At 44.9% G+C, this 70975-nt stretch overlaps 5 protein-coding genes, 1 long non-coding RNA gene and 1 pseudogene across 7 annotated transcripts; 2 read left to right on the top strand and 5 right to left on the bottom strand.

Moving 5' to 3' along the window:
- Positions 1 to 1479: 1479 nt before the first annotated feature.
- LOC133886246 (uncharacterized) lies at positions 1480 to 3431 on the bottom strand (annotated as a pseudogene).
- Positions 3432 to 26490: 23059 nt separating this feature from the next.
- Positions 26491 to 31865, bottom strand: LOC133887014 (phytosulfokine receptor 1-like). The gene is made up of 3 exons (XM_062326923.1): positions 31502 to 31865; positions 27336 to 28388; positions 26491 to 27119 (listed from the first exon to the last, which is right to left on the bottom strand). The coding sequence occupies exons 2-3, from the start codon at positions 28130 to 28132 to the stop codon at positions 26777 to 26779; spliced, it is 1140 nt and encodes a 379-aa protein (XP_062182907.1). The 5' UTR covers positions 28133 to 28388; positions 31502 to 31865; the 3' UTR covers positions 26491 to 26776.
- On the top strand, positions 28875 to 31504 carry LOC133887015 (uncharacterized). Of its 2 annotated transcripts, XR_009903496.1 has the most exons (5): positions 28875 to 29260; positions 29832 to 29991; positions 30132 to 30251; positions 30694 to 30751; positions 30875 to 31504. It is a non-coding gene; the product is annotated as an uncharacterized LOC133887015 (long non-coding RNA). The 2 variants fall into 2 exon arrangements; XR_009903495.1 differs by having other exon boundaries at positions 30132 to 30751.
- Positions 31866 to 43715: 11850 nt separating the features above from the next.
- On the top strand, positions 43716 to 46040 carry LOC133886677 (ethylene-responsive transcription factor ERF110-like). Its single transcript, XM_062326459.1, has 2 exons — positions 43716 to 44049; positions 45080 to 46040. Exons 1-2 carry the CDS (start codon positions 43782 to 43784, stop codon positions 45757 to 45759), a joined length of 948 nt encoding a protein of 315 aa, XP_062182443.1. The 5' UTR covers positions 43716 to 43781; the 3' UTR covers positions 45760 to 46040.
- Positions 46041 to 47151: 1111 nt separating this feature from the next.
- On the bottom strand, positions 47152 to 51577 carry LOC133886675 (uncharacterized). The gene is made up of 9 exons (XM_062326458.1): positions 51326 to 51577; positions 49668 to 49792; positions 48871 to 48951; positions 48694 to 48782; positions 48548 to 48622; positions 48330 to 48388; positions 48188 to 48247; positions 47600 to 47851; positions 47152 to 47511 (listed from the first exon to the last, which is right to left on the bottom strand). Exons 1-9 carry the CDS (start codon positions 51558 to 51560, stop codon positions 47441 to 47443), a joined length of 1047 nt encoding a protein of 348 aa, XP_062182442.1. The 5' UTR covers positions 51561 to 51577; the 3' UTR covers positions 47152 to 47440.
- An 848-nt stretch (positions 51578 to 52425) lies between these two features.
- LOC133886666 (large ribosomal subunit protein uL3-like) lies at positions 52426 to 55465 on the bottom strand. The gene is made up of 6 exons (XM_062326439.1): positions 55398 to 55465; positions 55174 to 55279; positions 54433 to 54543; positions 53739 to 54043; positions 53031 to 53440; positions 52426 to 52829 (listed from the first exon to the last, which is right to left on the bottom strand). The coding sequence occupies exons 2-6, from the start codon at positions 55256 to 55258 to the stop codon at positions 52571 to 52573; spliced, it is 1170 nt and encodes a 389-aa protein (XP_062182423.1). The 5' UTR covers positions 55259 to 55279; positions 55398 to 55465; the 3' UTR covers positions 52426 to 52570.
- A 1155-nt stretch (positions 55466 to 56620) lies between these two features.
- On the bottom strand, positions 56621 to 59650 carry LOC133886667 (syntaxin-61-like). The gene is made up of 7 exons (XM_062326440.1): positions 59372 to 59650; positions 58413 to 58526; positions 58053 to 58166; positions 57767 to 57918; positions 57428 to 57518; positions 57175 to 57240; positions 56621 to 56953 (listed from the first exon to the last, which is right to left on the bottom strand). The coding sequence occupies exons 1-7, from the start codon at positions 59423 to 59425 to the stop codon at positions 56843 to 56845; spliced, it is 702 nt and encodes a 233-aa protein (XP_062182424.1). The 5' UTR covers positions 59426 to 59650; the 3' UTR covers positions 56621 to 56842.
- Between the last annotated feature and the right edge of the window lie 11325 nt (positions 59651 to 70975).

The raw sequence follows: 70975 nt of genomic DNA, 5'->3' as shown, positions 1-70975 counted from the left end.
ACCTTCACAAAATCAGCTTCAACTTGATTGAAGATATTTATGTGCTTAGCAAGATCCAACCCCTCCTGCATCTTCAGCCCATACAGTTTCTACCTCAGATAGAGCTTCTAAGTCAATGTCTTGGACATGAATTGATCGGCTAATTTATCCCAAATCTTCTTAGGCGATGATTCATCCATGATATGATACATAATCTGATCGGAGAGACACAACTTGATTGTTATTGCCGCTTGTGCTTGCATCTCCTCCCACTTGTCATTATCTACCGTAGTCGGGTCAATGAGAGGTATCGTACTCGAAGTTTCCGAGGGTAATCTTCCTGAATTGTATAACTTTCAAATATCTGGAAGACTCTTTTCTAAACCAGGGATGGTTTTCGTATAAAACATAATGAACTACTTGGAATATCAGCACATGCCTTATTTATCCATGACATTTGTGGAACCTACTGTATCGGATTAAAGACATATGTATTGTGGATATCCGTTCTAAGAATATGTTGTATTTATAATAAATATTCATAATTATTAATTATTTATAACTCAACAAGCCCCCCAAACTCTTCTCATAATAGGGCGACTGGATAATTATTTATACATGTGTACAGTCGTGGCCCCCCACGTGTGGCACGTGCCATGGGTCGTCGCAACGCGGCATGGTGACGTGGGCCTTGGTGGGTTTCAATGCAGGTGACGGTAGATGGGTTGGGCCGATCGGGCCAATGCAGGAAGGTGGGGAGTTGGGCTCTAGATGGATTGAAAGGAGAGATGAAGTAGGAGTTGTCCCGAGATGAAACGGAAGGAAGAAGAGATGGAGTGAGATTGCAGATGAGCCGATTTGCGGCTGAGTTTTGGGGGGAGAGAGAGAGAGAGAGAGAGAGATGGCAGCTCAATAGGCTCGAGAGTTCAGGAATTATTTGTGGATTTTCTAATAATAGAAAATGGATTCAAATTTGAACTGCATACAAGAATTCCATAAAATCAGAAAAATTTCAAAATGCATCTTGGATACTTTTGTGCACATTTTTCGCACAAGTACTCCCTCTATCACACATCTAGAAATCTGGCTGGTTAATAATTAATCGGCGCGACATACCAAACTACAGGATTGAACCATTCTCTTTAGGTCGTCACCCTACATGTTGAAATTGAATTTGAAGCCCACCAATAAAGGACCAATTCAAATTCCGTAGTCAAACAATCCACACTCCACTCTATCTTGATCACACTGCTGCAAAATGCAATTAAGTTGCTTCAGTTTGTGAGTGAAGGTTGTCTGATTCCGTCAACCGTCATAACCATTCTCATCTAATATTGAATAAGGGTGAATGTTATTTGTATACAAGATTGCACCATACTGGAATATATATTACACTTGGAAACCCATACTTGTAAGTTATATTATTAACTTTAACGACTGGCTTATTTAGTTTGTATCATCTTGATGAAACGTTGAAAGTCAATAAAGTTTCCTTTATCAAAAAACTTAAACACCTTGCAGTATATATACCTTTAAGTTCGTGTGAAAACAAAATATGCTTTCATCCAAGTATACACATGAAAACAGAGCAAGCATCATATTGAATCAAACTGTTGCACTAGTACATACGAAATCATTCGGTAGAACACCCAATGTGCTTAACCCATGAGGCTCTGCTTGCCTTACAACATGATGCTGATAACTTGCTCCATCTCAATCTGGCAACCAAATATGCAAGTGACCAAACATGACCAAGAGGCTCGGCTGACAAAATGACTTGCAGGGTTGAGCTGAAAACACAAAGAAAACGCAATTCTGAATGCCAGATCCTGAGGATGATATCTGTAGTAAACCAAAGAAAAGCAATTCATTATATCTAATGAAAATCTATGCCTCAACATCATGCATTACTCTGTTAATAAACATACTTTACATATGACCAGGTGGTAGTACCCTATCAAATCATATTCAGATATCCTCCTATATATACCTGATGATGACGGAATTAATAAAGTGTGACTCCATTTTTCATAGAACGCTTCCTCTTGGCAGATGTAGCTTTTAACTCTCGGATCTCACAAGTATACATATAGCTATAGTAGGGCGGTATCTGAGACATCCATGCTAGGGCCTCGAATTTCCCATGACGTTTAACGCTTCCATACAGCACGTCTTGGAATCTAATCTTGGGAACCTCCTCTTGTGAAGTGCGCTCATACAGATGATAAATCACGACTTCTTCAGAAGGTCTAGCCATTCTCCTAACATGTAAAGGTTTATTTTGGTTCAGAGAATTAGATGGATGCTCACCAAATCTGGAGACATGGCACTTGATGAACCCTCTCGAGAAGGCCAGAACCTTGGACCAAAAGTGGATGTCAAAGTTGTCCCTCAGCAAACGAGATTTGTGATCTTGTCAGACCGGCTTGTGATTATGATTTTATTACCACTTGTCAAGCACCGTTTAGAAGCAGAATACAGCCTCCTCCACGCATCTTCATTGAAGTCTCCAGCTGCCTCAACAACAACTAGCATTCTCTCATCTTTGTTCAATGTGAAATTTTGATATTTCTTGGTACATCCTTCTCTAAGAGTGGCTAACTTCTCATCTCTCAAATCATGGTCGTTCAAGAACACGATTTCTGAAAAATGATCACGTACTCTTTCATCCTTGCAAACATGAGCGACAAGTGTGCTCTTGCCGACTCTGCCAGGACCGACAATTGGCAGGACCTCTAGATCTTCAGCACCATGAGGTCGTGTGTGTAACAGGAAGCTGATGACAAGTTCTGCTTCCATCTGGCGACCAAACATGCAGTTACCCAGCACGAGATGCATCCTGTAAGGCTGGCGGTATAGGCGAGGGCAGCTCGTCAAGAACACGACCAGCTCACCCACATCAAGGATCATGGAGCTCAAATCGTCAAGCGACTTTTGCAGTTGTTCCAAAATCTGTGCATTTCTACTGGAGGAACATAAACCTTTCAGAGAACTTACTTTGGACAAAGACAAAGAGTGACTCACGTCCTGAGCTTTGGCGTCCTCCTTGTCGAGAGATTGATATCTGAAGGTGTCCAGCATGTAATAGCCTCGGTGCATGGCGTCTCTCAGCATGTCCAGCTGATGGAGCATAGCTTGGTTTGTGACGTGCCGCCCCATGGCCTCGTCGATGATGACCTGTGCCCGGAGCAGGACCCTGCGGAGGCGATCCTCCACATCCAGCGCCGACGGCTTGGAGCTTCTGCTGATGAAGAAATTTATGGATCTAGTGGTCAGCTCACTCATTTCTGCAGAAAGGAGAATCTCCATTAGGGGCATCTCTTCCCAGGAAGATAACGCAGCAGGTTGAGGAGAGATTGAACAGTAATCTGCATAATGAAATGAAATGGAATGTTTCTGTGGTCTGAGCCAACACTCCAAGGATGTATCAAGAATAACTGTGTGAGAGAGAGAGAGAGACCAAGTCATGCGAAAGTTCAGTCCAGTTTAATAGTCATAGTCCAGTTTAATTGAGAACGAGCTGGACGTGTGGGACGGCACAGGTCGCACACGTTCAGGGGACCACTATCTCCTGCTTTGTAATCGTTAAATAGCATCTGAATGAAGAAAACGTCACTAAGTCTGAAAGCGGCACAAAACTGAGTGCACTGTTCATTGTTTTGTCGTGCCGGAATTTCGTCAAAGAAACTGAGCGAGCGCTGAGAGTGAGAGAGATCGGCCGGGATTGCTTTAGTGAATCCAACAGGATGAGGTGACTGTGGAGCCCAAGGGCGAGGAAGACTTGTCATGAGAAAAATGGTTCATCGCTCGCACTTGACTATTCAACGAGAGAGAGAGGCAAAGAACAATCAACGACTCATTCCATCTTCTCCATCCCAATCTCCAGCGGGCGGTCAGCACTCCTCGACACCGAATGAATGCAGCTTGGACTCTTGGATGCCCTTGCCGTCCTGGTCGGGGGCCCACCTCACCGGAGACGGCGAAGCCAACCAACCAACGCGCGCGCGGACAGCTGAAAGAAGATTTGTCTTTGATTGTGACACGCGCGTGTGAAAAATGGCAGCTTCGGCCAGTGTCTTTGTCATCCTTCAACTGAAAGGAGACGCTCCCTATGGTCGATGCAAGGAGACGTGTTCCGGTTTCTGTGAGCCAAACAAACCAGGGCGATCTAGCTGACTTACTGCAACACGAGGTTCACCAATAGCCAGCCCAACATGGAGGTAATTGTCTCTGCGATCATGGGCGAGCTTGCCGCTAGATCTATCTCTTTCGTCATCGACAGATACCTGAAGCGGACGGCGCCGATGACCGACGACGACGAGAGTTTGCACAGCCTGCAACGGCTGCTGCTGCATGTCCATGTCATCGTCGAGGAGGCAGAGGGACGGCGCATCACAAACCATGCCATGCTGCGGCAGCTGGACACGCTGAGAGAGGAGATGTACAGAGGCTACCACGTGATGGACTACATGTCCAGACACTCAGCCGGCGAGGAGCGCCGGGACGCCGGAGACGGCGAGGTGAGCCATTCCTTTGCCATGTCTCGGTTCAGTCCTGCCAAGCGCGTTTGTTTGATGATCCGTAGCAGCAGCATCAGTGGTCAGAGTGATGGCAAACTGCTGCTGCAGCAAGTTGTTGGGAGCCTACAAACCATCGTTGCTGATGTGAGTGAGTTTGTCACGTTCTTGACCGGATGTCCTCGCTTGGGACGCGAGCCGTATAACGTGTACATGTTCATGGATAAGTGAATGTTCAGTCACCAAATGGAGATGGAGCGTGTCATCACCTTTCTACTACAAACAGAAGGTGATGGTACTCCAGGTGTGTTACCAATTTCAGGCCCTAGAAGAACTGGAAAGAGCACCCTTGTCGAGCATGCCTGTAACGATGAAAGGGTGCGAGATCACTTCTCACAAATCGTATCTCTCACCCGTGGTGATCTTGGAGATGAAAACGCAGTAGTGACTCTTAGAAGTTGTGGTGGTGTAGTCAAGCATCGGTGCCGTGCCTTAGATGACGAAAGGTCTAGATTGGACTATCACTGAGGGTCTGTTGGGAAGATTCTACTCTGCCTGCAAAAGCCGCATACCGTCCGTAAGTAAAATCGTAGTCACAAGTCGATCCGACAAGATTGCACGTTTGGGGACAACAATACCTCTTAGATTACAGCCGTTGACTCGAGAAGCCCATGCTCTGCAACTTACGTTGCATCACACGTCATAGCTAACATGGGGCACGAAAGTTGCCATGACGTGACGCAAGTCATGTCCCACATATCAGTCCTATACCTACTCATACGTCCCTGAAGCAAGCAAGACAACATGTGTTTGACTCAAAACACAAAAGAAAAGATAAGACACTAGCACCAACAAGTTATTATATTCTAAAATTCTCCCCCTAATCTTGTTATGCCTTCTTGATCTCGATCACAACAATCCTTGCACGAAGCTCCTGGAACCAAATGCGGCCCAGTGGTTTGGTGAGGATATCCATGAGCTGCCGTTTAGATTCAACAAACTCGAGGTCGATCTGTCCTCCAGCGACACAATCACATATGAAGTGATATCAGGTGTCAATGTGCTTGCTCCTGTCGTGGAGGACTGGGTTCTTGATGAGTGAGATGACAGATTTATTGTCCACCATCAATGTCAGTGCTTGGAGCTCTTTGCTGGTGAGCTCATACAGCAACTGAGCGAGCCTAACTCTCTGGCAAGCCGTTGTAGCCGCAGCTATGTACTCTGCTTTGCATGTGGAGAGTGCGACCACTCTCTGCTTCTACGATTGTCAGGAGATGGGATTGTGGCCGAGGAGGAAGAGAACGCCGGTCGTGCTCTTGTGGCCATCAAGGTCGCCAGCCATGTCACTATCGTTGTACCCTGTTAGCGCGAGTGCGGCCCCTCCTTCCTTCTTGTAGACAACACCGTACCCACGAGTACCAGCCACGTAGCGGAGGAGATGCTTGACCGCCGCGTAGTGATCTTCGAGCGGATCCTCCATGTATCGGCTGACATACCCCATGACGAACGCGATGTCCGGTCGTGTGTGCACCAGATAGCGCATACCACCTACAATGTTGCGGTAATGCGTCGTGTCAACTAGTGGTGTCGTGCTTGCCTTGGAGAGTTTCAACCGCTCCTTCAATGGCGCATGATATGGGTTGCACCCCTCCATGCCCCATGATATGGGTTGCACCCCTCCATGCCGCTTCTCTCTTGGAGCTTGCTAGCATAAGCGCTTTGGCAGAGCACGATACCGCCTTCACCCTGACTCACCTCAATGCCGAGGTAGTAGGTGAGCAGACCAAGGTCACTCATGTGGAACATTGACATCATCTCTCGCTTGAACTTGTCAATGTCAACATGGCTTGGCCCCGTGATGATTAAATCATCAACATACATGCCCACGACCAGTAGACCAGGTCTGATGTGGCGTGTGTACAGAGCGTGCTTGCTGGCACACTTGATGAAGCCCAGCGAGATGAGGCTCGCCTCCAGCTTGGTGTTCCAAGCATGGGGCGCTCGGTGCAGCCTGTACAGAGCCTCGCGCAACCTCAGCACCTTGTGCTCCTGATGCTCGAAAATGAACCCCGGTGGCTGCTGCACGTAGACCTCCTCGATGAGCTCCCCATTCAGGAATGCAGACTTCACATCCATGTGGTGGACGGACCAGTCCTTGTGCACCGCTAGTGCTAACACTGTGCGCACCGATTCCATCCGTGCGACAGGTGCAAAGACTTCCTCGAAGTTGATTCCCTCGTGTTGAACGTAGCCTTTCGCCACAAGTCGCACCTTGTGCTTCACCAAGTCACCCTTCTTGTTGCGCTTAACCTTGAATACCCATTTCAACCCGATCGTCTGACGTCCAATCGGTGGATCAATGAGCTCCCACATCTCATTATCTTCAATCGACCGCATCTCCTCCAGCATCACGCGACGCCAGCACAGCTCACGCTTCACCTCGAAGAAGGTGGTCAGCTCCTCTGCACTCACTAAGTGTAGCTCGTGCGCATCGAGTTCTCGGGTTGTCTGCCCATGTGGCGTGGCGTCACCCAGGATGTCCTCGACAGTGCAAAAATGGAGCAGCGCGTCATCGTGCTCCGTGTTGAGGTACCGGTCGCTATCGGTCGGTAGTGTGATGAAGCGAGTCAATGCTGGTCGCCCTGGTGTTGCAGCAGGCGGACTGGTCATCACCACTCATCCCTCCAGTGTCCCAGCAGGTGAACTGGTTGCCACTCCTGGACATGTGGTTACACCTGATGGACATGTGGTCGTAGCAGGTCGACTCGTGGTCGCCGCACCAGCTGAAGCCTACTTCACCGCCTCGGACCTCTGGCACTCTTCGTACTCGATGGTGAAGTTGCTGTCGAGTCATGTGGTCGTTGACTCATCTGTCGTCGATCGGTCCTAGCACCTCTTCTCATCGAAGATCACGTCACAGGAGACGTGAACGCGGCGTGCTCGGAGATCGAACAGTCTATACGCCTTGGTCCCTGGCTCGTACCCGAGGAACACCATTGGAACACTGCGATCATCAAGCTTTCCCAGGTTCAGCTTGGTCACCTTGACATGCGCCACGCAACCAAACATGTGCAAGAATGAGACATCGGGCTTCCGCCCATGCCAAGCCTCGAACGGGGTCATGTCGCTTAGACTCTTGGTTGGCGACTGGTTGAGGAGGAAGACTGTTGTGGTCACTTCCTCTCCCCAAAATGTCGCTGGCATCTACTTCGCCTTGAGCAGACAGCATGCCATTCCAACGATGGTCTAGTTGCGCTGTTCCACAACACCATTCTGTTGTGGAGAGTATGGCGCTGTGAAGTGGCATTCAACTCCCTGCTCGGCACAGTACTGCCTGAACTCAACTGAGGTGAATTCACCACCCTGATCAATTTACAGTACTCGTAGTTACCACCCGGTCTCTGTCTCGACGCATGACTGTAACTCTTTGATCGTTGTGGCTGCCTCATCCTTGTTGGTCAGCACACGTAGCCACATGTAGCGGTTGTGGTCGTCCACCAGCAACAGGAAGTAGCACCGCCAGCCGTTCGTCAGCAAAGTGATGGGCCTGCACAAATCACCGTGCACGAGGTCTAGAAGACCCTCAGTGCGGTAGTTGGCTTTCTGCGAGAACGCAACACGTCATTGCTTACCAGCAAGATAGTTGTCGCAGACTTCTCCAACATGGTCGATCGCTAGCAAACCGAGCACCATCTCGTGGTGCGCCAACTTCTTCAGCGCATTGAAGTGCAGATGACCAAAATGGGCATGCCAGAGCCATGCCTCATCATCATGTTGTGCGGCCAGGCACATCAGCTACGTGATTTTTAGCCTCATCATGTACAGCCGGTTCTTGGAGCATGTTACCTTGGCGAGAAGAATGCGCTTCCGATCACGGATCCGTAACACTCCCCCGTCAATCAGCACTTGGCAGCCTCACTCGTCGAGCTAACCAATACTGATGATGTTGCTCTTCAGCTTGGGGATGAAGTAGACGTCTGTGACAGCGCGGTGCTCGTCATTCTTGCACTTGAACAAACCATGCCACGGCCTCGGATGTCAATGATGGAGTCATCCCTGAACTGAGGATGCCGGTGTCAAGCTCCGTGAACGTGTCACCATCGCCGGTCATGTGGTTGCTGGCTCCAATGTCCAGGCACCACACATCGCTTTGGCTCTTGCCTTCACAACCAAGGTTCACCTGCGCGCGCGTCTCATTGAGCTCAACGCACCCGGGGTACGTCAGTTCCGTCAAGTCGGTGAGAGTGCATGCCTGCGCCATCAACAGGATCAACTCGTCGTCGTCACCCTGTGTGAGGTGTGCTTGCTCATTGCGCTTCAGTTGCCGGCATTCCTTGGCCCAATGGCCAAGTTTACTGCAGTTTCAGCACTTGTCATTTCTAACATCGTGCCCAGACTCTTGCTTGCCATCGCGACTGTTGGAGTCGCCCTTCTTCCAACTCGGCTTGTTGTCGCGGTGTCCGTGGCCACCACCTTTGCCAGAGTAGGAGGAGCCCTCTCCAGGCTATCGATCCTTTTGCCACGCTATCCATTCCGCCTCGGTGAACAGGAGTTACCCGCTCTCATTTGTCATGCAGCGGTCCTCGACTGCCTTCAACCGACCGGTCACATCCTCAATGGATTGTGTGGATAGGTCAAGCAAAGTCTCAATGGACAGGGCAATCTGCGCAAACCTGGGAGGCACCACGCACAAGTACTTCTTGACAACATCCGTGTTGTCAATGACCTCATCGACAGTCACCATCTGGTTCACTAGACCGCTCAGGCGCAACGCGAAATCCTCCATCGCCTCGCCGTCACGGAACTGGATCACCTCATACTCCTTGCGGAGCTGCTAGGCTTTCACTTTCTGCATTCGATCGGTGCTGATGCGCATGGTTTGAGGCTGTCCCAAGCCTCCTTGGCGCTGGGCTTGGTTGCCAGCGTAGAAATCATCTCCGGTGGAACCGCCCAGAGAATGGCCTCTAACGCCATCCGGTCTTCTTGTTCCTCAGCGCTGCCAATGTCAATGACCTCCCAAAGCTCACGAGCTTGGAGCATCACCTTCATCATCAGCGACCAATCGTCATAATTCATCCAGGTGAGAGTTGGATACACCACCGAGCCTCCAACCTCTCGCACCGTCCGCTGCACCACGAGCGTACGGCCACCGTCATCACTGTTCCATCCTAGGTGCAAAGCAGGAGAGGGAGACCCGCGACGTCCCCGTCGTGGCGGAGTCCGGGAAAGCTCGAGCCTTCCGAAGCCTGTGATTGCAACATGTCGCAGGAGCAGAGAAAATTAGTAATCTAGGCTCTGATATCAATTGTTGGCCACTCGGATCTTTTCCGTGCGCTCACGACCACACGGAAGGAGACGCACAACCACTCCTCCCGACCACGCGATCACAGAATGACCACTCCATGAGTGATCCTCGACCATTCAAGCTGAACTAGCGACCACTCACGAGGACGCGTGACTACTCGCACCTTGCAATCTCTGCTCCCGCTCACCGGCAGCCTCGCCGCAACCTCCACGCGGAGGCCACAGTTCTCACGAAAAGAACCCCAGCCGTTCTGCCCCAGCTTCTTCCCCGCCTCCGCCGCCTCTACCTTGACTGGCAGCAAGCTCGTCCTAGCGAGCGCGGGTGGCACCGCCATCTCCTCCGGTGGCATCAAGATGGCCGCCACGGACGACGAGCGGGAGAGCTTCTGCCCCCTCCTCTCCAGCCCAAACCGGCCATCGAGCGACAGCCCGAGACTGAGCTCCGCCTCCTTCATCTCTGCATGCGGCGGCCTCGATCTCTGCTCCGGTGGTGGCGTGTCTCCCCTGCCGATCCCGCACAGCAGGTCCCTCGAATAGCCCTCCATTGCGCGCACGAGCTTGTCACAGGAAGCCCCTGCATCTAAGAAGAGCCTGCCAGGGACCGGGGAAGAGGAAGCGGGGAGGGATGGGGGCGGTGATTGGAGGAGATGGTTTCGACCGGAGGCAGCGACCCACAGCACCCGTTGAAGGAGGAGCACGGCGCAGTGGAGGAAAGAGAGATCGATCGAGGGAGAGGAAGAGGTAGGGATGGAGATCCCGATTGCAAGGCTACGTGATTCGAAACTTCTCGAAGGGGCTAGATGCAAATATTGCATGAGGATCTGACTGCTCTCCTTCCTCCTCGCTGTGACCCGACTGCTTGCGTTTTCTTGTCGACGTGGCTCAATGACGGCTGACTTCTCTCTCTCCCTCTCTCTCTCTCTCTCTATATATATATATATAAGTACTTAGAGATGTCTTTTGTCGAAGTAGGCTAAGTACTTGATTGTGTGTATCCTAGGTGTATTGACTATTGACATCTAGTTCATTCAGAGATCAAAAATTGTATTTTTATTATAAAAAAAAATTCTACCTGAAAAAGAAGTGCCTCTTACAAATAGCAAGAGCCCGAACGTTCTGCTCATGTGCGACAAGTCCACAATTCCAGTTGTTTGTCCAAACGAGCATGTCTCATATATGCAGATGGCAGATGGATTCTACAGGAGCTGGTCTCAGTCACTTGTCAGTCACTCACTTTTGCGAATCAACCACATTCTTCCTGCTATATTAACGGTGTTAATGATCAGATCTTGCGTGCAAGAATACGGTGCTAATGATCAGATCTTGCGTGCCACATGTCTGATATATGCCATGCCAAAATGCACCTGCCAATTTCCACTACCATGCAACCGGTAGGGGTGGCAATTTGATCCGTAGGTCCAAATACCCGTGGGTTCGGCATCTAATGGGTTTGGGTTTAAAATTTTATCTATAGGTTTGATGGATCGGATATCTAAAATGGGTTGGATCAAGCTTGGGTTTTCAGCTTCACCCACAAGTACCAACGGGTCATCCAAAATCCATTCCTAGTCCTCGATTTGCCAAGACCACAGCCTGACCCAACTCCCACGACTCACTGCATGTCTGCACACATTCACGTCATCGCGCACACATGCGTCACCGCCTCCCAGCCACATCGGGCTTCTAGCCGCAGCCTCCCCGCCGGCGTGTGGTCGGATCTACGGCCGGAGGAGGTCGGGCGACACGGAGGCCGGGCTGCGGCTACCGGGCGATGGTGGCGACGAGGAGGCTAGGTGGCGGCTGTCGAGCGACGAGGAGGCGGGGAGGCTAGGCTACAGCTTTCGGGTGGCGGGGAGGCTATGCTACGGATGCCTGGTGGTGAGGAGGCTGAGCGGCGGCTGCTAGGCGATAGGGGTGCAACGGTGGAGGCGGGGAGGAGGGGCGGTGGCTGTCATGCGGTGGGGAGGCGATAGTGGTGGCAGGGAGGAAGGGCGGCGACAACTATGCAGCGTGGAGGCGACAATGGCAACTCAGAGGCCGGGCGCGGTCGCTGCCAGGCAGCGGGGAGGTCAGACGCGGCCGCTACCGGGCGGCGGCGGCCAGGTTGCTGGGAGGAGATGGTGGCGTAGATGGGCACTGGACAGGCACTTGGTGGGTGCGGGTTCGGGTACCACTTTTTGCCCGTTCATCATTTCGGGCTTAGGTCAGGTTACGACTGGCGGGTTTCAGGTCAGGTATGGTTTTGCTCTATCGACTTCGACCCGACCCATTACCATCCATAGACATTGACTTCCTATATAGTGTCTTCCTTTCAGGACAGCAACAAAGTGCTAGCAACCGATACAGTATAGGATACATAGGAGGAAGAGAGGAAGATGATTAAATTCAGAGTCATAGAAAGATGCCAGCCAGAGTGTAATGGGAATAGGAGGCCAAAGGAACATATGCATCATACAGATTTGAATATCTGGTTCTGACACAGCTCTGCATTAGGTTGCTCTCTAGACACAATGTCATATGTTGTGTCAACTCACTACGAGAAAATTGGGCAGCTATGTCAATCCTTCAGTTCGGTGTGGAACTTATGGTTGCTTATTAGCTATCAGAGGAGGAATAATGGATTTCACATGTCTCTGTTTTAACATAGTTTGTCGTGATAAAAAGTAGAAAATATAGTGCGTCACTAACTCAATGCTTCTTTTCATTTTCACGTTGGCCCTCTAGTTATGATTCACGTGTTCAGTTCAAGGAACACAAGTAAACTGCACGACTATATCACGATATGCTATTTTTGTAAGTGGAAAGTGCTCCTCACGCTATCGAAAGCTAGAGCTTGAATGATGTGTTCATATGTCACAAGCTCAGTTTGCCAAATGACACCAGCATGCCTGGTACATCAGTCACTCAATTGTGGGATCAACTATCTTATACATTTTTTTAACGACACTTCCCCACGGTGCGGTTTTCATTCAAAATCTAAGAGGTGCGGGACGGAAGCTCGAACCCCCGTCGACTCGGCTCCATCCGGAAGCGTTGCCCCCGAGCTCCATACTCGTCCGCAACTATCTTCTACATTTGCATGCCGAATTGCTGGTGATGATGATCAGATCTTCTCCGTGCAAGTCATTCAGAGAGAAGTGAATGCATAGGAAAATGCACCTACAACCTTAATTCCACTACCACAAAGGGCATCCTATATATTGTCTTCCTTTCGGCAGTCGGCACAGCACAACAAAATGCTAGCAACCACGGTGTAGACTACAACAAAAGAAGGGAGAAGGATGATTAAAGAGTTGGGAAAAAGCTGCGACCCTGGATGTAATGGGAATAGGAGACACAAGGAAACTACATATCAGGTTGACGGAACGTATCTGCCCCTGAAAGGATCTTGTAAGTGCTGTGGAGTCATAGTGAGCTATGCTTGAGCTTGTCTTGAACATCAAAACAAATTTTTGGCCTTTCGCTGGCTGAATGCTTATATTGTAAGAGACCATACATTGTATATCATCTTAGAAACGGCGTACTTAACTTTTTTTGTTTAATCCTTTATTTAGGAATTTTGGACCATAGGGGTCCCATCATTGCTATAACAATATAATTATGATTGTAGAGAAGTACTTTTAAATACAAATCTAATGGTACCATTTTTTTACAATAAAAATTACATATTGTTACCTAGTTGGTGAAATATCAGAATCTTGAAAAGTATGCATTGGTGATAAAAAGAGACTGAAGGGAGAATTGTGTTGACATACCACAAGCTGTGTTACCTGACATAAACATATATGTCAGAATCTGACTCGGATTCAGATGTCCGATTTAGCAAAGACAATTTAGACATACGAAATACAACTTAAAATCTGATACGGGTGTCAAAATCTGACTCGGATTCGAAGTGTCTGATTCGGTAGAAAAAATAGATATGAGTGTTTAGGCAACACTGACCACAAGTCATATTTGTTCAAATGAGCTAGACATTTGGTACAAGGAGATGAGAGATGGAGTTCTATATATATATATATATATATATATATATATATATATATATATATATATATATATATATATATATATATATATATATATATATATATAAAACAGTGACCACAAGTCATATTTGTTCAAATGAGCTAGACATTTGGTAAAAGGGATGAGAGATGGAGTTCTTGCATGCACTTACGAGTCACTTACTTTTGGGACAACTGCCATACCTAGTCGCGTTGTAGTTTACTATTATGCCATCCTCCAGTTACAATAAAACAACTGTCAGCTACAATCTGTTATGTATATCAGTTAAAACAGCGTGTCCAAAAGTACGTAATTACAACACGAGAAGCTAACTAGTTACATTTTAGATTATACTACGATTACAATCGTGTTACTTAGGTTTCACATAATTAGATAAAAAAATTGTTAGAAGTTATGTTCATCCATAACTAATTGTAACTTAATTTTTTTATTTACATCTGGTTGTAACTCCCTATCTTACTGATTATAACTCTACTATTTTTTAGATTGTAACTAAGGGTGTGCAATAGTAACTAGAGTTGAGTCTATGCACATTATATATATATATATATATATAGACACACACACGCACACACACGGCGAGTCTATTCTGCACCTAGTCGCAACAATGAACTATGTTGCGTCACCCTTAGTTATTGCAGTCACCTTCGCACCACCCCAATTACGACTAATTAACTAGTTTTGTTATAACGGTACATATAGGTGAGTTATGACCACATGATAAAAAATGTATAATTACGAGAAGCATTGTGATGAGGACATCAACCCCGACACGGGAATGGCTACTCCAACTGAACCAGCACAGGCGCCACCAGGACCACTCACTCGAGCTCGTGCACGTGAATTAAACTTCGTGATGATTTTGAAGAATGAAGGACCAGAAGTTTCCTAAGTGCATGCGCCATCTATGCTCATGATGAACCTGCCCAGAATAATGTCTAGGTGCTGGCCACCTATGTGTTTTTAGTTTTGTCAAGCAATAACCAGGAAGGTGCTGCGCCACCTAAATCAGGAAAGGGGATCAAGGAGATGGCGTGTGGCTGTTTGGGCGCCTATTCCCTGCCTTGTGGGCAGGCTGGGCGCCTACCTTCCTCACGCCTCCTCCCCCTATTTAGCCAGGGGCTGCGCCCCCTCTTTTGCTTGGGTTTTCTTTGATAAGTTTAGCCATTGTGCAAACGTCCTGTGCTGCAGTTGTGCTCAGCGGCCACCTGTGGACAGCCATTGTGAACCCCAATTCGTGAGCGATTGATATTCAGTTTTGCCTTCATCTTGTTCTTGCTTGTTCTTCGATTGCTTGCAGGAATAGAACCTCGTGTTCAGGTTGATCTTGCCACCAGCAAGGTCAATAACCATTTGGAGTTGGTTCAGCGATTGCTAAGGCGCCACGACCTGTTCGTTCGTAGTCGGATCGCGAGAGTCACCTCCTCCACAAATCGAAGTTATCCCTCTCACCGAAAGATCGGGCACTCCAGCTCCATCAAGTGGTATCAGATTACAGGTTGATCGGTGAGTTTTAGCGAGTTTTATCCCTTTAGTTTGAGAGTTGTTCATCGTCCTATCGTCCACCAGAAAAGCTACAAAAAAAAATTCAGGTTAGAACCTTGTCCCCGAACCATTTGGCCTTGCACTTTCATTCAGTAATCTTGTGTTGTTGAATTTGCGTGCATTTGTGTCACTTGTTGCTGGTCGCTCCGTGTCTCCACTGTTCACCGCCGTTCTTCTTTTCGTTCATCCATACCACGTTCTTCCCTCCCCCTGTTCCGCCCAGATCAGAACCATCCCACCAAATCTGGTGCGTTCCCCCCCCCCCCCCCTCCTTGTTTTGGAAGTTAATTGCTGCTGTTGGTTTCCTGCCATTTGTGCTTGGTTCATTTTGGAAAGCATATCTTGTGCGCCCCCCTGCTGGTTTTGTTTTGGCAAGTTTTGATCATTTCTGCTTGGAAATTTTGGGGCGCCTGATCTGGTTATCAAAAAAAAAAAAGGACAGAAGAAAAGGCACGGTGCAGAATCAAAAGAAAAAGGGAAAGTGTAAGAAGTGCAATCGATTTGGTGCGCCCCATATCTTCATCCAGCATCTTTGTTTTTGGCAAGCAGAACCTCCATATTTGGTGCGCCCCAGCTTTCTAATTCAGGCTCTTCGATTTTGGAAGGCAGCAACATCCTAGCTTGTGCGCCCCCTTCCTAGTTCAGGGATTTGGTGCGCCCTCTCCACCTTTGCGCGCCTCCTTTGCCTCTATTCTGTTCGGTTTTTCACTTGGTTCCAGCAGCATTTGCTACGTGTTTGCACTCTTATTCAACTTTGCATTTGCTGATTGATTGTGCTAATCCTTGCTCCCACGTAAAACTTTCCTATAGCTCCACAAATCCCTACAGCGTGCAGGTTGTGTCCTCTGGCAATCGCTCTATCCAAGCTTCATCGGTTGCACCGCTGGTTGCAGGTCACCCATGCTGGCTTGGTAAGAACGGGTAAGAACTTGATAACGGTTTTAGTTTGAGCGCCCTGTTCAGCAACCCATTCCACTAGCTGTAGGACATACTATTTTGTTCCTTGTTCTCTTGTTCTTTGCACTAACAATGGCAGGATCCTCGGGGGATCAAGCTGATGCGATCGCCATGCCACAGTCCCCTCGTACCAAGCGCATCATACAGCATTTTGAGCGACAAATGCGCCTCCAAGTTGATGGCCTCGCTGAAGACATTCACGTCACCAACGAGCGCCTTGGTCAGCTTGAAACAGCACAAATTGAAGCCGGTTCGGCGCTCCAGGAATTAAAAACCGCCCAAGCCACCACCAACACCAGCCTCGACACCATCATGACACGGCTTGAGGAGTTGTCCCAGCAGCTTGGTGAGGTACAGGGCGACACTGATTATGGTGGCGACACCGAGCATGACGCTCAGGACCGTCGTCGCCGGCGAGGACCTCGTCGTGTGGTACGTAACCAGGATGATTCTTTCTCTAAAATTAAACTCACTATACCTGAATTCAATGGTAAATATGATCCTGATGCTTATCTTGAGTGGGAACTTGCTGTTGATCAAAAATTTGCATGTCATGCTTTTCCTGCACAACATCAAGTTAGAGCTGCTACTAGTGAGTTTACCCATTTTGCTTCTATTTGGTGGCGCGAACATGGCAGCAAACATCCCACTGAAATTCCTACCACTTGGGATGCTTTAAAAGTTCTCATGCGCCACAGATTTGTTCCCTCATATTATGCTCGCGATATGCTTAATAAACTACAGCGTTTAAGGCAAGGTACAAACTCTGTTGAAGAGTACTATCAGGAGCTGCAAACTGGTATGCTTCGTTGTGATTTAGTTGAGAACAATGATGCTGCTATGGCACATTTTTTGGGTGGTTTAAACCGTGAAATTCAGGATGTGCTTGATTATAAGGAGTACAATAATATTACTCGTTTGTTCCATCTTGCTTGCAAAGCTGAACGTGAAGTGCAGGGACGACACGCGAGGACACATGCTAACTCTTTTGCAGGTCGCACCACGTCGTTCCACTCAGCCCCTAAGCCTGTGGCCGTGTCACACCCAGCAGCGCCATCTCCACCTAGCGGCACTCCGAGTGACAAGGCAGCAGCAAAAACTCCAGCGCCACATCAAGCAACAAAGGGCGCCTCTTCCTCTGGACACACCAAGGACATTCAATGCCATCGCTGCAAAGGTTTTGGTCACGTGATACGGGACTGCCCCAACAAGCGCACGCTGATTATACGTGACAATGGTGAGTATTCTTCAGCTAGTGATTCCGAAGAAACCATATATGCTATGCTTGCCACTGACGTTGCAGGAACCGAAGAAGAACATGTGGCTGCCACTGACGCCGACAAGTATGAGAGTCTTGTTGTGCAGCGCGTTCTCAGCACGCAGGTTGCACAACCAGAGCAGAACCAGCGCCACACCTTGTTCCACACCAAAGGCGTTGTGCAAGAACGATCTGTTCGCATCATTATTGACGGCGGCAGCTGCAACAACTTGGCAAGCACGGATCTGGTGGAGAAGTTGTTTCTCTCAACGCGCCCACACCCACACCCCTACCATATTCAATGGCTAAACCAGGGCGGCAAACTCAAGGTAACACGCTCGATACGTGTTCATTTCTCTATGGGGTCCTATCATGATTATGCCGATTGCGATGTTGTTCCCATGGAAGCCTGTTCGTTGCTGCTCGGTAGGCCTTGGCAATATGATACGGATAGCTTACATCATGGTCGCACAAACCATTACTCTTTGATGTTTAAGGGCAAGAAAATAATTCTTCATCCAATGACCCCTGAACAGATTGTAAAAGATGACATCGCTAGAGCTAAACAACACCAGCAGCAACCGCACATACAAAACGAGATTAAACTGAAAGCTCCTGTTTTGCTAGCCACTAAATCTGATTTCGATGAAGTACGTGATGATAATCTGCCATGCTATGCGCTTGTATGCTCTCATGTGCTGTTTTCACTAGATGATGCGCCATCTTTGGACATACCCCCTGCTGTTACTAAGCTTTTGCAGGACTATGCCGATGTGTTTCCGAAGGAGTTACCACCAGGTCTTCCTCCCATTCGCGGCATTGAGCACCAGATCGACCTCATCCCAGGCGCCCAGCTTCCCAACCGCGCCCCGTACCGTACCAATCCCGCTGAAACAAAGGAGATTCAGCGCCAAGTCCAAGCGTTACTTGATAAGGGCTACATTCGTGAGTCTCTTAGCCCTTGCTCTGTTCCTGTTTTACTTGTTCCAAAGAAGGATGGTACCTGGCGCATGTGCGTAGATTGTCGCGCGATTAACAATATCACGATTCGTTATCGCTATCCTATACCTCGCCTTGATGATATGCTTGATGAGCTTAGCGGTGCTGTTATATTCTCCAAGGTCGATTTGCGTAGCGGGTACCACCAGATTAGAATGAAACTTGGGGATGAATGGAAAACGGCATTTAAAACAAAATTTGGCTTATATGAATGGTTAGTTATGCCGTTTGGATTGACTAATGCTCCCAGCACATTTATGCGCTTAATGAATGAAGTTTTGAGGCCGTTCATAGGACTGTTTGTGGTTGTTTATTTCGACGATATTCTGATTTATAGCAAGTCTATGGAAGAGCATTTGGAACATTTGCGTGCTGTTTTTGATGCTTTGCGCGCTGCCCGTTTATTTGGTAACTTGGAAAAGTGCAACTTCTGCACACAACGTGTGTCGTTTTTTGGCTATGTTGTTACTCCACAGGGCATTGAGGTGGACAGCAGCAAGATTGACGCCATCCAGAGCTGGCCCACGCCGACGACAGTTACGCAGATTTGGAGTTTTCTTGGGCTTGCAGGATTCTACCGACGGTTTGTGCGTGATTTCAGCTCCATTGCCGCCCCGTTGCATGAGCTCACCAAAAAGGGCATTCCTTTCTCCTGGGGTACGGCACAAGAAGAGGCATTCACCATCCTAAAAGATAAGTTGACACATGCCCCCTTACTACAGCTTCCTGATTTCAATAAGATGTTTGAACTTGAATGCGATGCTAGTGGTATTGGGTTGGGCGGTGTTTTGCTTCAAGAGGGAAAACCAGTGGCTTACTTTAGCGAAAAATTAAGCGGTGCTAGTCTGAATTATTCAACTTATGACAAAGAACTTTTCGCTTTGGTTCGCACTCTACAAACTTGGCAGCATTATTTATGGCCTCGCGAGTTTATTATTCATTCTGATCATGAGGCTTTAAAACATATTCGTAGCCAAACCAATCTGAACCGTCGGCATGCTAAGTGGGTAGAATTCATAGAGTCTTTTCCTTACATCATCAAACACAAGAACGGGAAAGACAACATTATTGCTGATGCTTTGTCGCGTAGATACACCATGCTGTCCCAGTTAGACTTTAAAATTTTTGGCTTACAAACTGTGAAAGAACAATACACCGATGATCCTGATTTTAAGGCCATCATGATGCATTGCAAGGATGGTAAACCATGGGGTAAATTCCATGTAAACGATGGGTTCTTGTTCCGCGCTAACAAGCTATGTATTCCAGCAAGCTCGGTTCGTCTTTTGCTGTTGCAGGAAGCACATGGTGGCGGCCTCATGGGACACTTTGGCGTTTACAAGACACAGGAGATTCTGGCCGCACACTTCTTTTGGCCCCAGATGCGCCGCGACGTGGAGCGCTTTGTTGCACGCTGCACCACGTGCCAGAAAGCTAAGTCACACCTGAACAACCACGGTTTGTATATGCCGTTACCTGTCCCTACTTCTCCTTGGCTCGATATTTCTATGGATTTTGTTTTGGGCTTACCTCGAACTAAGAAGGGGAGGGATAGTATCTTTGTGGTTGTTGATCGATTCTCTAAAATGGCTCACTTCATACCATGTCATAAAACTGATGATGCTAGCAGCGTTGCTGAATTGTTCTTTCGTGAGATTATTCATTTACATGGTGTTCCAAATACAATAGTCTCAGATCGCGATGCTAAGTTCCTAAGTCATTTTTGGAGATCTCTTTGGAATAAACTAGGAACTAAATTGCTTTTCAGCACCACTTGTCACCCACAAACAGATGGGCAAACTGAGGTTGTGAACAGAACCTTATCTACCATGCTTAGGGCTGTGTTAGACAAGAATCTGAAACTTTGGGAGGATTGCTTGCCCCATGTCGAGTTTGCTTACAATCGTGCTACACATTCCTCCACGAAAATGTGCCCTTTTCAAGTTGTCTATGGTTACATTCCACGGGCGCCAATTGACTTGCTGTCCTTTGATCCTTTGGACGCCCAACATGTAGATGCTGTTGCACGTGTTAAACAAATGTTGGACATCCATGAGCAAACGCAGCAGAACATTGCGCACACTAATGCTAAAAATCAGGCTGTTGGTAGTAAAGGACGTAAACTTGTTACTTTTGAACCTGGTGACTTGGTTTGGTTGCATTTGTGCAAGGATCGCTTTCCTACTTTGCGCAGGTCTAAGCTGATGCCACGTGCTGCTGGTCCCTTCAAGGTGTTAAAGAAAATTAATGATAATGCTTATATACTTGACCTGCCTGCAGAATATGGTGTTTCCTCTAGTTTTAATGTTGCAGATTTGAAACCATATGCGGGCGAGGATGAGGAGCTGCCGTCGAGGACGACTTCGATTCAAGAAGGGGAGGATGATGAGGACATCAACCCCGACACGGGAATGGCTACTCCAACTGAACCAGCACAGGCGCCACCAGGACCACTCACTCGAGCTCGTGCACGTGAATTAAACTTCGTGATGATTTTGAAGAATGAAGGACCAGAAGTTTCCTAAGTGCATGCGCCATCTATGCTCATGATGAACCTGCCCAGAATAATGTCTAGGTGCTGACCACCTATGTGTTTTTAGTTTTGTCAAGCAATAACCAGGAAGGTGCTGCGCCACCTAAATCAGGAAAGGGGATCAAGGAGATGGCGTGTGGCTGTTTGGGCGCCTATTCCCTACCTTGTGGGCAGGCTGGGCGCCTACCTTCCTCACGCCTCCTCCCCCTATTTAGCCAGGGGCTGCGCCCCCTCTTTTGCTTGGATTTTCTTTGATAAGTTTAGCCATTGTGCAAACGTCCTGTGCTGCAGTTGTGCTCAGCGGCCACCTGTGGACAGCCATTGTAAACCCCAATTCGTGAGCGATTGATATTCAGTTTTGCCTTCATCTTGTTCTTGCTTGTTCTTCGATTGCTTGCAGGAATAGAACCTCGTGTTCAGGTTGATCTTGCCACCAGCAAGGTCAATAACCATTTGGAGTTGGTTCAGCGATTGCTAAGGCGCCACGACCTGTTCGTTCGTAGTCGGATCGCGAGAGTCACCTCCTCCACAAATCGAAGTTATCCCTCTCACCGAAAGATCGGGCACTCCAGCTCCATCACATTGTAGTTTACTGCTGCGTCACCCCCAGTTACGACTAAGAAAATAGTCAGTTACGATAGCACAGATAGTTGAGTTATGATCACATGATAAAAAAAAGTCAATTACGATAGCAACTATACTGCTTTTTAGATTGTAACTGGGATGTGCGCAGAAGTACATAATTATAATACAAGAAGCTAACTAGTTACATTTTAGATTGTACTACGATTACAATTATGTTACTTAGGTTGCACATCATTAGATAAGGAATTCGTTAAGAGTTATGTTCATCCATAATGCAATGGTAACTTAAATTTTTTTTATTTACATCTGGTTGTAACTCCTTATCTTACTGATTGTAACTCTAATATTTTTTTATATTGTAACTAAATGTGGTGCAACAGTAATTAAAATTAAGTCTAAACATATATATATATACTCAAGACATCTTATTCTGATACCATATTGCACCAATCAACTCACTAAAATCTAAGCTGATGAAGAAAAGGGATCAATTTACATAGAGAAATGGACCATATCCCACTGTGCTATTCCTAAGAGCAAATTACCTCCTCTCACGCTACAAATAGCTGGAGGTCAAACAACTGTTTACGTACATATCACCAGTCCAATTTGTCCATATGAGTATGCCTGGCACGTGAAGCTTACTTATGGAGATGGTGTAGAACGTGTCCTTAGTTTTGGGATCAACCACCTTCTGCGAGACATATTTGCGGTGTTGCTGATCAGATCTGCCGTGCAAAGATATGATCATTTAGTGAAATGAATGTGTTGCAAAATGCACCTACCAATTCAACTCCACTACCACTGTCCTCCTATATAACGTGATCGTGATCATTTTGGCACCATGCAAATGATCACAGGGTTGCGAAGAAGCTGCCGGTCAGGATGTAATTAATGGGAATAGGAGGCAAAAGGAAAGTACACATGAGAAGATTGCAACTATTTTGTCCCGTGAAACGCTTGCACCGGAGACAACATGTCATATGCGCTGTGGATTCACAATGCAGACCAATAGCTAGTTATTTTAAAGAATTGGAGCGGATGATAGTTAAATACTAGTATTGTTAGCGTCCATGGTCTATTAATTAATTAACGAGAACTGGCGTATAAAACTTTTCAATCGATCTTCTTTTTGTGAATTAATGTTGGTTAATACAATATGTGCACATGCTGCCATAGGTTTGGTGAATAATTTATGTATAACAATATCATGTCTAAGAAGATTCTATGATTGTGAGGAATATTTAACTTTTTGCTACTCTGCCGGAATGACAAATTCTCATTCAGAATGATAAATGAGTCCCTTGAGTCTATGACAATGAATCGGATGTTAAATTTGACACTCTACCGGATAACAGAGTGGTAAAAAATCAAAGACCTCTTATTGTTAACTTCTATGATTACCACTAGGCTAGCTAAAGAATATTTCTACTGCATGTTTCAGGTTGTATTGTGGAGAATATTTTTTAAATCTCTTCCGTTGTACGATAGTTAGCACAGTTATCTGCGCAACTGTTGTCAAGAGGATACAGAGCCATGGAGGTTCAGAATTTATATTAGGAAAATAAAAACGTAGTTGTGTCTTGAGAGATCTAGATTTCCTATTCATTATTTCCTCCTAGTTGTATCCTGATAATTTGCTCATTTGTCTAATTATGTATGCCCTTACGTGTGGATATCCACATTTGTACAACCCTGTGTATGACGGTATTTTGCCGTATTTTTTTCATAATCCCTTCACATACATACACATATACATAAAAAAAGGAGAAAAGAAAAGAGAAAAAAAGAGAGAAAGAGGAGGGGGGGGGGCTCGACCAGCCTTGGGCCAGCCCGGCCTTTCCACCTCCTCCCTTCTCCACCAGGCCGGCTCGGCCCAGCCCCAGCCTCCTTATCTCCTCGCCTCGTCGCCTGCCCTAGGGCGTCGCCCTCCTTTTCCTTCTCCCCCTCACTCTCTGTGTGCGCCGCCTCTGCCGCGCTCGTTAGTCGGCTCGATCGCCCCGCGCGCCTGAGCCGCTCCTCCCCCTGCTCTCTCCTCTCTTTCCCTTTGCTCCCTGGGCCTAACACCCGAGCACGCGCCTCGGCCGCGCTCGTGCCGTGTTCCCGAGCAGCGTCACTCCCTCTCCAAGCTACGTACGCTCGTCGTCACCCCTTTCCGTGCTTATCCCCCCAACGCTCGATCCGAATTATCCGCGTGGGGAGCCCCTAGTCGCTGCTATATATCCCGGCCGGGGGTGCCTGTGGAGGAGCAGGAGGCCGGATCGAAAGGGAGCTAGAGAGATAGAGAGAGAGGAAGAGCAAAGCAAGAGAGAGAAGAGGAGGAGAGGAGAGAAAATCCATCTAGAGAGAGAGAGAGAGAGTGGAGCCGGAGCCGCCGCCGATGGCCGTTGCCGTAGATGCCCGATGTGGTGGGTTCTTGATCTGAGCTCCCCTCTACCCCTTTATCCCCTCCAATGAAGTCTTGTGATATGGATTTGATGGCCGGCTGTTCTTGTGTTTCTGTGATCCGGCCAGCCCTCGTGCCGCGACCGTGGAGAGGTGCTGTGTGGTTCAGTGGTCGGTTGTTCTTTGTTCTGTGATGAAAGCAGGCCAGCTTTGTGCCGTGACCATGCAAGGTGAAGGTGTTTCTGGTCGGTCGTGGCTTCGTGCCTGTGTCCGTGCTCGCAAATGTTTTGGTCGGCCGTGACTTCATGCCCGTGTTCGTGCTCGCAAGTGTTTTTTTGGTCGGTCGTGGCTTCGTGCCCGTGTCCATGCAAGCAAGTGTGATTTGGCTGGTTGTGACTTCGTGCCTGTAGCTGTGTGTGTGGTGATGCCAGCCAACCTCTTGTGTCGCGTCCGTGCTATACATGTGGTGCCAGCCGGTGTCTGGTGCCGCGTCCGTGCTATACAGGTGTTTGAGCCGGCCCTCGTGCCGCGACCGTGGATGAAGTGTTGTTCGGTTGTGGTTTTGCCTGGCCAGCCCTCATTGCCACGTCCGTGGATATGCGTCGTGCTTTGATTTGTTTTGGCCGACGGTTTCTTTTGCTTTGTGGTTGGATCCAGCTAGCTTTGCGCCATGATCATGAACATGTGCAGTGGGCTGGTTGCATGCCGGAGGGGAGTTGGAGTGCCGCCGGTTGACGGTAGGGTGTTTGAGGGCCTCCGGTGCGCGCGTGTGCCTGCTGCTGCCGTTGGATTGGTTGTAGGTGCCCTAGTATCCCTTCCCCTCTTATGTGATCAGGCGCCATGTGACATAGTGCTGGCACAACCCTTTTGCTGATTGTAGTGTGAGTTCAGTTTCGCTCGAAGGTCTGGACTCCTGTGGGCTTGGTCAGTTGGTCCTTGATGTTGTTGTGCCCCCTGAGCTGATAGTGGAGGCGGATTCGTGATTGTTTCTATGGTTTGACTCTACTCTACGGTTGGTCCTGCCCTGCTGTGATTATTCCTTGCTTCCCTATGGCCGATGATCATTCTGATATTGTTGGCATACTACTGTTGTGGTATATGTGTTGCCGTGCTGTTTTCTGAGATGGATGGCAAGATTAACATGTGTTTGGGTTGGTTGTTAATGAGCCTGAGGCCCTGGTGATGTTCTTGCTGTTATCATTCATGTTGGAGAGGTTTGTGGCTTGATGTTGTTGGCCCTCGAGTGCATATGCGATTATCTTGCTGTTTTGGCCTTAATGCTCGGCTATGTATGGCCTTTTGCTATTGATAATCATGTGCCTGTTGTGCCTCTATGTTGGTTCACAGAGCTGGCAATGAGGGCTTCCTTCTGTTAGTCATGCAGGATTGAGGTTTTAGCTCCTTAAGACCTTTTGCTGGTTGATCAGTTGTTGCCTTTGTCTTCTGCTGCTGTGATCCTGCCACTGTGACCCTGCTGTTGTGGATTTTGTAACGTGGTCATGAGGCCCTTTTTATCGCTGCTTTATGGGTAAAAGGCCAATGATGATCAATGAACTTATTGCTCAATGGTTTGGCCGATGACTTGGTGGAGGCCCGGCAGTTGGTTGCCATTGTTATTACCCTTTCGCCTTGGTGGCGTTTGCCTTCGTGGCTAAGTTGCTTGAGGGCTAGAGTTAGAGGTCGTAGATAGGAGTTTAGAAACACCGTAGTTCATCGGGCTCCTGCGAGGTTATAGCTGGTGAACTGCCGTATAGCTAGACTATCTCTCCCTCTATTCTCCTGTAAGTACCTGAGGCCAAGGCCGATGATGAGGGACTATAAATTATGAGGCATACATGGCCAATGATGACCTGGGATATATAAACAGTCCATAAAGCTCACACTAGACTGTTTGTCCTGCCTTTGCTTTTATTTATTTTCTAACGCTCACTTTCGTCTGTTTTGAGGCTTGTGACTATAGCCTTGCAAACTCGGAAATGACCTGACGACGACCAGTAATGTAGCTTAATCGGAGGTTGTCCGGGAAGCCGGACGTAATTAACCGGCAGCCTCACGAGGCCCCGGGAACCAGGACGAAGCAATCGCCGAAGAAATAGTCAGATAGCATGTGTGTTTGTACATGTGTGTGAGCAAATTATAAACTATGAAATTGTACTGTATGATTTCGATATTGAATGAATAAAGTTACGTGTTTCAATTACAGTTTGTCTCCTGTTCTTTCGTATACTTTGAGTATATTGACACGCCCACAATACATATACATTTACATATACAGTAATTCGAATACACGAAACGGAGTGTTTCGAATCCGCGAAACACCCTGGTTAAGGGAAGGTACATTGGCAGGAAAATAAGCATAGACACGCCCATAAAAAATTAAGAAGAAAAAAGAGTGTATCCCAAGGCCATCCATTTTATTAGCAATATGAGATTATGCATCGTCTGTAAAAATTTCTAGTGCACTCTGCAAATTTATTTGCATAGGTAAAATATGTCTTCTCTCAATCTAGGTTAAGCACATGGCAGAATAGCATATAGCATGCACCCACGACTTTGTGGCAAAACCACAACATGTACAAAAGGCAATGAAAATAATTCACTGTATAGTCTTCAACTTCTTTTAAAGTTTAATAAGCTCACCAATGCAACTGGTCATCTGAATGTCAGCTGCTTGATTTGACATTCTCAGAGCTTGTTCAGCATGGCTACCACCTCCTCCATTGTCGGCCTGTTCTTCTGATTACCCTCCGTGCACCGCCGTGCGATATCCAAGAGCGCCTTCACCTCGTCCATCTCCTTCTCCTGCCCTCCGGTCCCTATCCGACGGTCCAGAATCTCCGAGGCTTGGCCTGCCTCTATCTTCTCCCTCGCCCAGTCTACCAAATCAACCTCCTTCCCCCCGATGTTGGCCTTCACCGGCCAACTTGGCCGGTGACCTGTTACTATCTCGATCATCAGTATCCCGAAGCTGTACACGTCTGCCTTGGCGGTTGCACCCACGCCGGCCCATATCTCCGGCGCAACGTACCTGCTTGGCATTGCACAATCATAAGATCAGCCAATCCTTTTGAAGACGAGATCTAATAACTTTGTGCATTCATGTGTTATTATACCATAGATCATGCTGGCATAAGTAGCAATTTGCAGTTTTTATTGATGTATCCTCGTAGCAAACAGTATTAAGCAATGCACAAGTATGTATGCTCTGAAGTCTGAATCAATTCTGGCAAGAATGGTGCCTTACCCGGCGGTGCCGGCGGCTTGCGTGCTGACGTGCGACGCGGCGGGGCTTCCCCTGACGATCCTGGCGAGGCCGAAGTCGGCGAGCTTGGCCTCCAGCCCCTCGCCGAGCAGGACGTTGCTGGCCTTGATGTCGCGGTGGAGAACGGGCGGGCGTCGGCCGTGGTGCAGGAACGCGAGCGCGGCCGCGACGCCGCGGGCGACGCGGAGACGCGCGGGCCAGGGGAGCGGACCGGGGCCAGCGGCGTCGCCGTGGAGCCAGGAGTCGAGGCTGCCGTTCTCGAGGAGCTCGTAGACGAGGATGCGGTCGCGGCCGGCGGCACAGTACCCAAGCAGGCGCGCGAGGTTCGGGTGGCTGAGGCTGCCGAGCACCTCCAGCTCGGCGCGGAACTCTCGGTTGCCCGCGCCGGTGGCGCCGTCGTCGGAGAGGCGCTTGACGGCGACCGCAGCGCCGCCGGATAGCACGGCGCGGTACACGAACCCGAAGCTCCCGTCGCCGATGATGTTGTCCGGGGAGAAGCCGCCGGTGGCGGTGGCGAGGTCGGCGAGCGAGAGCTCCTCGAGCGAGGCGTCCGCGGCCGAACCGTAGAAGGACCACGACGACGAATCGGTTGTCCCGGCGGGAGCGGAGACGGGGAGCACCGGCGCCGAGGACGGAGAGCAGCGTTGACCGCGGTGGTGTGGCTTGAGGAGGTGGCGGTTCTTGCCCCGGCGGCAGAGGTAGGCGAGGAGGAGGCAGGGAGCCGCGATGGCAACGGAGGCCCCGGCGGCCGCGATCAGCGCTAGGAGCGGGCCGTACATGGCGTTTGTAGCGTGGCGATTGCGAAGAGGAGGAGCACTCGGTTCTTGACTCTTGGGAGGAAGAGGGAGTCGTCCATGGAGTCAACAGGTATTCGGCAGTCTGCGGCTGACTACGTCTCCACCTCGCTGTCCGCATGGCTGGAGACCGGAGACTTGGACTGGTGACTTCCAGTGCAGTTTTTTTTTTTTTATGGGAGCTCATTTCATTCCATCAACCAACTGGCACATAGACTAGCAGTACTATCCTTTTTGACGTCTGGGAAAAAATATGGATACAAATTTGTCAACATAAAACAAAAACGATGGATATGTATCATACAACCACTTTGAAACTTGGAATATACAAGATACCGACACGGTCTCTAATATGAAATTTACCAGTGATTTGTGCATAAGAAAAGTATTTTTAACGATAAATCTAGTATTGCAAATTTTATGTTCTCAATTGATATGGTTACCAATTTTTTCTTTTTCTCTGATTAAAGTAGAAATTTCCTCAGAGTTTGTTATTAGTATAGATATAAGTATATTTTCATGATAAATTAGAGATAGTAAGGGCATTTGCACCGGTGCCATCATTTTTTTTTTCAATTGTAAGGATGTCACTAGAAAATTGAAAAAAAACTGTCACTGGCAGTGGCAGTTTTGTAGTTGAAAAGAAAAATCAGTGACATGTGTGCATTTGTCCCTAGTCCTTATGTATATTTTTTTTACGGACCACCAAATGGCCATGACACACGACTTCTCAAGCCTGCAAAGACTCGAGCCCAGATCACCATGCTCGGCCCAACCGGCGAGCCCACCGGCGAGGAGACCGCCGCTGTCGGCGAGTACCAAAGATCCTCAAGCTGGCTGGCCGGCCGGCCGGTCGGTCTCCGGGACGGGTGACGAACAGGAGCATGGAGGCGCACTCGCTGCTGAGGCGTGCGGGGCTGGACTGGACGTCGCCTCCTACGGCACCGGCGCGCACGTCAAGCTCCCGGGCTCTTCCCTCCACGAGCCCAACGTCTACGGCTTCGGCACGCCGTACAAAGTCATCCACGACGACCTCCAACGCAAGGGCCCCGACCTGTTACTGTCTTCTGATTCTGACCGGCACCTTTGATACCCGTGTTGGATGCTTAAACGGTTAGACCCTCCTCTCCTTTTTTTTCCTCTTCTTTTCCGTGTATGGTTCTTGATTGCTCACCTTGCTGTTCTTGGAGATTTCCTTCTTCTTTTTGTGGACAGAGAAATTTTGAGAGCTTTTTGAAAGATTTTCATTTTCATTTCCCCTTGTTGATTTGGCACCCATTTTCTCATTCTGTTGTCGGAAAAAAAAAGTTGTGCCTTGGAATGATTGAGCCCCAGGTTTCGAGGTTCTGTGATTTTACGTCGAAAAATGGGGTTTTGGAGAAGATCCGAAGTGAAATCGATAGAAATTGCAGACGTATGAATTGTTTCCTGTCCTTAATATGTCAGTCCGCAGATAGTTGATAGCAAATTGATTTGATTGTTAGAGAGATTGTCCGAAATGTCTCTCTTCTTGGGATCGTTTTGGTGTAATTCTCAGTTAGATAATCAGATATATCAGTATTGTTGATGCGTTTGTCAGAAAGGTTGTAGCTTTCTTCCTTTCTGGTTCTTCAACACTGGGAGAGCTGTGTAGTAGATTGTTATAGTTGCATTTCCAACATGCTGCCTTGTTCTATCCATCCAGGTACAAGAGGAACGGGTTGCTGCTAATGCTGAAGAGAAACCGCACCATAAAAGCTGCACCGCTGAAAACTGCACCGCTGCTTTCGCAGGGAATTCCTGTGATGGACCATTCGATGCGGTGCTTACTTTCGAGGAGAAAGTATTAGACTCAGTCCTCGAAGGTATTATGCTAGTGGAAAGTGCTCGCTAGCATGATTCTTTTAGGAGTGCCTCTTTTACTGAAATCTGGAGCATCAGCAATTTTGTGGTTACATCAGCATCAGCAATATGAATTATGAATATTGGGTTTCTTTGTTTGCAGATCTGAATTACCGTGAACAAAAGGTTGTTGAACAGTGTCCTAATAATCAATATGGATGTCAAAGATAACCATGAAGAAGCTGGTGTGGGGGCAAAGCTTGCTTTAGATTTGTGCCAGAGGGTATGCAAGTACTGCAGCATGTATATAGTTGTGATCTGGATCAAAATATCGTGCTTTCGAATTGCACTGTTGTTTCTGCTTCAGCAATTTGCTTGTCTTGATCATTGCACATTATCATGACCACATTGCACTGAACTCACTAAGATCTAAGGGGCTTGATAGATACTCTTTTCAATTCATTTATGTTATTTTTTAATAATCATAACTATATATGCCTTCGTCTTGCCCTCATCCCTAGGTAGTAGACAGTACCTTTTTAAGTGCATTATTAAATCACTAGAGTTATCAGCAATTTGGCCCGGTTTCCTTGAAGTTCTCAAGGATTACGTCATGCCTTAGCTTTTATTTTTTTAATCAGCGTGACAGAATTCCTTCTAGACATCTCTGTACAGTAATACCAACTAGGGAAAAACAAAATGTCTTCATAATGCATTCTCTGCAGTCAGGAGATGTTTACTGTCAATTCCAAGATACTTCCCATTGAAGATAAATAATCTGAGGTATATTATGTTCTTTGGCATTGTCACAACTCACAATGCAATATTTTTTTAGAACACACTGGCAATTCAACAATTGAATCAGGAATTGAATGCATATATTGCTTCTCTGTTTTTGCTTTTCAGCTTGAAGCAGTGGATGGTTGGGAAGACACCATAGATGATATAATTACTGCATTTGAGAAGCAATACAAGCGAAAAATCATGTACATTATATCATTTTACTGAAGTCATGCAGGATTTGCCAACCAAGCTGAGGCAATCTGACATTCAAGCTTCGCACTTCTAGTTCTGACAGAACGATGGAAAAAAAAATGAAACATGCATAATTCCAATGTCACAGTGAAGAATAGGACAATCATTAGTGGTAAAAAGAAATCCCAGCCAGCAACGTTGCATCAGCTTCGCCGGAAACCAACGGTTCTAAGACATGGATATCCTTGATGGAAAGAAAATGCTTCATCGTTGTAATTTAGTTCCGTTAATCTAAAAGATGTACCTAGTTGAAAGATTGTCTTTAGGTTATCTGGCTTCTTTTTAAAGAAATATGCGCAACCCACGTTCTAGCAAAAAAAAGTACCATATATTTGTAAGTGCAGGCCATCTTGTTGATATCAAGCTGTAATTTTGTTCTTTGATCTAGGCAGCATACCTATCCTAAAATCCGTCACCTGCTGCTTGATTAATTTTGGATTGATTGGTCAGTGAGGACGGCGTGGGATCGAGGGAGGAGTGCTGAGAGGAGGTGCGTACCCGACGACGAAGAGGCCGGTGCCGAGGCGTAAGGGCAGCTCGAGCGAGGCGCCGAGGACGCTGCCGAGCTGTGCCCCGGCTTGACCTGAAACCGCCTGTGATCCGGCGGCGGATTGAACTCTACCGGTCTGGAGGCCCTGACGAGAGCGGGAGTGTCCTGGTGCGCGTGCTAGCACGATGGCCGCCGCCGTGGCCGTGGACACGACTGGCCTCTTGCTCGGAGCTCCGTCCCTTCCGCCGGCGTCGAGATTTGCTCAGCAGCGCCCCGCCGGCTCGAGATTTGCTCAGCAGCGCCCGCCGTCGCCGGCGGCGCGCCGGCCGCCAGATGCACACGAGGTCTGTTTTGTAAAATGTCAGGGGGCTTTTTACAAAGGGCGGCTTGCATTTTTGCCACTACTTTATCACAGATTTTTGTATTTTTTGCGAATAAAGAGGGCGTTTTATTAATTACTCAAAGTTGCATTACAATCACGACGCACGCCGACGATGGGTCACGCCATACGAGCAGATTCCAACAAACCTGTCATTGGAGAATAAATCGATAATTTGCGATTGACTCTTTGATTATAATGCCCCTCATGTTAATAAGATATGAAACCATTTGAGTCAATAATTAAGGATAAGAGTGGCAACTAAACGAAACCGATTCTTAGCGGTAACAAAAAAATCAATTGGCTCGTCCTTAGACTAACACCTTTGACTAACAAAACATTGGACAAGAATGCCCTAGAAACATTGCAACCCAGCCAGCACATTTTCTCATGATACAGGAAGCAAAAAATAACATTCTCGTCGTGCAAAATAGGATGAAACATAGAACAGCACACAGAACACATTATCCAACATGATGATAGCAGCACATTTTGAAGGTATACCTAGTTGAAATGTTGTCTCTAGGCTATGTAATGTTACAAACGTTTGTTTCTTTTGATTGTTCATATTTTGTTACTCCTTGTATCTGATATTAGCTCATGCCTGGTGCTGATGTGTGTTTCTGCTGTTGAAGTGCCATACATTTGTATGTGCAGGCCATCATGTGAATATTAGGCTGCAATTTTGTTCTGTGATCTAGGCAACATGGATATATGTCCTGAAATGTTGTTGCCTGAGACCTAACTTATATTTGATGATTTTTGTCTGATCAGACATTCTTAGACCGTACCATTTGGTTGATGATTCGAGCTTGAGAAAAAGTGTAAAAATATGTTTTTTTGGGATGAAAAAGAATTTTTGAAATATTTTAAACTACCTGGACTTGAGTGTGCTGATTGGGACTGGACATCATGTCAATCCTCACACTTTAGCCAAACAGCCCCCAGGACTCATCTTTAAGGGGGAATCGCATCCTTAGCAAAGTCAGTGGATGAACAGTGTCGTAATATTTGGTTTTCTGAACCGTTAGATCTGGAACGGACGTACCAGATTATCTGCTACAGTACCTCCATAAACAGTAGGATCGCTCCTTTTTTCTACAGTAAATAATGGTAAAATATTATTCATCCAGCCTCATATTACTGTGTATTTCGATAATATTACTTCACAAAGTCAAAAGATACGAAAGAGACAGTACAGACCAGGCCAAATATCTTCATGCTTTCAACCAACTGGGCTCTAAAGCTTAGGCCTCGTTTTGAACGTAGGTATTTGTTTTCAAATTCTGAGAAAATTAAACTGTTTCAAGTGAAATTTCTGTGATATGTCAGGCTTTCTGCGACAAGTTATGAGTGCTTAAACTGCTGGAGACCTGGCCTGATCATCTGACTTCACGCATCCATGCATCTTCAAAGTCAGTGAAATTAGTCAGACGTTACTGTTTTTAGTCACACATGGATTTTTCTCTGCACATATGATATTTATTTTTCAGGGAACATTTTCAACCTTAATCTCATGTAGGGTAATATGTCCCCGTTGACCACAAGATCCAGCACGTTCTCGCTGAAGACTTTGGCAGTTGTGCATTGTGTTTAATCCTGTGACTTCAAACCGTCATCATCTGTCCTGTAGTTTGGGAGTTTCCTTCTTGAGGTATAGTTTGAAACATGTACACTTTGTGCAAGTGCAAGTGCTCGAACACAGTGCGAATTCTGATACAGTATCTGAAAATTACAGGTAAGTTGACCTTAAATTTGCAGAAAGGAATGCAGCTGATAACTCTCCTTCTTGAAAGGTATAGTTTTAATGCATTATGCTTGACTTCCTGATTGGGTTTTTTTCTTCTTGACTTTTTAGGTTGGATATGATTTGGCAGATTCAAAGCATTTGCTGATCAGTTCAATTCATTTCTTTGCCGGTGCCAGAATCGATAACGACTCGTCCTTGCAAGGCTCTGGCTGACCTCCACCAGTCCAGTGTTTTGCTTGTTCAAAATTTGCTGTAAACCGCGCCTCTATTTGTGTTAATCTTCAGCTATAATTCTGTAAGATTTGAACCCTAGGCCTTTAATCCATGGCGAGAAATTAGGAAAATTTTCAAGTAGGCGGAGGCCACGACTCCGGATAAAGTTGCTCAGCACAAGGCGTCAGGCGTGGCGCATTTCTGGCTCCACATCAACGGTTGCACAAACAAATGCAGTTCTTCTCCTTCTACTTGTGACAATTTGTGCGTTTACTTTTGCGTGTCTATTCAAATTCAACGAATGTTAAAGCTGAGAATTTTTTTAACGAATAAGCAGAAGATCTGCTTATTATATTAAAAGGAAGGAGTTGAATAATTTCAGAATCTGGATAATCAATCTGATGGATCTGTTTGACTTGACTCCAACCTTATCGTGATTCAGTACGGCGTGTATCTTCGTTATCGATCGAAAGATAGAAAGAAGTACGTCTTTGCAACCTACACGTTCTTACATCAGCTTCGCAAGTCGATCTGAACTCTGAAGTCTCGGCACAAGTACGTGGTGATCAAAGTCAAACCTTTCCGTTGGCAAGAGACCGTTAGCACATCCCGACCTCGATCGACTCGGCGATTCCCAGGTCAACAGCTGAGACCTGGTCCGGCGGTAATCATTTCGTAATCAAATGTGGATGCACAGGTGGTCAGACTTTCGGAAATACCACTTTAAAAATTCTGATCGGAGATGTGGAAATCACATTTATAGAATATTTATCTCGAAGTGAACTATGGTAATGTTGTAATTTTATTGTGTTTTATAAATGCATTAAAAAAACTACATGAAAAAAACTCAAAAGTGACGAGTCATAATCGTCATGCGTCACCCAAACGCGTCACTGATGACTAGTCATAAGTGACCGATAAAGACTCGTCACCGATAAAATCATTAGTGATAGATTAAAATTTGATCCATCACTTATTAAGGTAATAAATGACGGATCATAATTGTGACTCATCACTAATTATAAATCATAAGGGCATCTCCAGCAGAGGAGGCATCGACGGTTGTATCCCTGTTCCAACTAGTTTTGCCGCCGACGTCGCCCGTATCTGGTCTCCAGCGGAATCGGCAAAGATGCTTTTTTAGAGCTACAGGGAAGCAGGCTCCGGCTGGAGATTGGCAAATTTGCGGACGGAAATCGACACCCGTATCACTGTGTACAGAGTATGCATGTGGGTCCGAGAGAAGGAGGAGGGTAATGGAAGGTAAGGAAATAGAGTAGCTGTTGGAGATGAAAAAATAAGGTATACTGTAATAGTGTTAGAGGATGCTGTAATAGTATTATAGAGGATGAATTTTTAGAGTATCTGTTGGAGATAGCCTAAGTGACGGGTCATAACTGTGACCCGTCATTAATGACTGATTTACGTTTTTCACGTTTTTTTTATAGAAAAAGTCAAAAATATATTTTTTTTTCCACCCAAGCCATCCCAACACATGTTTTTCGCGTTTTTTGATAGAAAAAAGTCAAAAATATATATATATTTTTCACCGAACCATCCCAACACATGCCTATCACCACTGGTCACGGATCACTTCTATTGTTTCAGCACTATTTTCAGTCTTTGCGTCAAGCGGGAATCGAACCCGCCACCTCCACCTCCCCTCGCGCGTGTGCGTTACCACCTCAGCTATCGCGTGTTTGTGATGGACATCGGATATTTTATCCTTTTACCTTCTCAGTCGTAAGGTCATTAGTGATAGGTCATAACCGTGACCCGTCACTTATGAAGGTAATAGGTGATGGGTCGTAATCTTGACCCGTCACTATTAACTAATTTTTTTATTTTACATATAAAATTTGTATTAATATTTACATATAAAATTTAATAGGTGACTGGTTATAATTTACCTATAAAATTGTATTAATATTTTATAAATTTCTGAATATCTAATACAAACGATCGCAATTTGATAGTTGCCCCGGAGTGCCTTTGGTAAAATGGGCATAAATTTTGTATACAAACTCCGATTTCGATTTTTTTTTACTCTACGGACATCTACAGAAAAAGTTACATCCGCTTCTCTCTGACTTTATCGGATTTGGCAAATTTTTCGAGGCCAAAAACGGCTTAAAAGATTGAGTTCTCGTCCCTGAAAGTTTCTACACCATTTTCACAACACGCGTTTGTATTCATAGCCGACACCCCTTACATCAAACTTAAGCATAAATTATATATATATCCTATTCTAATGCTATTGAGGTGATAAAAAATAAGAAAAAATAAAAAAAATCAGTGAACTAAGTATCTATAACTATTATCGGTAGTGACGTGTCACAACATAATCCGTCACTGATGTCAAGTCATAAGTAACAGGTCACAATTTATAAGTTGATATCAGTGACGGATCACCTTGCACCACTCGTAAGTGACGGATCAAGTTGTGACCCGTCACTTATGAACTGACATAAGTGACGGGTTATGTTACGACCTATCATTATTATCATAAGTGGCGAGTCATGTTACGATTCATCACTAATTTTGTGTCTTATTTATCTGTTTCACGTAGTGAATAAAAATATATGTCAAAAATAGTATTTTGGAAACCATGTCAATATGCAAAAGCACATATTTGTGACCTCATGAGTGTATATAATAGGTGTACGTGACTTCAAGTTTATCACAGTAAGACGTATTACCTGACGTGATCATATACGCATATAGACACGTACTGGTTGATTTGGGAGGAGTCAACTAGAATAGCTTCTTAATTAACTCTAGTTTACTACTCCCTCAATCATAAAAACATGGAGTTCTAGATAAGAGTATGTCAAACTTTAACTTTGACTAACTTTCAAAATATTTAATCTGACAACTTAAAAATCACAAGTGTAGATTTGTCTTAAAAACTTTTATAATATCGCAAATTCAATTAATTTTATAAATATATTTTAATAGAAAATAGTGGTCAAAACTATACAATAGAGATCATGTATTGTCCAAAATATCATGTATTTATGACTGAAGTGAGTAATATTCACTACTAAAAAACTGATTTAGTGGGACATCCTGTATAGACGCCTATTCAGAGTCGTTTGTGCAAATGGTATCACAGACGGTTATAAATTAGAATCATCTAAAAAAATAACAAGAATAGTTTCCACAAAGTGTAACACTTTAGTACATACGATTCTCATTTAGAAACCACCTATACTAATAATACAGACGGTTCCTAAATAAGACATCTATCCAAATGACATAGTACAGACGGTTCCTATTGGAGTGTCCCACTTTGCACTGCACTTTGACACAGACATGTGGTTACCAAACCCATCTGTGATGAACGAGCTCATCTGTTAGATCTCCGACGGTTAAAACCCTAAGCTGTCTCATCCTCTTATTTCTCCTCTATTCTTTCTCTCTTATTCTCTTCCTACCCCACCCCTGCCTCCCCTCCCCACCCCGTCGTTGCATCCCCACCTGTGTCAGCTTTGAGCTTTATGCACCTGCTCACCAGGCGAGTGGATTTGGTTGCCTCCGTCCTCACCCAACACCCATCGGTGCCTCTACACAGCCCTCATGAGATCTAGCACCCATGGCCACTCATAGCACGGCAGGAGATGACGGCGGTGGGGCGAGCTCGAGCACCCACAGAATCCATGGAGGGCCAACCTACTCCACGCCGCTGCCAAATCCAAGCATTGGGAGGGCGATGACGGCGGGATCTGGGTGTTGGGGCGGTGGTAGTCGGATCACTGTAAGAGAAGGCGTCGGAGTGGAGCGAGCGGCCCCGATGAGGAGTTCCCACACCTATGCCACCCTAACCAGGTACGGTAGTAATCCGGCCACTCTTTTCTCCTCGCTCCTCCCCCATCCACAACTGTCTCTTCAATTCCTCGCTTTGCAGCCGATGGAGGAGTTCAAGAAGGTGGTGTTCAGGGGCCAGGTCACCGACGAGGAGGATTTAGAGCATGTTTTAGGAGTGTCATCTAATTTGGAGCATGATTTAGTTTCCTTATTAGTACCTTTGTGACTTTAAAGGACTGGATGCTAAAAGGAAAGTTATTTAAGCTTCTAGACTTGTTTAAAATTGTTGAGGTCTCCAATCTCCAATCTCATATATTTCGAGAGATCTGAATTTTATTGAGCACATAAATAATATTGGTTGGAAAAAGTAAGCATATTCTTTCTCTATTCATTTGTGATTCTTAATTTTAACCTGATTTTTGTTCTTTATTGTGATTCTTGGCCTCTTGGATTATATATGCACGTATCAAAGGGCAAGACCAATCACTGTAGATCCATCATTGCAGGTCTCAAATAAAACTGAGGTTGTAACAACAAAAGAGAAAAGGAGTATGCCATCAGCATTCAAAATATTTGTAGGTATCATTTGATGTCTATACTGAATCTTCGTTTGACTGATCAAATAGTCGTTTTCAATACCATGCAACTGAGCCCGGCATAGATTACAGATCTATGGCTTCTCTTTGAGATTACGGACCAACACCACCTTTTAGCATCTAGCGCCAAGGATCCAGGCTTATCTTTGAAGATGCAAATCCTCTTCCAGTGGTGATGCAAACGGAGGAGGAGAAAGGAGAACTCATGAGCTGATTGTAATTTTACTTTTGTTTAAGGGTTTTTTTTATAAAAACGGTTGTAACAAGTTTTGTACTAACAGTTTGTTTTTTGTCACAATTTTTTTATTTTTTATGTTGGAACCATCTGTACTAATAATTTTGCGAACGAATCTAAAATATTAAAACCGTCCATACAAATGATAATTCAGACGGTTCTAGTTTAAAACTGTATATATTAATCATTTGCACAGATGATTTTAAAACTGTATGTACTAATCTGATTTATAAAGACCTTTTTTCACAAATGGTTTGAAAAAAAAGTTCCGCACCAGGTTTTTGAACGTCTGTAAAATTATTTTTTAAGTAGTGATTGAGATAAATACACGTGGTATACTGGCGCTTTTTGTAGTACTTGTGCGATGGTAAATTAAAATAGAGTTGAGAGGAAAAGATCTAGCCGTCTATGTTCTCTTTTTCTACTGGCCGGTCACGAAAGCGCGTAATATTGATGTACTAGAAGACTATCCTATTCAAAAGTACCGACAGGTTTCTTTCAATAAAAAAAGTGCCGACATGGGCACCGTTACCGACGTTCATCGGTGTCTATCTTTACCACGATTCCGATTTCCGAGTAGACAGATAACCATGTGTTTATTTACACGTACGCCATCATCTCGTTGCGTGTTCTAATTAAATAAGGTCAAACTTGAAATTTGTAATTGTTAGCGATTAATTTCCTTCTATAGCTAGCTATGCATTTCCTTGTGCTCCTGTATTCTGTTGTACAGATGGAAGAGCCGACTTCACATCAACATCAGATAGATCAGAATCAATATTTATATTTTTACATTAAATGATTTGTTTGCACCAAATTTTTTTTATAGATAGATAGCCTAATAGATGATATCATTCTATGCTATTCTGTTGCAACTCTCGATCCATCAATATATAGCGATCACCCCTGGCGTACGTCAAGCCGTGCGGTGCTTCCTGAAACTACATCCTTCTCAGGTTCTGTCTTCTTCCAGTAATCGACCGATACGATGAAGGGATTATTTTCAGGAAGAACACCAAATTTGCTTCGAAGAATCTCACTTTGTTATGTACATGCATGGAAGGATAACAGAATTATTAATGGATTAGCTATATATTTCTATTCTAAGCATGTCGGCTGCCCAGGAATTCTTCTACTCACACTGGATCCTTCGATTAACTGAGCGAGGAAAAAAAAAAGAACAACTAGCACTAAATGTCTAGGTAGGATTCTCAAAGGTTCCTACGAAATCAATATATAATTTGCAAACTAGTGCCAGAGTAGGACAAAAATCGTATTTTACACCGCTGAAATTTAAATTTCTTTCGACACCTAAACTAATTCGCATGGTTTGTTTAGTTAAGGGTGTTGGATATACCATGGCACAGGGTCATGGTCAGGGAAAAAAATTCTATACAACGATGATATAAGCTTTTTTTCTATAATTTAGGGACATGTGACAGCTATTCAAACAATGCTATAAGAGAATGTGTCTATAACATCACTATATATATATTTTTTCCCCATGGTCACATCATATGTCGGCAATCGCTATAAGCAAGGACACATTCTGTTGGCAAATGTCCATCGGTGCAAGGACACAATGGTTTAGGGTGCAAAATGTAAAATGAACATTTTTATTTCATCATATATTTCTCCAGGACAATTTATATTGCAGTTTTTTATGACCGGGGAATTCCCTTTAATTTATCACTATTCTTCCTTAGGCGCAGAAATGAGACATGACCAAAAGGAATTGGCACAGATTTGAAGGAAAATGAAGTTTCCTAAAAAAACTTTGTCCACTAAAAGATTCCAACTATTCATTCCAGTTCACAAGCCTGAGCTAAAGAGGAACAAACAAACAATTTTCGACGCTTGATCATATCAAAGTTAAGTACGATAACTTCTTTTTAATTTTTGCGAGGAAGTATGATAACTAACACCATGTTTCCGTGTCTATATCGTACTATACAAGCAGGGTTCAGGCCTTTAGTGTAGCTAAGGTGTTAGACCAACTCCAGCAGTGGAGTTATTCAGTACTGAAATCGATCTCCAGCAGCTACGTCATCCAGTTGCGGAGAGGAGGGTGCCTGTACTTTTGCGGCTACTGTAGCAGCACACAGCCTGTAGCAACACTGTTTACAGTGTCTGACAGTGGGTTCGGAGCGAAGAAACTCGTCGGGTACTGTACCAGTACCGTACCACACTGTAGCTACACTGTTTACAGAGGCTGACAGCTGGACCGGATAGAGAAAAAAAAAGAGTAGAAGGTAGGAAATGAGGTAACTGCTGGAGATGAAAAAAATAAGGAATACTGTAATAGTGATATTGAGGATAAAAATTTAAGATAAATACTGGAGATGATATAAGCCTATTGCTTTGTTTGGACTCCTTTTCATTGATATTTCCAACAAACAGTCAAGAGCTTCTCGATCAGTTTCTTGTCTTTTAACATGTCCATCCGTTGATGTATTGAGAGGGAGATAATACTACGAATCAAGACTCGATCTCAATGGCTGATTGAGGTTGAGCCAACACGTTGTTTTCGATGGCATCTTTTTTAATAATAGAATAGAAACAATATTCCGGTCTCCGCTTCTAGAGATACCCGTAGTGGAAAATAAATTTTATAGAACTCTGTTTAAAAAGGCCCTTATGAGATTTTATTAACTTCATTCATTTCATGATCTAATTACTGAGCTGAAGAGGAGAGATAATAAGTAAACATATATTATCACATAAGAGAAGATCTTTAGTAGAACATTATCCTATAAAATTTGCTTCTCATGCAGCGTGCTTCCAACGATATCTAGTCAACACGAGATATCTATGTATGCGGGCTTTAGCTTGGCCAAAGTCTCCTACACCTCAACTTTGAGATATGGCCACTGGCTACAAATAAAAACATGTACTTCGCTCGCCCCAACGTGCCAACGTGATGACATAGACATTACGGGTTCACACGTGTGGATGTGGTGATGTCCAACAACAACATGCAGCCGCGTGATCGGTTGCTTTATTTGTTACGAAGTGATTAGCTGGTTGCTAATCACGAGATCGCCAGAAAATGATCAAATCCAAACCTAACATTTTCCTAACCATGGCAGGTACGTGTCCGTATGTGAATCATGCTATTCATACATATGCTTCCCATGGGTGCACACCATCCGCATTTGGCCTATCAACTACCTAGTATGATAGATCAACTGATGTGACGTGGCATCTGAGGACGGAGAGATTTCTGCACGACGACATGATTCCCGAGTCGACACGTGTCCTCCCAAGAAGAAGTTGACTAGTCGTGACCACGACGGGACAGGAGACCCGAAACCATATCATGCGATTCATGCCATCGACCAGCCACAGGCGGTGTTTGAAGAATCTTTATAACATACTTACCACTGTGTACACTTGCTAGTACTTTTGATCTATTTTAAATAAATATTTGTGTAATCGATTTCACTAATCATGGACAGCACGTAAAATACATCAAGATGGTTTAAATGAATGATTATACTTGAATTGTATTTAAATGGTTCCGCCAACCACGCAAGCATTCGGTCCCGGTGTTGGTTGTCTCTCTCACTAAAAAGAAATGTTTCCGCGAGTGCCCTAGCGTAGTTTCCAATCATCACATCTTCCCTTGCATGCCGTGCGCCAAATTTTGAGTAAACAATTTTTGAGTAAACCCGAAACCAAATCATGCCATCAACCAGCCACAGACATGTGTTTCATGAATCTTTATAATATACTTACCGCTGTGTACTCTTGCTAAGTACTTTTGCTCTACTTTAAATAAATATTTACATAATCGGCTTCACCGATCGTCAATAATATATACAATCTATCAAAGTTGTAATATTAAAAATTTAGCTATACTATTTTAAAAAATTCAATCAAAATATTAAAAATTAACTTTGTGACCAGAGGGAGTAGCAATAATTCCACAAGCACTGCTACACGTACAACTGTTTTCTTACAACTTAAGTAAAACTCAAGATCCAACAGTTGAAATCACTTAGAATCTCAAAAATACATCAACTAGTTTAAATAAATGGTTATAGTCGAGTTGTACTGAAATGGTTCCGCCAACCAAGCAAGCATTCGGTCCCGGTGTCTGGTTGTCTCTCTCATTTAAAAGAAATGCTTTCGCCGGTGCCCTAGCATAGTTTCCATTCAGCAGATCTTCCCTTACGCGCCAAATTTTGATTAAACGATTTGTTTATACTACTGGGTCTATTGAACTGATACAAGTGTCGGATGGAATTTCTAGAATTCTAGTCGTAAGAGTGTAGGATGGAACTTTTGCAAGAATTTGACAAGTGTCAACCAGCAAGGTCTCAACGTCATCAATCCTTTTCAGGCACGTGCATATATAATGAATAGAAGCGAAATTGGAATCCTTTAGGGTGTAGACTAAGAAACGAGCTCTGAACAAAGCCCACACCCATTTGATCAGCTCTTCTTCCTCCTCAACTTATATGTCATTTTGGAAAACATTTTAATATTTTATCAACCTTTTAAAATTTTGACTAGCAATAATTTTCAAAATATTTAGTTTGAAAAATTTATGATGGGAGGAGTTTATTTTTGAAAAATATTTTTATTATTAAAAATATATTCTGATAAAAAATAATAATTAAAGTTATACATTAAAAATTATATTTTATTTAAAATAAGAAGTATTTACGATTCGAGGGAGTACTTCTTAGTCGGCCTCTTTCAAATCCCAAATAATTGCGTTCAGATTGCTTACAGCTGCTACCTGCACCTGCTGGAGTAAGTGTTAATCACTGGCTGATGAAGAAATGGCAGGCACCGATCTGGGAAAGCTATTGGTCAAACACAAACTGTCTAGTCAAACGACCATGAAGTGTGACGAACCTGCCACTGAATCGCCGATCAATTTAATATTCGGAACCAATTTGCTCCTGAATTCTCCTCCAGTTTGTTCACTCGTTCATCTATTTATGTTCCCTTTTTAGAGTAGAGCTGTCCAGATGAGGCGAATTCGCATCAAACAGTTGAAAAGAAAAAGGCAGTACGGTTTTTGGCGTACGAACAGAACAAACGAACAAAAACGAAAAAGGGCATGAAATGCATTGCACACCATGCGTAGTTCACTGTAGAGAAAACGGCGGAATTTTTGTTTTGGTTTTTCCAAAAGAAACGCTGGAAATTTTTTGTGTCGGACACGTGTCCCAGACTCGCAGTTTCTACGATTCCTTTGCGGCCTATATATATATCGCACGGTGGCCAGACGGGAGCCAGAGAGGAAACGAAGTCACACGTTGCTCAGTTTGCTGCTGGTGCGATACGTACGTTCATGTGCTGCACGGCGAAGGTGGCGAACGCGCCGGGACAACCGCGGCGGCTCGCCGGCGGCGAGGAGGAGGAGGAGCAAACGGCTGCGGGGACGACGACGTGGCCAATGCTGTCGTGGCACGAGCAGAGGCGCCGGGAGACGTCGGCCATGGTGTCGGCGCTGGCGAGGGTCGTCGCGGGCGGGGCGGCGGAGGAGGTGGTGGTCTCGCCGGAGATGGCCTGGTGGGGATACGGAGATCTGCCGCCGTCGCATTCCTCGGTGGCCGACGGTAACCAAGCTCCATCCTTGGCCTCTGTTGCTCGTGACCTTGATCTGTTTCGCATTTCTCACGAGTCCTACGTAAACCAGAGGAGGCGTGTCTGGTTCCGCGAAAACTTCTGATTCTGTCTCTCTTAGGCTGCTTTGGATTGTAGGATTTTTATAGGAATTTGAGAAGATTTAAATCTTTAGAAAATTTTAGTATAAGAGTCTTTAGAACAAAGGAATGTGCTTGTCAAATTTTTATAAAAATCACATGGAAAGTATTCTTTTATAGCAATTTTCACGAAAATTTCTTTTATATCTGTCTCTCTTATCTGATTCCTGTATTTTTTCTACGCTCTATCCAAACGGTCATTCATATAGTTTTTTTTCTTCTATTCGACATAATTCAAAGTATGAAGGCCTTCCAATCCTACATTTTTTTTCTTTTCTTGTGTTTTGAGAATCGTGCATTTAAAAAAAACCCTTAATTTAGACTGCAGAACTCATGCCGGGTTGGTGGTAGAAAAAACATTTCTCACGCGTTGAAGGCTAGACGGCCGAACGTGGCTTCCCACTGCAACCGACTCGTGCATGAATCATGATGCATGCTTTGAGCAAGGAAAAGAGCAGAGAAATAAATTTAATAGAGAAAGGATAGTGCCAATGTTGTTGGTTGCACATTTCTTTTGTTGCTCTCTCGTGTAAGTTAACTAGAATATCACTTGTGTCACTGCTGCATTTCTTCATAGCTCAAACGAAGAAGTCTCATCCATACAAAATTGGAAACAAATCTCTTTTTTTTTCTGATCCATAAGTCACATAAACAGAGGAACAGAGCAAATTTAGCATTCCCTCTTCTTCTGTGCAATTCAACTGCATTTGTGTAGGGGGTGACGGTAATGGCTGTGATTAGGATAACATTAAAAAATGTAATCTTTAAGGAATTGAAGCTCAGTAGTGGCTAATTCGGTAATTACTGTGATTAGGATAATATTGAAAATGTAATCTTTAAGGATTTGGAGCTCAGTAATGTTGTTTTTGTGGCCTGTACTCAGAGTACGGAGCGGCAGCAATCCTGGCGCAGCACCTGCCTGCGGCGACGGCGTCGCCGGGCCCGAGCGAGCAGCTCCCCTCGCCGTCGTCTTCCGGCACGGGCGGGCGGCGCGCGTCGCCGCAGAGGCGGTACCGCGGCGTGCGGCAGCGGCCGTGGGGGAGGTGGGCGGCGGAGATCCGGGACCCGCACAAGGCGGCGCGCGTGTGGCTCGGCACCTTCGATACCGCGGAGGCCGCCGCGCGGGCCTACGACGAGGCCGCGCTGCGATTCCGCGGCAGCCGCGCCAAGCTCAACTTCCCCGAGTCCGCGGCCCTACCGCCGCCCTCGGAGCAGCCGGCATCCTCAGCGCCGCCGCCGAGGCCGGAGGCGCTGCTGGAGTCGCAGGCGCTGGCCAGCGATTGGGAGTACTCGGAGTACGCCAGGTTCCTGCAGGGCGCCAACGAGCTGCCGCGCTTCCTTGAGCAGACGGTGCAAGCGCCCCAGCCGCCCGCGGTGACGGCGCCAGGCGCGCTGTCGAGTTCGTCGTTCCCGGTGTTCTCCGGCTTCGTCGTCGGAGACGAAAGCGACGGCACGTTGCACCATCTCCAGACGCAGGGGAGCCGCTCCGGGCACCCGCCGGCGCCGGCGACTTGGCCGGGTTCTTCTGGGTGGTGGCCCGCGCCGCCGCAGGATCCATCCTGATGACGCGCAAGGATCTCTACGTCACGCGCTGCAATTTTTTGGCCGAGTTTTTCATGTTCGTTGACACGTGGACCAGTTTAGATGGAGAGATGCGTTCGTGTTATTGTATTCTTTTCGAATAAATTTTTGTTGCTATCTCGGCTTCTTTTTTTAGCAAAATTTTGATCGTTCAAACATGTGCGAATCTAAACGCACCACATCAATGGCGCGGCGCCGGTGTATCCGCCGATAGTGTCCTACCCTGTTTCACTCCAGCCTTTTGATGAACGTTCGCTTCTTCATGTGGGCTCTTTTCTTAGCGAAAATGACATGCATTGGCCAGAGATTAGTGGTACGTGTGATTTATTGTGCTATGGCTCAGTCAGATGTTCACTTGGCCTATCAGCTTGCAGCACAATAAGGTAGAATTATTCATTTCTGAAGCTGACGGTTGACAATCAGAGACATAAGTTTGAGGAATTGAACTGTAAGAAAATCTAATGATATATCTATCCAATTAGAAATGGGAGAAAGACGGTGAACGAGCTGCCTCCAAACTAGAATTGAATATAGATCCTGTATAAACACCTTTTTGAGGCTATAGCGTTATACCCGGACATTTTTCAGAACAATAGCTAAGGAGTTTGATACTAACACTTGGGCCTCTCCAAGTGCTGGTTTCTTAAACATTAATTAGGTATCAAGCTAAGAAAAAAAATGTGACAAGCAATTTAAAGATAAGATTGAAAAAAAACTAGCTCTTTAAATAATCTAGACAACCGTAAAACAAATAATTGTCTTGAGAGGTATTAAGAAACTAACAACACACATGCATGTATTAGAAACTTATTTCTTAACAACAATTTCATATTGTCTTTTATATTAAATATCACCTAAGAAATAAGGCATTAAGAGTGGCTTTAGATCTGAAACCAGCTGGCAAGGCAGCTTGACTATTGGTTCAAGACCCGATGTTCCTCTTGGATGGAAAAAACAGTTTTTCCACAACGCTGATAACCAACATTGACCAAAATGTGTGTAAGCGCTCCAAATCATACGAAGAAAACAGGAACATTGAAAATTTGATGTGCAGCAGATGAATCTGCCGTATGAATTCATTCTGAACATCGGCACGCCAGCAGCTCATATCCTGTTCTGCGAAGATGCCAAACGAACGGACGGCGTTCGCATTCGCCATTTGGATACTAAGGAATCTTTCCTAATCATTCGGAAACGAATGTTTGTTTCTTGGCGCCGCAATTGGTCGCTCGCTTTCTCTCGCACGTGCGGCAAAGACACGTCGGCACCATAACTTTATCAGCACCCAAAAGTCAGGCGCACAGGCACACGTCAGGGTCAGTAAGACTCTTTAAGCATCTTGAAGAAGCTGATGCATTCAGCATTGTCAACATAGATACCAAATAAGGCGATAGATAAACAGGAGACCAAACATGTCGATGGGGCAAACACTAAACTACTGAGTGCAAGAAAACTTTACTGGCTGACCTAGCTACAAAACCACGAATGAGCCACAAAATTTGCGCAACAAGTCGCACAGCACCAAAAGGAACATCTGAAGGGCATGGGGAGATTCAGGTCCGAGGAACACCATAGAAGAGCATAGGGAGCAAAGGCTACCAGAGAGTTAAGCACACCAGCAGCGCTAGCTTCAGCATACCCATTTGGCATGTACCGTTTTCATCTAATAATAACCTCCCCGGCCACGGACATGGCCTCGCCCGCGGAAAGGCGCCCTTCTTCCCCTGCTACGCCCTACAAAACCATGGAACAGAAGCCGTGAGAAGTAGGGCATGCAAGCTTGCAAAGAGCACACAAACATGCAATGTCAGACTGGGCTTACCACGGCCTGGGGGAGCATATTCTTCGGGCTCACCATCATAGTATTCATCTTGCTCTACATAGTACCCGCCTCTGCCGCCATAACCATAATCATAGCCATAACCACCACGCCTGCCACCTCCATAGTAGCCCCGCCCTCTCCCTCCTATCCCTCGTGATCTTCCTCTCCCTCGCTCTTTACTGTAATAATCTCTTTCATCCTCCCACTCTTCATTGTAATCATAAGCAGGGGGAGGGGGGCCATTGTTCATAGCTGTGCACAATCATTATGCAAGAGTTAACAAAACGAATTTCTTGTCCACCTAAATAACTTCATAAGCATTTTACCGCTTCCAGGAAATAAGGCACGACTCTGGCTAAAATTATAGATGTGAGACACCAAACTGAATCCTGAATTGCAGCTATTTTTGTTTTTAAGATTAATATTAGGAATTTGGAATGTCAAAGTACAGGACTTATCAGTAATGTCCAAGGCAAGATGGTGTAAATGGCAATTTGGATGTTACAATGATAAGAGACACTGTTGAGGACCCGATGATGCTATTGTCCAGAATTTTGCTGCTCATAGAAGACATGAGAAAGAAGATACCTCTTCCCCTGCCTCTTCTCCCACCACCACGACCTCTTCCACGACCAGTGGGATAGGATTCTGAATGACCACGAACATGACGGTGGTTATGTGGTGATTCTAGCCATAACATTAGACAGAGAATATCAATTGAGAGTAGCACCTTCATGATCATAGTCAAAAGCAGGTTTCACCTCTTCAGCTGGGATAGGTGGCTGGTACCTAAGGACATCATCACACGTAACCAACAGTGAGCAAGCAAACTGACAGCAAGTTCAAATTTAATGAACAATCATAAATGGAATCAGGAGCACAAAGTAAAGCATGTATGAAGTTGTTCTATGTCTGTGCAATTGAGCCGGAGGAAGGGTTTTGACTTACCCTGGAGATGATGTATCAAGCACTTTCTTGGACAATGTTACCGTGATCATGGATACATGGCGAGTCGTCTCCAGGCTGTGTAGAAGTGTGTTAGTTTTCAATAAGTCTTTCTTCTTTTCTTTTAAGGAATATAAGCATATCCTTACGGGAGAAGGCCTTCTTCCAAAGGCTCCCATGTGTCGGTGATATCAACAGATTCAGTAGATGTATTCTGATGAAGGCCAACAACCCTTCTCTGGATGAACAGTTAAGTGCCAGTTAGAAAACCAAACAACTGCTTCAATAGCAGATATTATAAGGCAGAAGAGGTCATTACGACTAACCTTGATCAATTCGGCAACCATAACTGTCTTATTTATGGCCCGTCCCATGGCCTTGATACTAATCTCATCATGGCCATTTTCCTGCAGAAATAGAAGGGAATTAATATAATGTTATGAAAAGAGTGCGGGTATGCTATCCATTCAATTATAGTTAAAATGAAAATTGATGATACTGCATAGAGAACTTGGAAAGGTAGTCTAGCATGGTTGACCTCTAGCCATCAAACAAGTTTTCAGAAAGAGGATGAGATGATAAGCTGAAGAAACAGCATATGCATACAACAATGGTGACATTTCTACAGCAATATGAAGTGCACACAAGTTTGTATCGTTTTGTCAAAATGATATGCTTCACATAGTTCAGCTGAACAGATCAAACCGGAAGTAACGCAAAGATAGGAGCACTAGGAAATAAGAACCAGGAAGGACCATGAACTCTTCTGAGGTATTGCAATGGCAACAAACCATGTACTATACCATCATAACAGCAAAATACCAGATTTTAATCCGAAGTTTTCTCTGATTGCTGTGATTTGACATGTGAACAAAATAAGCATAATAGATGAAGGACAGAAAGATTGAAGCCTTTTAAGCTGCACAGTTTAAGAGTTTACTCCAATAGAAAAAAGAAACATTAATGAGCAAAGCACACTCACTGTTGCCCCTAAAAATATCCCCACTTCACTGAATTTCAGTTTGCAAACACCAGCCATTGTTAAACATAGTACACAAAATATTGATGCTTATTTCACGCCATAAAACAACAAAACCTAGATGGAATCATAGTAATGGGTCACCTCAAGCAACGCCATCCCATAGCTGATATAGCTCCTCATCCTCCCCTGTGTAGTGATCCTGATCTCATTCTGGCTAATTGGTGTCTCATTACGAGGCTTCTCTACCCTTTGGTATCTATCCATGCCTATAATTTGACAAAAATATCAGCATAAAAATATTTAATGGACCATAAATGAGTTACTTACAAAAGAAAGTAACCTAAAATATGTAAATATAAGACATGCATGAACTAATCATATAGAAAACAGAGGATTCCAACAGATCAGTGAAACATAAGTAAGCCCTAAGCTCAAGATGAAGGCTACAGGCATTGCTAAAAATAATGTGCATATCTCTCAGAAGAATCAAAACTGAAGAAGTGAAAATTGATAAAATGCAGGAAAATTATATCTGCAGTACATCCAATAAGGCAAATGAGATTATAATTGTCGGAAACTCATAAATATCAGAAGTAAGACAGCCTCACAACGAGCTGATTGCATTCAGCAGGATGACAAGTGAAGGAAAGAATAAATCACATAACTACTTCTGATGTGTATAAACCTCAAGATCATAGTCGCAAACAGGTGTAGCCAAAGCTAAACAAACTACAAACCACACAAAGTAGCAGAAGCAACAGAAGAGACCATAACAATGAGACATCGATCGAAAGGAAAAGTGTAAATCAGCAACAACCCTAAAAAACCCTAGTCCATAGTCCACAGAAATGATTTCAGAAAAACTAACAGTACCGTTAACTCGAAATCCACAAAGTAAAGGCTTGAGGTTGATGACAGAACTACCTGAATCACTGCAATCTATTAAGAGCATGGCATATTCTATACTAACAGTAGAGCATGGAAGTAAGATATTCTACCGAGATTGAAGCGCTGGAATGCTACTTCAGAAAAATTTAAGCAGCGTCAGATAAGTTGCAAAGTCATTATGTCTGACAAAAAAAAGTCATCTCGGGAATAGTTGGCTACAAGCAGACGCCCCAATACCAATAGACCTCGACAACATGTCAAAATCAGCACGCCCATGCTGTATTACTTAATATATTTACCACAGCAGGAGCTTCCCTTGCTGTATTTCCCCTCGAAACATGTCAAAATCAAAATTTGAAATGCCAACAAGAGACCACACAACCAGCACGCCAGCATCCAATGGTGCAGTGACAGTGTAACAAAGTGAACTGAGTTGAGTTCTAACGCCCTGGCACTAAACCCTCCACATTTTACAGTCCATCTTTTTTTAAAAATGCAATACTGTTTATCACAGTTTGTGACATACACATACAGTTCCATAATCCAATCGTTTCTCCGCAATAGCATACACGCATAGCATGACGCATCCAACATGACCAGAAAAACACAAACACCTACTGCCACAGCCCTTCAAAACCCCCAGATTTCTAGAAGCTCGCAGCACCGAGAGGCGACACGAACCAACCGCACGTGAGCCACGAGTCGTGGCAAGCGACACGACCACACGGGGAAGGAGGCGCGCCGTTCCCCGCGCGCGACGGCGCGAGGAGTCCGGTCAACCGAGTCTCCCCCAGACCGCTGGGCCAACCCAACCGTGCGGGCTGGCGCCGGCCGTCCGTTCCCTCAACCGCACGGAGCCGCACCGTATCGAGAGGTGATGGACGAGGAGGAGGGGGAAATGATTTTCTCACCTCGCGTGCTCCGCCCTGGTCGCTGCTCCTGCTCCTGCTCCTTCCCTGGCTGGCTCCGCGCGGAGAGAGGGGAGGGGAGGAGGAGAGGAGTTCCGCGCTCAGGTGGTTGCGTCGTCCCAACACAGACAGTGGGCCGCGGGTCGCGTGGCGTACGGGCGTGGGGCGACGGTTTTGCGACATCCTCTGCGGTGGGTGCACCCGGTGCACCATGGCACCATGACGAGCGGAGCTGCATCCGTTCGATTGCGCGGACGTGTGGTTGGATCGGGGGCCGGGCCATGGACCGGGATCTGGGAACGCGGCACGGATGGCGGGATGGGTGGGATGGAGCGTCGTGTTTGGGGATAACGAGGGAGCCGGTGTCACTGGCAGGTAGGACCTCAGTGTGGGGCCCACGTGTCAGGGTCTGATGTACGGTGTTGGGTTTACTGTCGTTGTCGTGTGAAGTTTGCTTTGACCAAACCAACGGCTGAACCCACTGCGGAAATATCGATGCATCCAGAATACGCCTTTGCAAAATCAGAGACGTAAATTGACCGAGTTCTCCCGACAAGGCTTACATCTTGCGTCAGGTAACAAACATTAGGCCATGCAAAACGCCTTTTGATCCCAATATCGCTTCTAATTGTAAGAGAATTCGTAATCGAGAGGCTAAGGTATATTCATAACACCCCCTTTGGGTTTAGAAAAAGAGTTGAACGTTATTTTTAGAGCTGAATATTCTTAATTCTAAAAATTCATAAAATGTAGATACACTAGACGTATTTAGATAAATCATCTTATTTCTATTTTAAGAACAACTTAAACCATTTTATTATAATATACAATCCAAAAATCTGATATGGAGCACTAAAATTCTCCAAAAAAGATTCTCATTCTTCTGCAAGATTACCTCGACCAAAAAGATCGTTACGAAGTAAACATGGTTGGATTGGGTTCGCGTAATCAAAAAGCACATGACTGCCGAAAAATTAGTAACACCAACCAACCCTTGTCCTCAATTTCATCTTGTTCGCAATGTTTCAATATAATTTGGAAGAAAACACACTTCACGGTGCAGTAACTTCACAACTAGCAAAATCGCACAAACCAGAAAACACTGCAGCACAGAACAACAATGCATAGATGAACAGGTCTTAAACATCTGCTACAAAACTCAGTATCGCAGAAAAACAAGGGAACAAGTATCAGATGATGATTGTTTTGACAAATGAGACCTCGGAGCGACGCTTCAGCAGCAGCAGCTTAGGCCTTGAGCTTGCCAAAGAACCTCTGCTTCTCATCGGTGGTCTGGAAGCGGCCATGCCCGAACTTGGACGAGGTGTCGACAAACTTGAGCTTGATCTCCTCCAGGGCCAGGCGGGAGGTCTGCTTCAGCAGGGACTGGCGGAGGGTGACGACTCTCTTCTTGGGACCAACGCAGCAACCCTTGATCATGAGGTAGTCGCCCTTCACAACACCGTAGTGGGGGAAGCCACCCATGGGAGTGATGTCCTTCTCAGTCCTGCAAGAACCATACCATTCATTACACAGGTACATAGGATTAGCAGTCACATAAGTTGTCATGTTATGTTTAGTTTCATTGTATACAGTAGGCTACAATCTCTTCCTATCAATTTTATATGATGAATTTCAAATGCAAAAGTGCAGATAGACAACAACCAAATAGTGCAACAAAATTTAAAATAGAAACCAGAAAAACTACCTGTCAAACTCTGTGGAAGCGTCATGGCTTTCTTGTCCAGATTTACCAATCTTGTAGACCTTCTTGTTCATCTCAGTGCGGTGGTGATATCCATTCTGACCAGCACGAGCAACAGTGTAGGAGACCCTAGCAGGATGCCACGCACCAATACAGGCAACCTTGCGGAGACCCCTGTGGGTCTTGCGGGGAAGGCGGGTGACACCCCAACGTGTAACAACACCTTCATACCCCTTACCCTTGGTGACACCGATGATGTCGATCATCTCATCTTTTTGAAACACAGCATCAACCGGGACTTCCTTCTCAAAAAACTTGTAGCCATAGTCCACCTTGTCTGCAATGGTACCACCATTGATCTGGATCTCCATAAGATGAGCCTTCTTCTGCTTCAAACCCTTCATCTTCCGAATCTGAAACACAGAAATAAACATAAGGCCAGCGAATATGCCAACTTACAGTTATAGATCAAATTTGGCATCGGGCATACAAACAAGATATGGGTCAAGAAACATATATGAGTTTAAGAAGTAAAGCCTTGACACATTTACTGAAAAAAGTATAGTTATTTGATTATTTCATAAAGAGCACAATAGCAAAGGCAGCTAAGAGACCGATAGCACTTGCAATATCAATTTAGAAGAAACACCGTTTCTACAAATACAAATGAGCAAAAGAAGTTTCAAAATACAGCACACTGCAGCTTCTTACCTGGGTGTGGGCAATAACACGGACAACAGAAGCATACTTTTTCATCTTCTCAAGCTGCACTTGAATTTCCTTCTTGCCAGCATCTCTGTCGTACTTGAGAGCATACTTCATGAAAGCCCTCTTCTTGCTCTTGCACCAGTTCTTGTAGAACCTTCTCCTCACTTCTTCACTAAGATGCTGAGCCCAAACAGAGTTGAGTGTGCGGAGACCACGGGGAGTCTTCACGTACGCCACAAGACCAACAATGACAAGAGGAGGGGTTTCAATGATAGTAACGGCCTCACAGGTTTCCTTCTTGTGGAGCTCTGAAGAATATCAAAAAAGGGAGAGCATCACATTTGTGAGTAATACATGAATTTATATGAGCTGAACAAAATTTAGTCTAGAGAATTGTGAAAATGTAAAAATCATCAAAATCCAGAAATGGAACCCCTGAACCCCATATTGGTAAGAGTCATATGTACTCATCAAGAAATAGTTATCCAATCTATTATCCACTACCTGTGTGCTTTTAAACAAATACAAGAATACATAATCAGAAAAGCATTCATAGTCAGGTTTTAGTTGCAATATCACTAGTTGCATGCTACATGCGAGCCAACACTGCAATTCATTATTTGGAATAATGAGAGCATGGGATAACTGTTATCAATTTGACAGAAAATTAGCACTAACAAAGGAGAAAAGGACATACTGGAACCAGGCTTCTCAACCTCACGCACTATGTGCGTCATTCCAGCCTTGTAGCCAAGGAAGGCAGTTAGGTGGCATTGCTTCTTGGGGTCATCCCTGGGGAATGACTTCACTGCAACAAGTAACTTAGCATAAGACCGTTGCATAGCAGATATACTGGAATAGGCGAATGGTGATAACTGAAAATAGGGTGATAACAGGGAGACTGAAAGCACTAGTAACAAGCAATATACTCCATAGTTATTGATATTCACGACTAAAATTCTCAAATCCACAGCACACTTTAAGGTGATGAAAATGTTTGCACATGTACAGGATACATGCATAAGAAATAATAAATGATAAATAACAGTATCGCTACCTTAGTACAACAAGCAAAACAAACATCCCATAATCTGTTTTAAACAAGGAACACGAAAGATACATCGATCAAAATTTTGAAGTGAAACATTTACAAGCTGCTCAGTACATTAGATCATATGGCATCGCCTACAAGCCATGGCACGCGAAAATAGCAAGTAGAAAATAACACTGTACAGACACGAACCTACATGACTACCAACCAAAATAAACGCATTCAGGGAGTCGCGCATAGATCCTACATGCTAAATACTGCTCTAGTAAGCCATACACCATGAATAGGTGCGCGCGCACGATTGCATACCACATCGCCAACTGATCTAAGAATCGTGAGGAAACACGAACAAGAGCAGCATCGACAAGGGGGGCGAGAGAGGCGTACCCTTTCCGCGGTGACGGGAGCAGCGCTTCCTGGGGAGGAAGCCGAGGGAGCCATGCCTCGGGTGCTCGAACTTACGGTGAGACATCCTCGCCTCCGCTCTCCTTACCTGCACATCACCACAAATCCATCAGATCCGCTGCAAACCCAACATCGGCGGCTTGATCTCGCAGCCGATGACGAGAGGGGGAGGAGGGGAAGGAAGCGGCGGCGCTTGGTTAGTTTACCTGAGTGGGGTGGCGGCGCGTGAGGATTGGTGTGCGGAAGGGCTGCAGGTAAACCCTAGGGTAGCATATATATAAGGGGGCCCCGGGTGCGAGGGTTTTGATGCGACGGACCGAAATGCCCTTGCAGAGGTAACGAGGCCTGGTCTGTTTTCTGGGCTGGGCTGGGCTGGGCTGAGGTGGGCTCAGACCCAGTATATCCTTCCCTTTAATTTAATTTCTTGGGTAAATTTTGTAAAATTGCAATACCATCGTTAAAACTATCACAAAATTATTTTTCTCTCTCTTATTTTTATAAAACCACACTTACTTTATATCACTTTATCACAAATCTACAATTATTTTAATTTAACTATCACACAACTATATTTTTTCTCTTATATTTCACAAAATCAAACTTACTTTACATCACTTTATCACAAAAACTACATTTTTGTTACTGTTAACCGATCTAACAAGATGGGCTCACGTGTCATACTTACAGACTTCAACCCTCACCATTTGCTGACGTGATCGACTACGCCATATCACAATTACTTACCAAGTTAGCAGATCCTACGGAATGATATCATTTGGACGGCTAAATGGTGCCATGCCAACCCTCATCAGCATCAATTTTTTACACTCGGGAATTCAACTCGTGCCAGATTGATAGCTTTTAAGAGAAAATCCTAAATGCTATGTAAGATTTGCTAACTTGATAAATAATTGTTACATGACGTAGTCGGCTACGCTAGTAAACAGTGAGGGTTGAAGCTTGTAAGTATGACACATGAGCTCATCTTGTTAGATATGTTCATAGTAATAAAAGTGTATTTTTTGATAAAGTGATATAAAGTAAGTATGGTTTTATAAAATAGAAGAGGAAAATATAGTTTTGTGATAATTAAACTAAAAAAAGTGTAGTTTTATGATAAAGTGATACAAAGTAGGAAGTGTGATTTTGTGAAATAGAAAGGAAAAAGTACAGTTTTGTGGTAGTTTTGACGATCCTAATGTAGTTTGGTGAAATTTACTCTAATTTCTTTTTTCGTTTTGCCTTTTCATTTTGTGATCATAAAAGGAACACGAGGCGGGTGTGCACATCAGATATTTCATAAAATTATTTTTAATTTTTTTTTAGTTTTTTGTGTGACATTCTTTTGCTGCATTCCTTGACATGACAGAAACAATACTGCTCGCATTTCGTGATATCAAGTACTAGAATTTCAGCAACGGTGTAACGGTGAAATTAACATCGCTGATTTATATGATGCACAATGGCTTCAGCTTCTCAAAAATTGAAACGTGGACAAAAGAAAATCTTTCGCATGGACAAAACTATCAATGCAATCTTACATAAGTGTACTTATGTACTGACTACACTTGTATGAATGGATCAAATTCTGCTCTTCCAGCACCGTTCGAAACTTAACCAGGTACTGAATTACACAACTCACACCAATATCTCAAGTCAGGAAGACCAAAACGAAAAGGATGATGAAAAGAACCACGAGGAACGCTATAATCATGATCTGCCCCTTCAAGCTGGCCTTCTTCATGACCATAGCCACTCGTTTCTGCACATATCAAAAAGGGGACAACTTTCAGGCTGTTGAGATCCAAAGTGAAAAGAAACTTGTTGGAACATATTCTGCCTATTTTGTAATCCCCAACTGATAATATGCCGGCAAACATGCGATTTGATGACAGGCGTGCTGATCTGGTCAGAAAATGAGGGGGAAACATGAAAGCCCCTAACAGTATAGCATTGAGCAAGAGAAAAAGATACAAATCGCACCTGCACAAAGTCAAGGCGATTGGAAGTAGTTTCCATGTCGAGGCTTAGCTCACCCAAAAGTTTTTCCTGTACAATGTAAAAGGAAATATCAAGGGACAAGGGACAATGGACTGAGAAAGGGCTTGGAATTTTGATGACATTATACAGTTAATTGTACCAAGTATAAAAATAACTGATAGTTCACAAGCATAAGTGTACATAAGCGTCAGAGTAAATATGAAGGATCATATTTTTTTATAATGTTAGTGTGTACCTGCCCCGCAAGCTCCTCATGTATGGTGAGACCTACACCTCCAATTCGCTGGACACTAGCACTAAGTGCATCCAACTCCTCATCTTGCCTCCTATTGTAGATGTACATACAAATAGCAGTCAATCAAACCATCCACTTTCCAAGCAACAGTTCAAATAAGTACAAAAAGTATCTAGAATGATCTTACGCCAGGTGTCATTCTGTACATTCAGAGCTCGTATTTAGGTCATTCGATTCTATGGAGCAGAAGTGCAGTTATTCTTTTAAGTTTTCAAGTACTAAATTGGGTACTCAAGCAACATAAATCTTAGAACACAAGCTAAGTTTTTAAGCAGTTACTTTATCAGAAGCATCTGCTGATCAGATTCTGAAGCAATGAACTCATCATTGTCTTGCGAAATATGCTGCTTGGATCTGCTTGATTCAGAAAGATTGACTGAACGGCCACTCTTTTGTTTTCCAGCTTCAACATTCCGCCTTAAAGAGAGCACCTATGTTATTGGCAACCTCATTAGTTAATTTTACAATATAATTATCTGTTTGATAACGCATGGATTTCTATTTAAGTTCCGTAATGATTTAAACAGACTGCCAGCTCGCTGAGAGGTGCTCTGTGAAACAATACCTGGTTACGGGCAGTGCTAGTCCAGCTCCTCCTTTTTCCAATTTCGACCTCATTAAGCCCATAATATGTTGGATCTCTTGCAGCAACTGAAATTGCCCTCTCCAGTTCATCCACCTTATTGAAAGGTTAAAAGTAGGCAACAAGTCAGTGCTAGATCACAACAAGATGAAAAAAGGTGAAATAGATGGTAATTTATGGCTACCATTCTGAATAGAATGATGTGAATGGTTGGTACTGCCAAAATGTAAAAGAAAAAATATGTAGAGGATAAGGCCTAAGATAGAAGCATTTTGAAGTTTGAACACTACGGTTTGAAAACAGAATAATAACAATACAAAAAGCTGAGGAAATTCCATGCACCTGCCATTGGATACTTTCGCAGCTGGTTAGTAGTTCTTTGGTCAGATGCACATACTCTCCAGTATTTTCAGGCGTCTGCTTCCATTGGTGAAAAGTATCTTGCACTTTGTCAATCTATACAATAACAGTGCAAGAACAAAAGTTTAGTTATGTGCATCATAAAAGAGAAGGAAATGGACTAATTCTATGAATCCAGATATGACTGGTTAGTATCTGAATGGAGTGGGGGAAAGCTAATACTTCAACTAATGAAGAACACATCATTGTAGACAATTATTCCCCCATACTAAATGAAGAACATGTTAAAACCAAACCAAACAACTCTAGATTCATGGTATATATATGCACATCATAAACAAGCTTATCTGCAGAACAATTGTAACCATTTGGTTTGACAACCCTGCACATCAATATAGCATCAACATATACTGCTACTACACCACACCCAACATATAATGGACTCGCAGACAGTACAGTATCAGAGGGAACAGCCTAATAAATGGATCGAGAGCTGCAATTTTTGGCAGCTGAGATCCAAACCTCGATGCCAATACTCAATGACATACATTCGCTGATCCACTAACATCTAAACAACCAAGAACACATGAAAACAAAACGCATGTAACTGCAAGAAATGGAGTTCAGCTCTTCAGATTCATGACCAGCCAGATATAACTGCACACATTGAAAGGCAGTAAACTTTGCATCACTCTCTCACAGGTGGCACATCAGACTACAGAATTCGGAATACTCAACCAAAATAGAACCCAAGAAATGGCGCCAGGAACTCTGCCAGATCCCCAGCTCCCTACAACCTGTGCCACGGTGACTCGCTACACCCACACAAGCGACGGCACGAATAAGCATCAAAGATCATGAAACGAGATGCTTGCGGATGCAAGCAACGAAAGAAATGGACGAAACGAGCAATGGGGTGGGGCGGGCTCAGGTCGGCTCACCGAGTCCTGGATCTCGTCCCTGACGATGTAGAACGGATCCTGCGCGGGGGTCATCCTCTCATCGCAGTGCCGGAGTGCCCCAGCTCGAGCAAACCTCGACCGAGGCGGACCGGATCGGTCAGAGATAACACCGAATTCAATTGGCAGGAGCTGTAGGTCGAGAGGAGATCCCGGTTCCACTGATGATCGATCCCCTGCCTGCCTTCTCCGCTCGGTTTGGTGGCATCGCCCAACGAGCAGGGAAGGGGACAGGAGACCGACGAGGGACGCGGGCTTCAATTTTTGTGGCCATTGGGCCGGACAACTGAGAAGCGGGTCTTCATGGGCTATGAACTGCACACATTTTTTTAAACAAGTAAATTTCACTTGACCATATATTAGCACCGTTAAACTATATTCAATAATAGGTATCACTTTGAACCATATAATTTAGGCTAATCTTTCAGTTTGCACAATATCTAAGGATTAGGTATTTGATTGTGCTCACGTGTCGAGTAATTTCATCCACCTTAGCTCCACGGATTCAACTAGGAGGATGAACTATTATTTCCAAATCAAGGTTTCTTACTCTCAGTTCATTTTTCGTTGATTGCTTCCTATTTGTCCCATTAGAGTCGTCTCTCCATATCGGGCCTCCAGAGTCCAAGTGCCACCGCTCATAAACTTCGTCGGCTTATTATATTTCTCGTTGACACCGCCATCTCAAATTGCTGCTTGCACAACCACTCCTCTTGAGCCATATCTACCTTGTCATTGTCTTTCTCAAGTCACCACCTACAACGCACCACCCCAATCATGTCTACCTCGTCGTCAGCCCGACGCCTATCTCCCACTACAACAGATATGGCATATTGCGACAAAGCCAAAATATAAAGAAAAGTTATTTTTTTTATCATGGAAACAAATTTATGACCGAAAATATGCGTCATGGCACTTGTCAAAAATGGTGCATCATATATCATCAACCATGATGATTTTCCTCGTGAGCTTCATGTAGTCAGAGGATCAGATTACTTGTAGGATGTTGACTTTTTAGATGGTCAACAACACCATAAACTTAATACTATCCTAGGCGATATGGAGAGATAGCTCTAGCAACTTGAAGCCAAAAAGGAAGCAATCAACGAAGAATAAATCGAGAGAAAGAAAGTTTGATTTGAAAATAGCAATCCATCCTCCCATATGAATATATAGAGCTGAGGTGGATGTAACTGCTCGTCACATAAGCATGATCAAAAGTCAATTGCTTAAACCCGGTCACATGAGAAGGACTATTTCTTTCAGAAAGCAAGTTTTTAGCGTAAATTGACCTTCTACACACCGGATAGTCTAGCGTTTTCACTAGATCATTCACCGGACTATTTTATACAGAGAACGTGTTTTACTGCACCAAATTTGAACTATAAGCACCGGATAATTCGTCGTTCAATAAGCCCCTCACCAGACTATTTTTTCCCCAGAAAGCATGTCTTCTGGCTGAAATCGAACTATAAGCACTGTATAGTCCGGCGATGACACGACATTGATCACCGGACTATCCAGTGTATACAAAAAATATGGTTGTGTCATTTTTTTGCTATCAACACATGATCAAAGGTCGATTGCTTAAACCCGGTGCAAACTGAAATATTAGCATCAAATATATGGTTCAAAGTGTAAGTTGTTATTAAAGCTGGTTCAAAATACATCAAGTAAAGTGAAATTTACTCTAAAAAATAAATGTTAATGCCCTGTCCCATTTTATAGCATGTACAATGGGGTACTTAGATGCATTTATGGGGAAAATGAGTTTTTTCTCAGTGCACTGGCACATGTTCTTAGACGGAGGGCAAGTTGCTTACTTAAGTAACATTGTTTATATTAGTACTAATAAGATAGTTAACTATATTTAAGCATTGTAGTCTTTGTTTGTATTGGGTGAAACACGTGCAAAAAGAACACCACACAACAGACGCAACTGCTTCATCATACTTCACCCGACCACACCTCGACAGGCTCCATATTGTATCTTCCTTAATCAAACGCAAAGCCAAGATCATATTAGTATCCTCGCAAGTCTTCTTGTCAGCTCCCCTAGTTTCATCGGTTGGGCTCAAAAACGTCGACAAATGCTTCTTGTGACACAAAACTTCCCAACTTTTGAAGGACGTGTGATCCATGGACTCCCTAGGCATATCGTCGTCCTTCTTGCCCTTGGCCTTCTTGCCACCAATCTGGCTCGCGGGGTTGCTGTTTAAATAATATTATAATTAATTATCAGGAGGATCATTGTTCGTAATTACAACCTCAATGATTAACCATAATACCTTCTTGATAGTCCTGACACATATTTTATGTCTAAGATCGGAACACATGTCTTTCTAACATACAACATCACAATAAAGCTTAAGAAAGAGCAAGTAATTAACATTATATTACAAGTTCTTAAATATTCAACTATTTACAATAATTTACACAAAAGGTTAGATCAACTCCGTAACAGAAACAAAACTATAGACAACAAAAGATGAGTGGAGCCACATGTCCTTAGGCTCCACCCTAAAAGCTTCGCCACTCGAGAGTAGTTGTCTACTCAGGTTCGCCACCAACATCGGCGAGCATGAAGTAACAAAAAACGAGCTCATCCTCACCAGAAGTACCTAAAAGAGCAGTGTGAGTATGAAGGTACTGGCAAGACTTAATCCATATAGTGTACATATAGATAACACGACTCCAATGATTATACATTGAGCCATTAGTAAAGAGAAGGCAATAAGTTTAAGTAAATTGATATGCGTAAGCCACCTAGAGACATATGGGTGAGCACCTATACTTAACCAAACAAATATTTCTAAACCTGTAAACCACATGAACATAAATGTAAATGGAACCATCTCATGTCATGAACGACCATCGACAACCATGCCAACAAAACCATACCAACCATCTCACATTCGTGACTCTACGACCAATACAAATGGATAGGAGCATGCTCATGACTGAGAGCGCAATAATTCAAATTGTTTTTACACCTTGAAGGGGGTATAATTTTACCCATACGACACAATGATCATACAACTTGAGTGACCACATAGGCCCACCCAAGAGGGTACCCGTGTCAACCTTTTTCATACTCGGAACCACCCACTTGCAATGCCCCTATGACACTGGGGTTACTACGAGCGTGTCCCGAACACCTCTAACTTCTCGCCACCTTGCTTCTCCTTTTCTTTTTCTCTTACGCGTCACAGGGATGCAAGGCAAGTTTTGGCACGACGTATGATATTTGGTTTACCTTACCATTAGATTAGCATGTTGTTAGTACGAAAAGTGCTAGAGCCAACTGCATTGACGGACGCTGCTTAAACGATGCAAACAGTCTATTGTGTCCTGGCACCTCTCCTGAACTACCCCGAGGAACTCCTCTGGGGTAGAAGACACCCCTAGCACCACTCACATCTCACCTCAATCTCACCACTCATCCAACCATCAATATCACAATCAATATTTGTGAATAATAAGTAAGCTCTAAGTTCGCGAACAACAGATGAACCATTGTCCGACTTCTACCGAGGACCTATGCATTGCTAAGCATTTTAGACAACTCTTAAGTTAGACATTGACAATGTTATCAATGCTACAAGGATATGAATAATTAAAAATTCAAGCTAGAGGTAATGCATCAACATATGTTCTACCCATAGACGCCCGATAACGACTCACTATACATGCAAACTTACATAAAATATAACTTATCAATTTAGACTTCACAATTCAATCAAAGGGTACAATATACTTAGATGATTGTCTTGCTGCTCTGGGATTTGCCTGATACTTCTTGCACAACACTCGCAAAACTCTGGGAGATTGGCGTCGCCTTCACTCGCTTGGATCATTGGCGCAATGCTCTATAAATGGAATAAGAATGCATTGCATAAATAATAAATGATGGAAAAGTGTGCACATGATGCAAGCTTGAATAATACTAGAGCGCTGAGCTTTGAAAACATTGTAAAAGATAGCTAAGTGATTAGGGTTTCGAAGTTTGAAACCCTGGACAAGTAACTTAAGTGCACATAGCTCTGCCTGGCTGGCGGTCAGGCCGACGTAGAGGTGGCGGTCAGACCGACGACTTACAGGGAGTTTTGGCCTCTAGCGGTCAAACTGCAGGCATGTTGGCAATCAGATAGGTCCTAGTGGTGATCTGCCCCCTGTATAGGGTTTTCAACTCAGATTCTCCGGCCCTAACTGGCGGTCAAACCGGCCTTATCAGTTGTCAGACCGTCAGACCTTGCCAACAGCGCCTTTGCGGGGTCACCCACGAGGGCTCTGGCGAAAACTTCAATAACAAAGGGTACCCGACTGCTCTATGGGACTAGTGGAGTGCTTCTAAAGTGATTTGGACAACACTCACCAAGCTAAACTTAAAATACCCCATGGATTGGATCTAGGCTAGGTTGAACTTGGGTCTAAATGATACAAGGGTCGAATAAAGCTTGAAAACAACAGGGAAATGGTAGGGGATGCCTCACCTTAGTGTATGTCAACTTCCTAGCAGATCAATCCACTCCAGAGAAGCTTCGGTTTGAAGATCGGGCTCCAGGGTGGCCTGCGGGCTTGAGGTTGGATGAGCGTGCCTCCGGTGAGGGAGAAGAGGGGAGGAGCTTGGGGAAGTCCTCCGGAAGCTTAGGGAGATTCCCACCATCGATCTCCGGCCATCGTGGATGTCGAGGTGGTCTCCTTCTCTCTCTAAGGTGGAATGGGGAAGAGAGTGAGGGAGTGAGTGTGTGTGAGAGAGAGAGCAAGAGAGAGTGATTGATTCGCTCAAGTCGAGCCTCTGTGCTCTGGAAATCAAACCGCCAATGCTCCCAATCAGATCGTAGTAAGTCCATGCGGCTAGCCCACATGGCTGCATACCTGGTGGTCAGACTGTGGGTAAGCCCGGTCAAATCGCGAGGGTGGTTTTTTTGCTGAATTTTTCTAAGTGTCCCATTATCTTCACTCTCCACCTTTTTCTAAGTATTTGGGGCTTCTCCAAAGTGCTCTAATCCATCTCTAAAGTACTTGAAACACATTTAGACTCAACTCGATCAACAAATATATATAATTACATGCGATGATGATCATGCATGCTTATTTGGGACGTGACAGTTGCCCACTGCCGTGCTCCTCGCTGGCACATCAATCAGAACCACTGATACAACCGCAATCTTAGCCCTAGCTCCAATCTTGGGGTGGAGGATTGAGATGTTGTCACCAACGATGGCCATCTCCCAGAAGACGACACCGATGGCTTGGTCGAGAGGAGGATTTCCTTCCCAACAACGATGACATGGTGGATGTCGACGATGAGTACGTCGACGATGCGGGACTAGAACACGATTGTGAGGGGACAGTGCTACTGCGCCCAGAGGACGTGCGCGACGTGGACTGCCTCGATAGTGAGACAGTGCGAGAAGTCGACACATGCTACCGGAGACGATGGTGTGGCCATGGTTGTTGACAGCGGATCCATTGATATGGGGGTCGACGACAAGTGATCTAATAGATGGGCCATCAGCTGCGTCCGATTCGGCAATAGAGAGGTCAGTGGAGAAGAGAACATCGTCGGAGGGATCGGTGGTGGCGGATCCAGTGGGTAGAGCGTGGGGCGATGGGTATTGAAATACCAATGGCGAGTGGCAGTGGTGCCTCAAGCGTGAGGAGAACTCGACGTGAACGCGACTGGGAGGTGGCCGGATCTATTGAAGGAGGCGAGCACGGGGACAGGCGGCACAAGAAGGGAGTGGGTAGAGACCGAGGAAGGGCAAATAGTGGCACATCAGTGACGCGGAGTGTGGCACCCTCACCGATGGGTGCTCCATGGGGGCTTGTGCGTGCTTGGGGCTAGCACCGTCTGTGGCTTTAATTTGGAGGGTGGAGATTCGGTGGACGGGTGTCGACAACGGTTTCGATCGTGGTGGCGGAAGACAGCAAGGTCGAGGCTGTGGCGAGGCAAGTTGCCATGGTGTTGCTGCTGCACCGAGACCCTCCATGCGGTGCATACATGGCCCATCCAGCTCTGGTTGCGGCACATCGACAGTGGGACCACCCCACGTTTTCGTTTTGCCAGCCACGCCGCCATCGCCACGCCTCCCCCTCCCGATGTTGACTGGGTCAACACCGCCACCGACCGAAGGGTTAGGGGGGAGAACGGGAAGGAAGCAACACCGCTAACAGATGGATGCGCGGTGGCGGTGTGGAGGGTGGTTGCTGCAACGAGCCGCTCAACCATGGTGGGTTGGTGAAGACCGCGATTGGATGAGGGGAGACCTAGCTCACAGACTCCATTGGAGTCGCGGGTGGGAGAGTGTGGCGGTGTCGTGGCTAGGCTGATCTAGGAGGGAACAAGGCTGGCTAGCGGTGGAGGGGAGAGGGAGCGGGGTGGCGATGGCGGCGTCGCTGTCAGAACGGAAACACGGGGTGGTCCCACTGTCAGCGTCGGGAGGAGAGCAACGTATGGAGGCAGAACATTCGGGTGCGTGAAGGCTTTAGGAAACACTACGTGCTTTTTAAGTAGTAGAGAAGAGACTCTAATCATGGTTTACAAACCAACGTTGCATCATGGCAGCAGAGAAAGTCTTTCTAAAAGTACATCTCACTTTATTTGCACACCAAATCTGAGAAATACTTGTACCCTTCTCATTCACTATATTGTATAATTCCCAGAACTATACAGCTAGAAAAGAGGTACCAAACCAGGTATCTTCCTAGAATCCCACTGTATCCCCTTTACCCACATGCCATATATATCCAAATTTAACAGTTTTTGCAGCCTACAGCATTCCCTTCAAGAAATTAGATGCATGATTAAGGGATAGGCAAAATATATTGTTTGTTTTATGACAATATTTCCTCTCAACTAGCCTCTTACAAAGCCTATTTTCTCATTTGATAAATCTTTTCACTCAAGACCCCATCAAACACAAATTTAAATCTCTAACTATTAGGAACCCTATTCCTCTAAAATCTTTTTTTTTCATGCATATCATTTCCCAGATAGCTAAATGCACTTTCTGACCTCCCTCAGAGTCTTTCCACATGTATTTAGCCATCTGTGTATTTATCATTCGCAGTGCCCATTTTGGAAATTTAAAAAAGACCTCAAATAGATTAGAATATTGGCTAAAAATGCCTTGATTAAAACTAACCTGCCAGCATAAGAAAGAAGTTTTGCTCTCCAACTATCAATTCGTTTTAAGATTTATCTACTAAAGTCTGAATGTTTGCTCTTCTAAGACCATCTCCAACGGATTCCTTTCGTGAGTCATATTTCCTTCATGAAGGGATTTTCGCCCCCTTCAGCATTCCAATGATTTCCCTTCACGAAAAGATTCATAAGATCATTCCCTTCACCCTAGGATTCTCTCTCCCTTCTCTTCATGAATACTTTCGAAGGAAAGCTGTTGGAGATGAGGAAAAATAAAAGGAATGCAAATTGGGAGGAAGATGATGAACATACGCATTATAGTGATGATCAATTTCTACAAACCTCAAATGAATATACACCTGCCCAAGAAAGCATGCCATTGGATTTTAAGACACTCTTAAGGAAGAAAAACTAAGATTACAACTTGTTAAATTCAAATAGAACTAAATTTCATATGGCAAGAAGCACGATGAGGTCAACTTTCTATATTGGACTTGAGCCGACCACCTGTGATTCTTATTACTGTTGTATGCACTTGTTGAGGTCTGCTTCACCAAATCTCATAGGAAGAAGTGTGGAATCCTATCCAACCAAACCGAGTCGGACCAGACGACACGTCCCAGGCCACCTCGTGTTGCTTACCTGCTCTTCACAAATTGGCCAAACCCAACTACACATTGCAGGACGCAGCCCCATCCCACACCAGGTACGTAGGCCCTATAAATTGGGATCATGCACCACCCTCTTTTTTTAGTTGGTTCACATGTGTAATAAATATTTCTTTTATCAAATTATTTCTCTTATGTGGTTATGGTTAGTCTAGATTTTATTATTAACATACAACCCAACAATTAACTTTCATTCATGGCATGAATTGTGGAAGATCCTTTGATATTGGCAGCAATGAGATAACAACCATATTTATTTTGCTAATAATAGAATATATTGAAAAATGGCAATAATCTTTCCTTTCTATTTTCGATAGGATAGAGTTTGCATCCATAATAAAACTTAAAAGACAAGGATTACATCCATTTGATTATGGAGCAATGCTCTTGTGCCTTCTATCATGTTCTTTTTTCTCTCTCTTGTTGATCTTATAATATTATTCTAAGAGAGGAACGATCAAAGACTACACTTACACAAAACGAACTAACACTTTGTTTACTTTCTCAGTCTTTTAGTACACAAGATACTTTTCTTGCGGATACTGCTACTATATTACTCACTCTTTACATGGGAGTCATTACGATGACACTAGACTTGATGGTCGTCACTGCTTGTGTATGCCTATTTGTAGTGTTCCTACTTATTGCCAAGTGGCAACGTCTTAGACTTCTGTTTACGGAAGAAAAACAAGAAATGAAGAAAATCTCTTCTTGAAGTTCTAGTTCTCTAGAGAAAAAAAGTAGACTGAAGTCTAAAATCCCTCTTCGTAAAAAAAAAAAAGTAGACTGAAATCCCTAAGAAAACTAGCTAACCCTTGTAATATCCAAGTCCGTTGAGAATGTTCCCACTTGTATGCATTGCTTTTTTCTCACCATACGTTGTTGTATACATGCTTATCGCGATCCGCCAGACTGCGGTTTGAATGTTGCTCAGTTGTCGCCGGTCACGAACCTACTGTGCTCTTCCACTCCAAACCTTCCTCTCTTTTTTTGAGAGAGATATTAATAATTAACGGGATGGTAGTCACCAGTCAATTGAAAAATCATTGAAACCTTCGAGTCCTATCAGCAAGCTGGTTGTTTATGGAAGACGAGCTTTAGATTGTTGGATCAGAATTAATAGTGACTGAAATTAGCAAAAAAAAGCTGGAATCCTTAATATTACAACACATGGTTATTAGCAGGACTGCAGGAGTGGCCGCAACGCGTCGATCGGTCGAGTCTAGTCACGCATCAATTGAGCAGACGATGTCCATCGGAGATTCGATCGGAGGCATCGCCGGACGTGGAAGAGACGAGACAGGAGACGGCGGACGATCAACGTGAGCTTCGACGATCTCGGACCGACGGTGAGTGCTGGCCCGAGAGGAATGTGGACAAGCACACGTAGTTAATAAGCACGTTGATTAATTGGACATGCGTGCGTGCGTGCATGCCCCTGCGCGCCTTCCCGCCTTCCGGCAACGTGCGTGCATGCGCCTCCTCCCCTTCACCTCCCCGTAGTACGTTTCAACTCGACCACGCCCTATATAAACACGCCATCGGCTGCATGAGCAACTCGATCGATCGAACGTCCGGCCTGATCTGGCACCGACTCTGCCACACACACACACACGAACTCCGATCCACTGCAGCGCAGCACGCTCCGCCGTGATCACAGAGATCGATGGCGCGCCTGCCGAAGCTCGGCGTCGCGCTGCTCCTCCTCTTCGTCGCCGGCGTCTCCGCCCTTGAGACCGCTGGAGTAGTGCCGCCCCTCGCCGCCCGCCTCGATGCCGCGTTCTCTGCCTTCGACGACACGGTCGGAGCGGGACAGGCGGACGGCAGCGGCCAGGGCGGCGGCACCGGCGGCGGGTGGATGATGGAGTGCTGGAGCGCGCTGACGGAGCTGCGGTCGTGCACGGACGAGATCGTGCTCTTCTTCCTCAACGGCGAGTCCTACCTCGGCCGCGGCTGCTGCCTCGCCATCCGCACCGTCACGCACCACTGCTGGCCCGCCATGCTCGCCTCCGTCGGCTTTACCGCGCAGGAAGCAGACATCCTCCGCGGCTTCTGCGATGCTGAGGTCGGCGCACACGCCCCACCGCGCGCCGGCGGCCGTCCTCCTGCAGTAGTGTCCACTGCGCCGGCGCTGGCGCCTTTAAGGGCGTAGATGATCTAGCTAGCTAGCCTATAGGGGAGAGACAATCAAAGAGGAATTTCGCGCCAAATACTTGCACACGCGAAGACATGTGAATCTGGGCTTCTCGCAAGGCTCTGATCAATAAAATCGGCACTCTTAATTAGCTTGTATTTCTGTCCATCTTGCATCCTCGTTTGATATAAAAATTTAAATTAGGCAGGAATCGAAACAAGTCTCTTCTTTGCGGGGTATTCCTTTTGATTCAGATCACATAAATCTACATCGATTTACAGTAAATAAACTGGAAAAGATGAAGCTCTTGCGGTATACAGGTACGCATTGAGCATACTAAATGGGAAAAAACTATGGGCCGGCTTGCGTTTAGTAGCAAACCCATGCGAGGTTGAACAAAATGTGCTGGGCTGAATGGCCGATTGCTAAATGAAACAGTAATGCATACAAATAGACTGACAAATTGTAGAATTTGGAATCTACTACAAAAGCAGGTTAAATCAAGTAAGAATATTTATTTATTTTTAGGAACGTTTGTTCTTTGAAATTGTGAGCTAACTCACATAAATATCATTTTCGTTTTTGATAATACATTGTTTACAAAAGTGAAAAAAGAGGATAAAATTACTGCAACAATTTGCGGGTTCAATCCTTGTTTTGAACTAGATGCAAGGCGAGCAAAAGGCCAGTAATAATTATTACTGGTGTTTTACTTTCCAAAGTGCACGTGAGTTGCAATGGAAACACACGTGAGGTGACGCGTACTAATAGAAGTCGACTGACATTTCATATTGTGTATCTCTTTCACCATTCATAAAATGGTCATATTTGGAGAAACTCCTTGTTGAGTTGAAACAAAACCTATGTATCTTTGTGAAATTTATGATAGCATTATTCTTAATAAAGAAACAAAAATGAGTCCCAACACACGATTTTTTTTCAACAATAACAAACCCTTCCATCCCAAGCAAATTTGAGTTGGTTAATTTCCTTTTTCTCAAAGCTATTAAAATTATTGTAAAGCTGCCTCCGGAGAAAGAAAAGTATTACAGCACCAACCGATGTTGTTGCTCCTCCGTGTCTAAGATAGAGACAAATGAGGGTACAAAAAAAGGCTTGTGATGATACAATATTCAGGGTTGCCAATACAAGAAACAACAAATTCTTATGCTTGGAGCTCGAATGTTGCTGTGAATAAGTCACACAAAGGAACAACAAATACTTATGCTTCCATGCCGATTGTTGTTGCGAATGTCACACATACAGCTGAGCGTCCACTTACAATAGAACCAAAAAAAGGAGAAAAAAAACATTACAAGCAGTCCCATGTTTCACTATATTGGTAGGATTAACATTTCAAATTGCATAATCACCTGCTTGTCGACCTCAATGAGCTCCCCCCTTTCGTTTCTAATGGACATAAGGAGTAAATGTGATTGCTTACCATTCGTAGGTAACCATCTAGAAAACTTAATGCAAAATCACAAGCTGCCCTAGCTAAATCAGAATGAATTGCATTATAGCTTTATTCTAGAGAAAATTACTTCAGTTTAGATCAGTCTGCACCAAAAGATACCCGACCTCAAAAGGTAGTTTGCATCTGGAAAAAAGTTGTAAAATTCACCATGAGCTCC

This window comes from Phragmites australis, chromosome 12 (genome assembly GCF_958298935.1).
Source record: "Phragmites australis chromosome 12, lpPhrAust1.1, whole genome shotgun sequence".
NCBI lineage: Eukaryota > Viridiplantae > Streptophyta > Magnoliopsida > Poales > Poaceae > Phragmites > Phragmites australis.
The sequence above is the reverse complement of the archived record's forward strand: the minus strand, read 5'-3'. Positions and strand labels throughout refer to the sequence as shown.

Coding starts and splice junctions, on each gene's coding strand:
- LOC133887014 (XM_062326923.1), bottom strand. CDS start 28,132: ATGTACGGCCCGCTCCTAGCGCTGATCGCGGCCGCCGGGGCCTCCGTT. Junction 27,120..27,335: donor CAAGCCGCCGGCACCGCCGG/GTAAGGCACCAT, acceptor AATGCCAAGCAG/GTACGTTGCGCCGGAGATAT.
- LOC133886675 (XM_062326458.1), bottom strand. CDS start 51,560: ATGCAGCTCCGCTCGTCATGGTGCCATGGTGCACCGGGTGCACCCACC. Junction 48,783..48,870: donor TGGTTGCCGAATTGATCAAG/GTTAGTCGTAAT, acceptor CTGTTCATCCAG/AGAAGGGTTGTTGGCCTTCA. Junction 48,389..48,547: donor CTTGATACATCATCTCCAGG/GTAAGTCAAAAC, acceptor TGATGTCCTTAG/GTACCAGCCACCTATCCCAG.
- LOC133886667 (XM_062326440.1), bottom strand. CDS start 59,425: ATGACCCCCGCGCAGGATCCGTTCTACATCGTCAGGGACGAGATCCAG. Junction 58,167..58,412: donor GCGAAAGTATCCAATGGCAG/GTGCATGGAATT, acceptor CCTTTCAATAAG/GTGGATGAACTGGAGAGGGC. Junction 57,519..57,766: donor CAGCAGATGCTTCTGATAAA/GTAACTGCTTAA, acceptor CATCTACAATAG/GAGGCAAGATGAGGAGTTGG.
- LOC133886677 (XM_062326459.1), top strand. CDS start 43,782: ATGTGCTGCACGGCGAAGGTGGCGAACGCGCCGGGACAACCGCGGCGG. Junction 44,050..45,079: donor GCATTCCTCGGTGGCCGACG/GTAACCAAGCTC, acceptor GCCTGTACTCAG/AGTACGGAGCGGCAGCAATC.
- LOC133886666 (XM_062326439.1), bottom strand. CDS start 55,258: ATGTCTCACCGTAAGTTCGAGCACCCGAGGCATGGCTCCCTCGGCTTC. Junction 54,544..55,173: donor CTCCCGTCACCGCGGAAAGG/GTACGCCTCTCT, acceptor TACTTGTTGCAG/TGAAGTCATTCCCCAGGGAT. Junction 54,044..54,432: donor GGTTGAGAAGCCTGGTTCCA/GTATGTCCTTTT, acceptor GATATTCTTCAG/AGCTCCACAAGAAGGAAACC.